Genomic DNA, 72,089 nt, shown 5'->3' with positions numbered 1-72,089 from the left:
CTGTTTTATCTTAAGCACCAGACCATTCCTTGTGTAGCTTGGGAAATCACCCTTCTACTCCCCATGTGCTGGCAGTATCGATTAATCTTGTGCTCTCACTCCAGTTCTTCGAGTTTTCTCTTTCCTTATTCCCCAAGTCCAGGTGGAAAGCAGAGTTACGTTTATGATTATGAAATAAAAGATAAACAATTAAAAAGCACATTTGTACATTGGTTGCCATCATCATTCTCAAAACATTTGGTTTCCACTTAAGCCCTTGGCATCAGCTCCTCATTTTCTCCCTTCCTCCCTGCACACCTTCCCTCATGAACCTTGATAATTTATAAATGATTATTTTGTCCTATCTTGCATTATCCGATGTCTCCCTTCACCATTTATTTCCTTTTTTGATACACACTGAAAACAACAAATTTAATGAACACAAATTAGATATCCTTGAACCCCAAATAATAACAGACTCCAAGGGACAAAGGTGCAGTTTCTACATGAGTAGTTGTTTGGTTTAATTAATGGAGTGTGTTAAAGGTGTGGGGTTCATTAGAAGAAGTAGCTATGTTCACTGGTAGAAGACTGGATCAATTTTTCAGAGTGCAAATGAGTTAAGAGTCTCATTTAGATTCTCAACATCATCCAATGTTGGTCCAAATTTTTTGTGGGGGCTAAAGTGTGACCATTTGAATCAACATCCTGCATTATCAGAGAAAAGCCTGGCAGTTTGCCTCCTTAAATATCACAGAGTCACCTTTGAAACAGTTGATCTTGATACTTGATGCTGCCAGGTATCAAGACACACTGGAAAACAGTGGGCTCAAGATATCCAGACAAGGGATTTCTTTTTCAAGGACAGCACCCAATTCTTGTTCTGAAAAGACACATAAGTGTTTCCAAGTGCTCTGAGAGTTCAAACAACATAGTAGTCATTGAGATGGGAAGATTCATAGTAAGAGAAAATATTGGGACACCTAGAATTTGCACTTCTGAGGGTGAAGTAAATGGGTCACGATAGGGCACCACTTTCCAAGTTGAATATTGGCTGGTGAGACTGTTGTTCCTGGGGCTGAGAGCATGAGAGTCACACTCACATTTGACAAGAACTTCAATTGAGCTGAGCTCAAAGAGAAAGAAGAACCTTGGTATTGGCCCTCTTTCAGGATTTAGGAGAAGCAGCTCCATTATTCTGTGCCCAGTGATCGGTCAAGTTGATTGTTGACATCATTGAAGGCAGGAATTTACAGGCGTCTGAGTGGTACATAGCAAAAACTGAGTAGGTTACAAGGGACATGGAGTGCACAGCAACTTGGCTTGAGAATGTTTTCGAAGGCAAACACTCACTGGTAGGACTCTGCATAACCATGACCATGTCCACGAGATTCCCTGAGATGTCCAGTGACAGCAGGCAGGGGCGAGCATGGTCAGGGAATCAGGATCAAGCGGGGGTTCCAAGGTCGGAAGATGGGGTCACAGCAGCACCCAGAGCTTTGACAGGATGCTGCATCTCAAAACTCCGAGGGACAGGGTCATCTGTTGACGATCCATCAGCAGGCAGGGGCTCAGAGGGAAGGTGCACAAGTGATCGTGCTGTGTGCCTCATGTCCCTGGACTCCCTGGACTGCTGGTGGGATTCAGTCCCAAGGGCTCCTAGTGCGACTCCCAATTGTGGAGGCTGGAGACACTGGACAGATGGAACTGAGGTGGGAAGTGGGGAGACACTGGATCCCGCAGGACTACTGACATTGAAGGTAGGGCCCTCAGGCTGCACAGCAGAGCTGCCTGCCCAGGAGGGATGTGTGAGACCAGGACACACCAGTGCACAGCCCCCAAGCCCACTGTGTTGCAGCCAGAGTCAGAGAGCAAGTCCTGGCCCTGCGTGGATTAAAGGACTGCAGATGCCCCTGAAGAGCTTGGGCTTCCTTCCAGGCCGTCCACTCCGGGCTGGTCAGTGCTGTGGGCTCCACGTGGTCCACGGAGGTGCGGTCCCTGCCCTGTTTCCACAGCTCATGGCGCCCAGGTTGCAGAATGCGCACGAAGGCATCCATGGGAAATGTGACCCCAGCTTCCCCGCAGCTGCACTGAGAAGCAGCTTTACCGTAATTAACCCAGCGCAGGACGGCGAAATGGATGGATTCCGCACAGTTGAAACCGCGATGGAAGCCAGCGTGGGAGCCCTAGGGGAATGTGACCATGAACGCGCCTGCTTCCTGGGTGATCCGACCAAAGGGAATGCATTTTCCCTGAGGAGGCTGGGTGAGATGAGGGCCACCTTGTGCCGCAGGAAGTTCTCTCGCAGACACTAGAACTGCCAGGGAGCTTTTCCAGGCGGGCTCCTTGCTCAGGGGGCACCGCATACCAAGTGTTGTGCTCCTTGAAGTGCAGGTGGGTGATGCTGTACAGGTCCTTGTCCTACGTGTGCCAAGCGGAGGTGGTCTTCCACAGGCCAAAGTACAGGGAGTAGGGATTGACGCCTTTGACAACAACTCCACACTCCTGCTCCAGGAGACCCTGGATCGTCCCCAGGTGTGTGAGGTTCCAATGCCCTGTCTTTTCACCAAACAAGGAGCCGCATACCTTAGCCCCATAAATGGGAGAATGGTACAGGCAGCTCTTCCAATATGTTCGCTCCAAATCCTCAACATCCAGTGTGTTGGAGTGTGATGTCTGTCAGTGTTGGCCAAGTGGCGATGCTCCTTTACGGTCATTGATTTCTTCATTTTATGGTCTTGCAAAAAGACACCTGCCTGCCCCATAGCTACCTGCTGAACAGGACTGGCTATGAGGTGGCATCCACATTGTCAGTTCTGTCTGGCTGTCCACCCTTCGGTGTGATTATCTTTGCCAGGCCTGCATGGTGGGCACCTTGGTATTCCATATAAACAATATATTTGTTGAAATCCTTTCAATTCTTCCATGAGGGGCCAGAAAATCATGATTTTAAGACTTGTGTTCTGGCTTTGATAATCAGGGGACTTCAGGCTGCAAAATAAAGTCATAAAACTCTGTTCTCATGGCCGTTCTGTGTATCTTGGAATTCTGGGCTTTTGTTTCTTTATCTCTCTGAAAATTTATTCCAGTGTATTGATTTCTCCGTGAGAGCAAATGTACTTCCTCCCGGCATGTTGATTCACTAAGGGAATTCTACTATGGTGGACAGCTATTGTTTTCCCCCAAAGAGACAGGACTTGTCCACATGGAGTGGTTTTTCCCAGACTGCCCCTGCCTCAGTATGCTGCTCTGGAAGGTTACTCAGTTGGAAGGGTATCTGTATTAGTTGATACTTAATTTCAGTTGCAATCATGTGAAATCTCCAATTCCACTAACAAGAAGTGCCTCCAGGGGTTTTTTAAAAAGTAAATCTAAAGAAAATAATTCAGAAACATTCAACATAAGTGAAGGTTTCCAGAAATGCAAGTAAAGAAACAATCTGGTAAAGAAAAATAGCATGAAGATGGTAATATCAAAAATAACACTTAATGTAAAATATGAACCAAGAGAACTAGCCAAACAGACTCAATGACATCAGTTCGACCCTATAGGACATGGTGGAGATGTCTTTGTGCTTTTCTCTGGCTGTAACTCTTTTTTAAAATTTTATTTTAGCCAATTATGGTTTGTTCTCTACAATATTTTGTTGGAGTTCAACGATTTGCACTCGTAAGCTATATAGCCAAGAGGCAACAGAGTGTAACACAGAGACTTATTCTGAAGTCTTTGTACTGAATGCCATACAAATCTGCTTCGGAGAAACAGATGTAACAAAACAAAACAAACACATAACTTCCAAGGTTCCAGAAACCCAGCAGAAAATAACAATTTAGTGTATTTGTGGGTGTTAACATATGGAAAACAGATATTGTGCAAATCTTAAATTGACACCCAGGGCTTCTTTTGTATAGATATTATAACACTATGCAGTACTTCACCTACAAAACTTTCTTGTTGAAAGGTTCTCTAACACGAGTGGCTTTATTATGCAGAGACAACGTTTTAAGAAACTCACAGTGGAAACAATCCAGTATCGACAAACCCTAGTGATCAAACACAATCCCTTTAATGTAAAGTGAGGACAATTTATAGAGTATGTCCTAGCTGTGGGTATTATGAAACAACCCAATTTTTCAGACCAAAAGGCACTCACAGCAAAGGATGATATAAACTATGAACCAAGCCAGCAGTCAGATTGGTTCTGTGAAATCTGATTACCTACTGTTCAGTTTATGCAGCTCAAGGACAAAGGTAACACTAAGCAGAAAACTCACTTCCTTCCATCTACAAATCATATATGTATCTGGACACCCTCATGACTGATCTGGTCAAGCACGTGGAAGGCAGTTCAGAGCTGTCATCTCCCTAGCAGAGCTGCCACATGGATAATCCAGGCTTCTGTTTTTCCTGAGAGCAACCTGCCATACGTGTTTCTGAGGTGTCCATCACTGTACACTTCCAGACCAGGCACTGTTCAGGACTGACACAGAAAGCACCATTCCTTACAAGTATTTTCCTTGGCCAGCTCTCAAATCCCCTTGGGCAAGCAAAGGGGGGAAAGAGCTTTTCCATTGCTGTCTTTTTGTGTGGGAGCAAGAGGAAAAGTGGATGGAGTAAGGCTTCTTCACTCCAAAAGCAGGAGGCCACTTCAGTGTGGTGCTGGGCTCAAACCAGCCTATTTCTTGTGCACTGATTTTAACATTTCATTTTCTTAAATGGCAGGTATCCTACCACACCCTCACCAAAATAAAAAATGAATTGTACACTGGTGAAGACAAATAGGTAAACATTTATACAAGAAAATATAGGCTTAAAGAGCATGGCACTATAAATGCTCGCATGGCCAGTCTCACTGAGCGTGCTCAGGGGTGAAAGTTGAGCACTGGGTTTTTTGCTTTTAAAAAAAGCTTTAGAACCTAAACACAACTCTAACACAGAACATTTGAACATTTATGAGTCTACCCCTATGTACTAATACTGTTGTACAAACCAAAGGTGGATGGTTTAATTCAGAGCCAACCATCCGTACATCAAACCATGGTGTAAGACTGACTTAATATTTTCAGCATCAGGAAATCTTGATACAATCCCTTTATCTTCAAAAGGGTTTTGATCAACCTTACAAGGGGAAGGTGGCAGTTAAGACAGGTGACATGACACAGGTTTCTCGTTTATCAGCCCAACCTTCCCCTTAACCTTTCTGCATCCTTGTCAGGACAGCAGAGCACAGTGTCAAGAAGATCCACTTACATTCTCATTGTTACCAAAAACCAAAGACACTAATGCCTGGAACAGAATGCTCCTCAAATTGTACCCATTTTCTACATTCCTGGCAGGAGGAATCTCAAAGGAGCTCCTTTGGCCCATTTCAGAAAGTCACACCTTGTCCATATAAACTTTAATATACCAATCATTGTGTTCATCGCGTTGATGTCTGATCCATTTTACGAATTCTCTAAACATGTTGCTGAAAACCAGTAATAATATCCTTGGGATCCTTTCTTCAAACTGGCTACATCTTCCCGTCAATTATTTTAGCAGTGTCTCTGTTAAGATATATCCAAAGCATCTCTCAAGTCCCTTCGTTCTATGAACTCTGCCACCAAATTAGTGAAGAATAAGCCAGACAGGAGATACTTGCTGACAGACGTGGAAATTAGCAACAACGGCAACAGGCAATATGTCACAAGAAGGTTGAATTATCTTGAATGAGTTTAGGAATTTTCTCTGGTGCAGTGGAGATTTCCAATACTTTAGACAAGCTGAAGAGTCACCTTGTTAATTAACAGCTTTGTTTTAAAGTCTTGTAAGAACCCCGCTGTTTAAAGGTCTTTCAGAATGCTTGCCTGAAAAGAAAAACGCTTGGAGGTCCTGAATTCTTCCCTAGAACAATGTGTCCTTAGGAAGGTCAATCCAGCTGCTTGTTTGATCTCTGCTTTCCGAGAACTGAGATCCAGCTATAGGCACTGCTCCCAGAAGAGGATTTGAGGTGTCCGGGTGGTAAGGAACAGACATCTCCTTCACACGTGTGCAGCAATGACATCAGGTCCTCCTTTGGGCATCTCCATTCCATTCCATTCCTCAGCAGGCTGCACAACACTCTAAATAAAGAATGCTACAAAATTGCAACTGACACACGAGGTTGTGTCCTCAATCGCAATTCATTCATTTGCATGGGGAAGACATCTTTGAAATCATTTCTTGAGGTAGTTCATCTGCCTGGATTAGTGAAACATTCTGTTGTGTGACCGTGGCTTTATATACGGATCAATCTGTTCTAATATCTTCTCTAGAAACAAGATAATTCACATCCAGAAAACCTGAAACACAAGTGAGTGTTGGTTTTCTTTCTGGTGGACATTTCCAGAGAAGAGTGTCTTAGGGATTCAGAGACAAGTCTAGTGATACTCCACTTGAACTGCAACTGTCCTTTTTCCTTTAGGTCAATCGCTGGTGCAGTTATAGGGATGGCCCCATCCCCATCCCAACACCCAACTTACTGCTGTTGAATCAATTCAGACTCATAGAAACTGTACAGGATAAAACATCATTGCTCCTTTGGATTTCTGAGACTGTAAAACCTTCCATGAACAGAAAGCTACATCTTTCTCCTGAGGATTAGATGGTGTTCTTGAACTTCAGAACTTGCAATTAATAGTCTATTGTGTAATTCACACCATTGGATCTCCTAGGTATGGGGTGGTGGTATAGTTTTGGCCTTTTTAAAGACGGTTCTATTTCATTTTTTAAAGTCGATAAGTAATTTCTTTTAAACTTTGTTCAGTAATTTCCTTGTCCTTGAAGAGAGATGCTGGGACCTTGTTCAGAAGTTACTTATAATGATAACTGCATTATAATTATAGATTGCTTAGAGTGTGTTATTTTCACAAAGTTGAGTCTTCCTCTTCATGAACATGGTCCAGTATTCTAATTATTTGCTTTTCTTTTGGTACCTTGTAGTAGTGTTTTTCTTAAAGGCTTCTTTCTACAAGACTTGTTTTTCTGCTTAGGTTTATTCTATTTTTTCTTATCTTTTAGGGGGCTATTGTAAGTGGCATTATTTTCTGATTTCCTTTTTAGAACTTTCAATAATTTTATTCTAGGGCTTTTGGATTTTCTGTGATTAGAGTTATCATCAGCAATTACAGAGTTTAACTTCTTTGTTGCCATTTTGGATGCAGTTGGTTTACATTTGTTGATTGATAGCTATTGTTAACAGTTTGTGTTAGTCAGGGTTGGCTATAGAAACAAATTCATAGACACTCAAAGCTGTTTAAGAAAAACCTTTATATAAAACAGCAATTGTATGGGGGTATAGCTCAGTGGTAGAGCATTTGACTGCAAAAGAGCAATTGTATATTGAGAAAACATCCCAGCCAAGTACAGATCAAATCCATAAGTCCTATATTAACCCATATGTCCAATGCCAATCTATAAATTCCTCTTCAGACTCATGCAGCACATGCAATGGCCCTGATTACAGGAAGATCAATAGGCCAGTAGGTGGAAAGACTTGTCGATCCAGTGGCAATGGAAGCATCTGAATGCTGGCAGTGGTCTCTACAGGCTCTTCCAGCTGCAGCACTCTAGTGTATCTTCATGTGTCTTATAAGCAGGAATGCCTCATAGGAAGTGTGGGTGAAAGGTCAGCCCCCCCCCAACTAATCATGGGTTTTATAGGTACAATTGTACAGGTGAGGTATATAAAGATTATAATAAAGTCATAGAGAATAAGGAGAGATTGAAATAATGGAGTCAGACACATTTCATGGTAGTATGCTCATCTCAGCCCCAATTGGTGGCCCAAGTGGAGATGGGAGACAGGATGGCAGGAAGTAGGGGGAGGGGGAGGAGGAAAAGGGGAAAGGAAATATTGGAGTGGCGAGACAGGGAGAGTGAGGGGAGAGAGCTTTTTACTGCTAACCCAGGTTTATATATCTTTTTTTTTGAGGGGGGCATGCAAGGCCCCTAATTATAGGTAAAGGCATGCATTACAGGACAGGGTTGTGCTATAGGTAATACAGTATTGGGAGGGGGTGGCCTAGGGGTACATACCTAAAGGAAAAGGAGAGATTAAGGGTATACATATGACAGGATGGGCTGATTGTAGATTCAGGATGGCAGCCTAACTTTGGATGTCACCTAGCAGATTTGACCTGTTCTCTGGCTCTCCGTGGAAACCATTATCATTAGGGTGCGAATCCCACCCACAGTGTATCAGAGACCTTCAGGGAGTATATCTCTAGAAGCATCTGACCTCCCACCATGTGCTGGAAAATAGCCTCAGTATGTAGCACATCTTTGGGGGAGACAAAGCTCGGGAAGTTTTTTGTATCCAGAAGGGAGTACGTGTGTATCCCACCTCCAGCAAGCTATTTATTTCCATACTGTTACCAAATGAGGTTATCAAGCTGCGACCTGATTGACAGGCTAAATTCTACCCCTTCACTTTTAACATACTCAAGTGGACAGCAGATTATGCAACCACCACAGAGTTTCAGCACAATATGAAATAAGATTGGTATTTAATGATATCCTTATTTGATTCCAATTTGAAAGGTGAATGCGTGCACTTCCTCTCCATTGAGTGCAATGTCTGTCATTGGCCTCGTAGTTTGCTATTTTAAGTCCTATCAAATCAGTTTTGACCCACACCAACACTAGAGAAAACAGAATGAAGCATAGGTCTTGCTTCATCCTCACAGTTGTGATGCATGAGGCCTTTGGAGCAGTTACTGTGCCAATCTATCATATTAAAGGTCAGCTTTTTAAAATGACCTTATGCTTTATAAAGCATTATGTTCTTATCCAATTCTCATTCTCCTAACAAATATCCAAAGCACTTGGGATGAAGAAATCACCGCCTCACTTCTTTCTATTAAGCATCAGAAGTATACATCACCCAATGTATAATTATTTGTTCTTCTGGTGGTCCATCCTACCATCAAATTATTCCCCAGTACAATAATTCAAGTACATCATTTGATCTCTGATCTTTTTCATTCATTGTCCTTGTTTCACATGCACATGAGACAATTGAAAACCTCAGAGTTTGGCCAGGTACATCTGAAACCTCAAAGAGACATCCTTGCTCTTCACCTTTAAAGAGGTCTGTGCAGCAGGTTTGCTCAATGAAATGCACCATTTGATTGACTCAAGCTTTCATGAATATTGATTGCAGATCCAAGCAAGATAATTTCAATATTATCTCCATTCATCCTGATTTTTTCCATTGGTCCCATAGTAGAGAGTTTAATTTTCTTAACATTGAATTTTAACCTTGCAGGACTGGATAGGGCAGAGGTGTACACTGGTGCATATGGAAGCTGGAGGCACAGGGAATCCAGGGTGGATGATACCTTCAGGACCAGGGGTGTGAAGGGTGATGCTGGGAGAGTAGAGGGTAGAACTGATTACAAGGATCCACATGTGACCTCCTCCCTGGGAGATGGACGGCAGAGAAGGGGGGGAAGGGAGACTCCAGATAGTGCAAGATATGACAAAATAACAATCTATAAATTATCAAGGGCTCATGAGGGAGGGGGGAGAAGAAAGGGAGGGGGAAAAAAGAGGACCTGATGTAAAGGGCTTAAGTGGAGAGCAAATGCTTTGAAAATGATTAGGGCAAAGAATGTACAGATGTGCTTTATACAATTGATGTATGTATATGTATGGATTGTGGTAAGAGTTGTATGAGCCCCTAATAAATTGTACCCCAAAAAAAGAAAGAAAATGATTGGGGCAAAGAATGTACAGATGTGCTTTATACAATTGATGTATGTATATGTATGGATTGTGATAAGAGTTGTATGAGCCCCTAATAAAATATTTTTTAAAAAAACCCAGTGGGGAGAAAGCTGATGGTGTCTGACTATCAAAGGACATACCATGTGGGGCCTTAAAGGCTTGAAAGTAATCAAGCGACCATCTAGCTCAAAGTGAGCAACAAAGCCCACATGAAAGAAACACACCAGCCTGTGTGATCAATAGGTGCCAAAGGGATCAGGTATAAGGCATCAAGGCACAAAATATATCATTGTGAATGAGGGGGAGTACAGATTGGGGACCCAAAACCCTTCTTTGGGGACTTGGACATCCCCTTGCAGAAGGGATGCAAGGAGGATAAAAGCCAGTCAGGGTGCAGTGCAACAACAATGAAACATAAAACTCTCCTCTAGTTCTTAAATGCTTCCCCGCCCACCCCCACTATCATGATCCCAATTCTACCTTACAAATCTGGCTAGACCAGAGGATGTACACTGGTACAGATAGGAACTGTAACACAGGGAATCCAAGACAGATTGTCTCTTTAGGACCAGTGCTGAGAGTGGGGATACCGGGAGGGTGGATGGAAGGTGGGGTAGAAAGGGGGTACTGATTACAAGGATCTTCATATAACCTTCTCTTTGGGGGATGGATAAGAGAAAAGTGGGTGAAGGCAGATGTTGGACAGTGTAAGATATGACAAAACAATAATTTATAAATTATCAAGGGTTCATGAGGGAGGGAAGTAGAAAGGGTGGTGAAAATGAGCTGATATCAAGGGCTAAAGTAGAAAGCAAATGTTTTGAGAATGATTATGGCAACAAGTGTACAAATGGCCTTGACACGATGGATGTATGGAGTGTGATAAGAGTTGTATGAAATTCCAATAAAGTGATTAAAACACACACACACACCAAAAAACAGATCCAGTAAAATAAGATATGTCTACAAAGAAAATTATGAAACAATGCGCCAGAATGTTATTACAGTGAAGGATGACAAGACTATGTCAGCAGAGAACAGTTGCTGGAGTAGAACATTATGCCTGGTAAATAAGAGGGTCAGCGAAAAAGTGGAATACTCTCAATGCAATGGATTGACACAATAGCTGCAACAATGGGCTCAAACCATAGAACAATTATGAGGGTAGTGCAGGACTACACAGTGTTTCTTTGTTGTTGTTGCTTTTAAATCATTTTATTAGGGACTCATACAACTCAACACAATCCATACATACATCAATTGTGCAAAGCACATTCGTGCATTCATTGTCCTCATCATTCTCAAAACATTTGCTCTCCACTTAAGCCCCTGGCATCAGGTCCTCATTTTTACCCCTTCCTCCCTGCTCCCTCTCCCTCATGAACCCTTGATAAATTATAAATTATTATTCTTTTTCATATCTTTCCCTGTCCAACGTCTCCCTTCACCCACTTTTCTGTTGTCGGTCCCTGAGGGAAGAGGTCACATGTAGATCCTTGTAATCGGTTTCCCTTTTCCAACCCACCCTCCCGGTATCGCAACTCACATCACTGGTCCTGAAGGGATCATCCACCCTGGATTCCCTGTTATTCTGGTTCCTATCTGTACCAGTGTACATCCTCTGGTCTAGCTAGACTTGCAAGGCAGAATTGGGATCATGATAGTGCTTGGGGGTGGGGGTGGGGGGGGAAGTAAGCATTTAGGAACTAGAGGAAAGTTGTATTTTTCATCGTTGTTGTGCTGCACCCTGTCTCTAGTGGCCTACAAATGGACTTTGGGTCTCCACTGCACACTCCCCACCTCATTCACTCTGGTAAGAGTTTTTGTTCTGATGATGCCTGATACCAAATCCCCTCAACACCTCATGATGGCACATGCTAAAGTGCTTCTTCTATGTGGGTTTTGTTGCTCCTGAGCTAGATGGCCGCTTCTTTATCTTCAAGTCTTTAAGACTCCAGACGCTATATCTTTTGACAGTCGGGCACCATCGACTTTCTTCGCCACAGTTGCTTATGCACCCATTTGTCTTCAGTGATCGTATCATGCAGTTGAACACACAATGATAAAATTTTTTGTTTTTTGATGCCTGATAACTGATCCCTTCGGCACCTCGTGATCACACAAGCTGGTGTACTTCTTCTATGTGGGCTTTGTTGCTTTTGAGCTAGGTGGCCGCTTGTTTACCTTCAAGCTTTTAAAACGCCAGATGCTATCTCTTTTGATAGTCAGGCACCATCAGCTTTCTTCACCACATTTGCTTATTCACCCGCTTAGGCTTCATCGCTTGTGTTGGGAAGGTGAGCATCATAGAATGCAAATTTAATAGAAGAAAGTATTCTTGCATTGAGGGAGTGCTTAAGTAGAGGCCCAATGTCCTTCTGCTACCTAATACTAAACCTATAAATATATGCACATAGATCTATTTCCCCATCCTCATATATAAATATATTTGCATATATACATGTCTTTATCTAGACCTCTATAAATGCCCTTTGCTTCCAAGCTCTTTCCTCTATTTCCCTTGACTTTCCTCCTGTGTCACCATCATGCTCAGTCCCCACAAGGGTTTCAGCAATTCCTCTTTGTTACATTACCCTTGATCATGCCCTACCAGGACTCCCACACCCTCTTCACCACCAATTTGTATCACTTTTTTCCTTGTGCCTGGGTTTGTTAACACCACTTCCTTAACCCCCCGCCACTTTCCCCTCTCCCATGTCCCCCCTGGAACTGTCAGTCCCATTGTTTTCTCCTCCAAATTGTTCATACAGCCTATCTTACTTAGACAGACCTGTGGAGATAATAACATGCACAAAAACAAGACAGAACAAAACCAAGCAACAATGTACAACAAAACAACAACAACAAACCAATGACAAAAACAAAACATGACAAGAAAGAAAAGCTTGTAGTTAGTTCAAGAATCATTTGTTGACCTTTCAGAGTGTTTTCCAGTCCAGTCTGTTGGGGCACCATGCTCTGACCCCAAAGTCCACCTTCAGCTTTACCTGGGGACCTCGCTGCTCCATTCCCTTGCTGTTCTGTTGCACCACCTTAGTGTTTTGCCTCGGTGTGGCAGGAATAGATCAGGTACAATTCCCACACTGTGCCTCTGGGGTTGTCCCCTGTAGGGCTATGGGTCAGTGAGGGTCGTCATGTCTAATGGTGGGGTTGGCTATTTGAGCCTCTCTGGACTCGCTGCTCTAATTGGGATCATCATCCTCAAGGCCTTGTGGGCCAGGATATGCTCCACTCTCTCCTCCTCCCCCTTCTTCAGCACTTGTGTGCTCTGATCAGATATTTCCCTCTCCCAAAGCTGCAGATTCAATGCCATCTTTTGAAATAAATTCTTCTGGGGTGAGGGGCAGGTGTCCACTTACTATATGAGATTGGAGCCGGCACCCCCAGACCTCTCCACTGGTTCCCTACTCCTCGCCAGCATGTTGCATTCACATCTTGGAGCATTGGGTTGAAGTCTGATCCTTCTTTCCCGACAGTGTTTCCTTGTGTTGTGCATGGGGTTGCTTTAAGTCAGAAACTTATTCAATGGTACCTAAGAACAACAAGAAACCCAAAGAGACCTACACAAGTGGAATAATAGCCCTCATGGATAAGAAAAGTCAATATCATATAAATATAAATGTCACTGAAAACAATTTTAATCACACCAAAATAATTGCGAAGTAGCAACTTTATGCTATATAGAAATGTTAAAAGTAAATATCAACTTCATACGAACAGGGAAGATATACACGAAAAGAAAGGAACTGCAAAAACAAGAAGAATGAAGTAAGAGACTTTCCGCTACCAACCTCAAAAAACATTAAACAGCCACAGTAGTTAAAACTGCCTGGCACTTTGGAAAAATATAGAAAACCCTTCAACACAGGACTTAAAAGATATTGAATGGGAAAGAATCTTATGCTTCAACCAATGGTGATTGCAAATTGGATCTCCATCTGTAGAAGAGTAAAACAAGATCCATGCCTCATCCCATGAACAAAAGCTAGCGGAAGATTGATGGGAAAAAACCACAAAACTAAACATAGTGGGTGGAAGGAAGAATTAAAGAACTAAAGGAATGTTGTATGTTTCATAGGTGCTGCACTGCACGCTGCCTGGTCCGTCCCTCCCTTGTGGCCTTTCTGTGAGATGTCTAACTGTCTACAGATAGGCTTTGGGTCTACACTCTGACACCCCTCACTTGCATCGATATGCTTGTTTGTTTTAGGTTTTAAAATGCCTGATACCTGATCCTGTCAACACTTCATGATCACACAGGCTGGTGTATTTCTTTCATGTGGACTTTTTTGCTTCCTAGCTAGATAGCTGCTAGTTTATCTGCAAGCCTCTAAGATCCCAGGTGTTATATCTTTAATAGCTGGGCACCCACTGCTTCATTCATTTGCTTATGCACTCATTTTGTCTTCACCGATTGTGTCCGGAAGGTGAGCATCACTGAATGCCATATTATTAGAACAAAGTGTTCTTTCGTTGAGGGGGGTGATTGAGTAGAGGCCCAATGTTTATCTGCTACCTCAATACTTAACATATAAGTATATGTATACATAAGTATATGTACATATGTCTATGTCCCTATCATTATATAAAAATATATTTACATCTATATAACTCTATAAATTTATAACTGTATTTATAAATCTATAAAAGTACTTTCCCTCCCAGTTCATTCCTCTAGCTTTTTTTATTATAATTTTCTTGCAAGTTTCTATTCTTAGATGATAAGAAAAAATATTTTTAAATAGATGGATATAATGGCATGCTAATGTTTTTATGCTCTTAATAAATTAACAATGAATACTTGATGGAAAGGTGAATATAACTTTGTTACTCCCATGCATATCAATCACCTTGATAGAGACATCTGTAGAATACTAAAAACTGGTAACATATAAGCAAGTAGTTTTTAGTATTAATAAGGATGGCCAGTATTAACACATGGATATTAATAAACTGGCTTTCCCAAAATACAGGTCTGTACATGGCATTATGAATAAGTTTTGATCAATAAGACTGGGGAAGAGCTCAAGTAATCTGTACCTTTGAAAATCTTTGTAATTAATAAGGTTTCATGGCTAGTAAGGAATTATTGCTTTAGAGCAGTGGTTCTCAACTTCCTAATGCTGTGACCTTTTAATACAGCCCCTCATGCTGTGGTGACCCCCAACCATAAAATTATTATCATTTTAAGCATGTTATTGGGGACCTGTACAACCCTTATCAGAATACATACATACACCCACTGTGTCAAGCACATTTGTACATTTGTTGCGATGATCATTCTCAAATATTAGCTTTCTACTTGAGCCCTTGATATCAGCTTCTCATTTTTCCCTCTCCTTCCCCACTTCCCCTCGCTCATGAACCCTTATTTATAAATTATTATTCTTTTGTTATATCTTACACTGTCTGATGTCTCCCTTCACCCACTTTTCTGTTGTCCATCCCCCAGGGAGGAAGTAATATGTAACTCCTCATAATCGGTACCCCCTTTCTACCCCACCTGCCGTCCACCCTCCTGGTATCACCACTTTCAGCACTGGTCCTGAAGAGATCATCTGTCGTGGGTTCCCTGTGTTTCCAGTTCCTATCTGTATCAGTGTATATCCTCTGGTCTAACCATATTTGTAAGGTAGAACTGGGATCATGATAGTGGGGGTGGGAGGGGAGGGAGCACTTAAGAACTAGAGGAAAGTTGTATGTTTCATCGTTGCTGCACTGCACCCTGACTGGCTGCTCTCCTCCCTGAGACCCTTCTATAAGGAGGTGTCCAGTTGCCTAGATGGGCATTGGGTTTCCACTCTGCACTCACCCTCATTTAAAATGATATGATTTTTGTTCTTTTTGCCTGATACCTGATCACGTTCACACCTCGTGGTCACAAAGGCTGGTATGCTTTCTCCATGTGGGCTTTGTTTTTTTCTGAGTTAGATGGACACTTGTTTATCTTCAAGCCTTTAAGACCCCAGATGCTATATCTTTTGCCAGGCGGGCATCCTCAGCTTTCTTCATCACATTTGCCTATGGACACATTTGTCTTCAGTGATTGTGGTGGGTAGGTATGCATCATGGAATGCCAATTTAATAGAACAAAGCGTTCTTCCATTGAGTAAGTACTTGAGTGGAGGTCCAATGTCCATTTGCTGCTTTAATACTAAACCTATAAATATTCCCCTCCCCCCACTATCATGACCCCAGTTCTGCATTACAAATCTGGCTGTATCAGAGCATGTACACTGGTACAGATGTCTGTACCAGTTTTCCCTAAGAGGTCTGGACACATGGAATCCAGGACAGATAAGCTCCCCAGGAAGAATAATGGGAGTAGCGATACCATGAGGGTAGGGGGAAGGCAGGGGGAGAAAGGGGAAACCGATCACAATGATCGACATATAACACCTCCCACCCAGGGTGAAAAGCAACAGAAACTTGGGTTAAGGGAGGCAGCATAAAATAATAATAATCTATAATGTATCAATAGTTCTGAGGGTGGGAAGGTGGGGGGAGGGAGGGCAAAAATGAGGAGCTGATGCCAAGGGTCAGAGTAGAAAGAAAATGTTTTGAAAAGGATGATGGTGACACATATACAGATGTTCTTGACACAATGTTTGGATGGATTGTTATAAGAGCTGTAAGAGCCCCCGATAGCATGATTTTAAAAAAACCCAAACATCAATCCAGAGCTACAAAGATCATCAGTGGGAACATAGGTACAAACTTAAGGGCCCAGTTGCAAGGCATGCACATATTATCAAATATTTTAGAGGAAACACACACAATGGAAGACAAAATAAATGGTTAGTCTTACTTACAATAAGACCCATATGTGCATCAAAACATTCAATAAGAGAACAAAATGTTTTCCACAGACTAGAAAACAATCCTAAGCAAGGACACAATGGCCAACTTAAATCTAAAATCTAGAGAATGCTGTAATACCACAATAAAAAACAAATAACTCAATTATAAAGGCAGCAAAACCCATAGTTAATTAAAAGAGACATTCAAATAGCAAAAGACATGAAAACAATATTCACAAACATTAGTCATAAAGGAGATGCAGATTTTTTAAAAAAGTGATATCATGTCACACTGACAATGATAGCCCAATTAAAAAGAAAACCAAAAAAACCCTACTGGAGACGAAGCAAGGAGATTGGGACTTTCACCCACTGGACTGATGGTTCTGTCCAATGGCTCTGCAAACCTATCTGGTAATGCTACAAGCAAATATTACACACTACAAATAAATGGGATAAGAAATTGCATACCATCCATCAACAAGTTTTGTGGGTTTATATCCTAAAAAAGTAAAATCGCATATCGCAGACAGACCTATGCACTTCCATGCTCATCAGAGCACTGTTCACAGTATCAAGAAATTGGAATAATCCCAAAGACTGTCTTTAGAAGATTGGATAAAGAAACTTTGGTACATACACACAATGGAATACTACACATGTCTAAAACTGCTGGAGAAAACACAAAGCACATTATGACTTAGACCTGTAGAAAATTTTAATGAGTGAAACTGGACAATCACAAAAGAACAAATGTTGTATCAGACCACTGTCAGCATAAACAGCAACAGAGCCTGACAACTCTGCTAAGATCATGTAAACATTTAATACGACATCCCAGGCAATGTTGTAACATGATTCTCTAACTATGTACTAGGTATCGCTCTCTCATTTGTTCATCTAAAATTTTAAAAGACTAAGCAAAACAAAATAAGAAAACAACAACAAACATTTCTGTAGTAGAGGATCCACCTCAGTTGGGATATGTTGTCATCTAGCAGGAAATGGAAAGGGGCAAATAGCTTCTGACAGCATCCCAGGATTACTTCAATGTACTAGAATCTCCGAACTACTCTGTTGAACTTAAAGCTGAAACTTGCTGTTGTGGGAGGCACAGATGACTGATATCCCGAAGTCTTGGGCTTCAGGGTATGATCCAAGATTTTCAAATGGAAAAGCCAAGATCAGAGGAGGAATGGTATTAGAGGTTCAATTCAGTGGCTATCAGTGTTGAAGTTCTCTTGGTTGTGGACAGCAGAGACTCCAAGCTTCTAGTGAAGTTCTGTTGTTTTTCTTCCTCTCTTGGCTTTGAGGTCACCAGGAAAAAAACAGATGCTTACAGATGTTTGTTCCGCACTTGTTTTTTTCCGCACTCCCAGGTACATTCCAGGTTTATTATATTTGATGACTGTAAGTTTTGTGTGGAGCTTTGCTAAAGGGAGGGGTGATTAATCTGACCCTCTGACTTCATCATTCTTAAGGAAACATTGTGAACGAGGTCTGAGGTGTTGCCTTACAAACATCCATGTTTATACCCCAGTGGCAATATAGGCCCAGAAGAAATTCCTGACCCTCTGCCAGGATAGATCTTCTTTTTTACCTCATCCATTTCCCCCTCAGTTACTGTAGTTTACCACATGTGACCATAACTTATTGTTTGGAACCTTTAGCTTGTACATCTAGGCATTGATATCTTTTTTTTTTTTTTGCATTGATATCTTATGGACAAGAGGGTCTATTTTCCGGGGAAAAAGGTATATGGTATCCTCTGTTCCCCTTGGTGTCTATGTGGTTTAACCAATATAGTAAACTGGCATGATAAGAAATTATATTTTCCCAACTATTATTTGACAGCTAGTTCCCCTGGGACATTCATATCTGCCGCTCAGGTATATTTACAATAAAAGACACGCACAATGGCATGTTACTCTGCTAATGACATCCAGCCTAGCCCAGTCCTTCAGCTACAGGAGAGAATACAGCCTCAACAGCCGTAGGATGCCCAGCTCCCCCAATTCACCGGAACGGCGTGATTCTGCATAAGTCCCACTGGAACTGCTGATCTGAGTGAGCTTCGCTTGTTGCAGTATTAAAAAGGAAAAGAAAATGTGGTGAACAAGAGAGAGAAACAATGTGTGATGCTTTCCTCATCAGGATGTCTTTGCGTTTGCATGTTTCCAGTGCAGCTGGTGGGCTCTGGGAGACTTGAGGCAGACTAGGGCACCCCTGGATTCTCCTGCCCAACTTGTGGATTGGCCACCAGCAGTTAGGACACGGATTTCACTGCCAGTTCCCTGTAGGGGCTGAAGTGAGTAACAATTGCTGGTCCTTATGGTGATTCCCTAGCCTACATATACACTGGGAGTAGCTGATTGACAGTCAGAAGTAATGCCAAGAACATACTGCATCTTCAAATGGACAGCCTCAATGTTGGTAACACAACCTTCTATTCCAATAATGGAGACAGGGTAAAGTAAATCTGTAAGCGTCTGGACAGAAACTTCCCTACAGGAAGGTTTGGACTTCAGGGATTGCTGAGGGCTCTCAGCCAGGACTCAGTTCTGGCAGACAGGCTGGAGGGGGGTTAAGAGCTGGCTGCCTGTCAGTGTCTCCATCTTACAGTTTCCCTTGGAGCTTCTCTCGATGTGAGGGTTTGTATCAACCACTGAATTAGAAACTTTGCATTGTAAGGGGAGGAAACAGTCTCCTATTTCCAAAGAGCAGAAGGACACATATGGAGTCAGATACACACAGAGGGCACAAGGAAAACATGGGGGATCTTTCAACCATGATGCAAATCTGTCCCCAGTAAGGGTATTGGGAGGCAAGGGCAGCTGGAATTTCCTAGAAGTTAGCTCAGTCCAGGATGAACCAGCAAGCACATCTCAGTGTCCTCAAGCCATAGTTGGGCATCGGAGCTGTCTTGTGTATTTCAAAAACTCTTGTATCTTAATCCCCTTAACATGTACAGACACTGACAGGGAATCAGGACCAAAGAGGCGATGGGTTTCGGAGGACACATTTGAGGGCCTGGAGCATTGTGCTACCTTGTGTAGAGTGAGGAGAGGTGCTTTCACTGAGCAAACCTCATCTACTGTTTGCCTTGTGCTGTGGATTGCATTGGCCCCACCCCCTCACAAATGTTTACAAATGACACGTGTCAGATTTCATAGGAGCATATTAATTTAAGTAGGTGTATTTAATTATAATTTAAACATAAATGTAATTCAATAATTAATATAATTTAAATGTCACTTTATTTCCATTTCAACATTCACCTACGCACAATGCTGTGAGCTGAGTCCAAAGGAGAGATCCAGGTGTTGGAACAAATGCTTCCCTCTCGGCCCGGATGCATTCCAGGCCTCCAGCCAGGGCAGCTTGCCAGACCGATGGAAGTGCCTTCCTGAAACAGGGGTCACCATCCATGCATTAAGATTTTCAAACAGGCACGCCATGGGTTCTGGGATGAAACCTTCTCCTCCATGTTATTTCCTAGCTATAAAATCAGACAACAAAACAAAAATAAAAAGTTGTAATTTTAATCTGCAAAGTTTTATACCTGTTTACTGTACAATCATGGCATCCACATTCGGAGATGGAGGTGACCTGGACTAGTGTGCAGCTCCATTACAGTGTGAACCTTAAATTGTCCCGCCAACCACCAGCAACAGATGTCATGAGCTGCGTGTGCTAGAATGACCAGGTTCAAGTAAAGCTATGCCAGTCTGTGTGTGCAAGCTGAATGAATCTAATGCACTCCCAATGAAAAATATTATCATGTCATTTGCTTGAAATCTTAGATTTTGGTGAACCTCATGAGTATTTTTTGCAAAACTTTTGTTTATTCTCCTTAGCAAAATCTGGTTCAAAAAATTCAAGTGACCACCACCTTGTACTTGGATTTCTGCGTTGTTAAAATACATATTAGTTCAGATATACAAACAATCATTCTGTAACTTAGTGGTGTCAACTGTGAGAATGGAGAAAAATCCTTCTGATGGTGTATATAAATGAGAAAATAATCTAGATGGGAGTTAAAATTAAAAATATATATATATTTAGGGATAGTGCTACTGAGTTCCTGGTCAATAACATTATATATATGATGTTATACATATATATTCCAAATGAGATGATCTATGAATTTTGGTGATAAATTCAAGGTTGAGATCCCTGAGCAGTTATCAAGGGGTCACACGTAAAGGACAAATAGAGAGGCACACTTTGGTTGGAAATGCTCCCATTTCAGGTGAGCCAGAGTCCCCTGGGCAAGGGACATTTAGAACAGTCTGCACTCATTCCTACATTTTGAGAATCTGAATGGACCTCATTTAACACAGAGTGCTTTTTGGGTCTGAGGCTGGTGTATTTTGGTTCAAGATCTGAAATATCGTTTATGGATCTTATTCTTACTTTGCCCTATCTACTAAACAAGTGTTTCCCACTTCCTGCTCTGAATAATCTCTTTACTCAGATTCATGACCCTTGAAATAGTGCCCACTTTTTCTAGGTGGCAACTTCTTCCCCGAGACATTATGACACATGAATCACTGTACTGACACCGAGACACTATGGCACATGAATCACTGTACTGACACCGAGACACTATGACACATGAATCACTGTACTGACACTGAGACACTATGACACATGAATCACTGTACTGACACCGAGACACTATGACACATGAATCACTGTACTGACACTGAGCTTTTCCTTAGGAATCTTGCACTCGGATATAATGTTTGCGTTGCTTGTAAGATCCGTGGGTTTCTGATGATCGTGGCCCAAGGTGGGGAAATCCCTGGCTGATTAACAGTAGTAGGTGGCCAAAATCTACTAGAGACATCCTGCCAGAGTCGGCAGGTCATAAAATACAGAGACAGAAGTGGAGGGCAACCTCTGGTGCCAGCATCTGGCATGCCGCTTCCTGACCTTAAGAATTTGGACTGAAGGGCACCCACCAGCACGTAAACCATTTCAACCACGTTCATGGGTTTCTGTTGGACGTTGCAATAATTTTCAGAGCCCAGAAACATGAGAGGATATAATCAAGGGAGAAGAGGGTGGAAAATAGCCCTGAATGGCTTCCTGGAAGAGTTGAATATTTGAGGCATCATTAATCCCCAACTCCTTGGAATATGTCTGGCATTAATTCTTCTAAAACATATATTCCCACATAGAAAAACTACCAAGGACTTTGAGGAGGTTGATTAAGAGGCATTTTTAGATCCCTTGAGTTAGAAATACCTCAGTCCTTGGGTTTGCACCAGAAAGAATTCACACCGAAGCCTGGTTTGTGATCAAAGTGAATTTTGTTTTTATAAAGGATAGAAACCGTTTTCAGGTGTTAGAGTAAATTGAACTAAAGAGAGAGCGAGAGCAGGAGCAAGATAACACGGCACAGCTGCTGCACCGGACCACAACCAGGCTGCTCTGAACCGTGTAGTAGCCGCTGGGAGAGAGCCATGATCTCAACGTTTTTGGCTTTTTCAAGGGAGGCGTGGTCGATGATACTGGTTAACCCCATTGGCTGAATTAAGCCCACCTGGCCTAGATGGCGTCCCACCCAGGTGTACCGGCTTCCTCTCCCAAAGTCCTGAATGTGAGCATGCCCTCTAGCCTTAAGCAGCTTCCAACTTCCTGTAAGGGCAGCGGGAGGCTTTGGCATGTAGAGGGCCAGCCCTCAGTTCTGCCTCTAGCTACCTCACAGCATCAGGGTCTAAATAAGGAATGGGTTTTGGAGAGTGTAGGGCAATGATGATACTCTGGGGTGGACCTGATGGTTTCAAGGAACTCTGTACTGTCCAGTCCTCGACACACAGGACATACGGGAGCCTCAGTCAGGGCAGGAGCAATGAAGGCTGGAGGGAGAGAATACTGGGCTCAGAAATGCTGGGTTTCCCTTTGACTATTCACACACACCTCTTAGGAAAAATGATCTCTTATTACAGACTAACACACAAATGAGTTCAAAAGAATTACCCTACAATGGACTTAGAAGAAACAAAAAAGCCTCTATTGATAAACACAGGGTTCCCTCCTATGCAAATCCTTCTTCAGACACTAGGTTGAAATCCCAGCCTTGGGCACTGAAGGCTATCAGTTCTCTTTGGACAGGCCTGTGCGTCCCTTGGGAAAGCACAGCTGTGGTCTAAGGATGCCATTGCTGTGTGTTCTCCTGTGCCTGGTGACAGTTCCCCAAGGTGAGGGTCTCAGAGATCAGTGTGGAGTCTATGGGGATGGTTGTGACTGCAAGTGACGGACGGATTCCAATTATCTTTATTTATAGGCATCCTGCCCCTGGTGCAGCTTCAGGAGTCAGGTCCAGGATTGGTGGAACCCTCCAAGAAACTGTCCCTCACCTGCACTGTCTCTGGTTTCTCCATCACCAGCATTGGTTATGATTGGAACTGGATCTGCCAGACCTCAGTGGATGGGATACAGAGATTACGATGGTGATACAGATTATAACCCGTCCTTCCAAAGCCAACTCTCTTTTACCAGAGACACATCGAAGAATCAGTTTTCTCTGCAGCTGAGCTCCGTGACTGCTGAGGACACAGCTGTGGATTACTGTGCAAGGATCACAGTGAGGGGAAGTCAGTGTGAGCCCAGACACAAACCTCCCCTGCAGGGGAGACATTGGGCAGCGGGGGGCTCACAGGTCCCACAGGACACACACACCCAGCCCTAGACAGGCACATGTGAATGACAGGGAAGATTTCCTGTTGAAATTAGGGCTTCCTCTCTTACATCTTAGCATCTCCAGAGACAGTTTTCCTCCTCCCACCCCACCCCCAGAGTTTCTCCTCACTGCAGGCTTGAATGGAGGAAAAAATATTAAAGTGACTCTGAAACTTCATACTCTTCCTGGATGACCCATTTTTCTTCTCGGCAAACAGATTACCATGGTCGTTCTCATCCTCTCTGTTACTCAAAATCTGTAGACAATGAAATACAGGCATGTACACATTCATGAGTGCAGAGCACGATTTCAATTGCTCTGAGCTCACTGATCTATTACAGCCCCTGGTTAGGACTCTGGAGGTCTCTCTGACATGCTCCCTGTGCACTGTGGGTAGTAACTGACTAAAAATCTCTAAGTCTGAGAAAATAATTGAGGTGACTTTGGGGGTTAAACATGTGACATATCCTTCGTGATGCTTTCTCCCCACTGTGTCCCTTGATGCAGAAACAAGTGTTCCAGGCACAGAGGGGAACAGCTGAACAGGAATGAGCTGTCTGGTTTGAGGACTCCTTTGTAAGATTACTCATTGAAGTCCCAAGGAAGGGAACACATGTTGGAAAGAAAACTTTAATTTCCAAAAGATAGAAAATGTATCACAAGAGGAGGACATTGCAGGCTCATATCGCAGAATGTTTTTAGAACTGAGAATAACGTGACTTCTCACGTATTTTGAACCTGTGATAAGGGGAACTGGTTTCTAGAGAAAGTACATCCTGTTTGGTAGAGTGTCCGCAAAACAGAGGAAAACGCTCAGTTAGAAGCACAGACACAGTGGCTGCAAACATGGTCTCAAACTTAAGAGCAAGTGAGGATGGTTCAGGACTTGGAAGTTTACGTATTTCCTGTGAGACATTATGAGTAAAAGTGACTCAGAAACACCCAACAACATCTTTGATGGCGTGAGGTACAGAATATTGAGATTAATTTTGGTCAGCTAAGTGTAATTACCTAATATAATCACATATTATACCATTTTTAAATTTTAAAAATGTTAAAATTATTTAACATTTAAAATTCAATACATATAACATTCCTAATTAAGTTACAGCTACATGCTTTTCAATTAGAAAAACAATGTGTAATAAATAAGTAGTAAATACATATGCAAATAAAGGTTATTTACAACACCACTATCCCTGATGGCATAGTGGATTTCACATTGGGATGCTAAGTGCTAGGTCAGCAGTTCAGAATCACCAGCCACTCCATGGGAGACAGATGAGGCTCAAAAAAAGATTCGCAAGATTGTAAATTATAGTCCAAATAATAATTGTAATCCAAATCCAGAGGAGGAAATAGTATCAGAGCTTAATTGTGAGATTCTGGCATGCAGAAGGCCACGGAGGACAGTGGAAGTTCAAAATCCATGTGCAGGATCTCCACAGGGAATACACCTCCTGTGATTCCCTCTCACCGTAACTGAGGGATGGAAGAAGGTGGTGATCAGAGAGTATTGGAGAGATGACTGTAGGAAATCAAAATGACACATCTGACTTGGATGATTAGCAACTTGTCATTCACTTGATCTCCCCTTTGATATACTTTGTGCTGAATCTGGGTTTTAACATTTTATGGGTTTATTTTTAAACATTTAGGGGTTTATTTCTGCTATGTTTGTCATTGTTGGTAGCGTTTTTGATTCTCATATATTTTATATGTTTCTTAGTTTATGAAGCACAGGGTGGGTGACTCTACAGAGTCAATAACTAGAATAAGGGTAATGGGAGCTTCAGCAAGAGAGGTGGGGGAGGTAACAGAAAGGAGTTCAAGAAGGAAGAACATGTTTTCTGATTGTACAACACTGCTTCATATGATTTAACTATAGATGGGAAGATGTCTGGATTAGGTCCTAATAAAAGGGTTTTTGTTTGAAAGAAATACCATTTTAAAACATAGTAGCTGTGGAACAAATGTTTTAAAGCATTTTCATTTTGAATAATCTCAAAATTCATTTTAATAAAATAATATTGCAAATTAAATAAGAAATCTAACATTGATATAATGTTATCTACTTAATAAAAAAATTGCCAATTTCTCAATTAAAAAAAAGTTTTACGGTGCGTAAAACTCTAAGGAGCAGATCTACTCTGCTCTAGACAGTCACTATGATTCAGAATTCACTTGGTGCCAGTGAGTTATGTTGTGTTTCCAATTTGAATCTTATTTTGGTTGCTTATGTCCATTAGTTTGTTTTCTGTATTTGGTTGAATCATATTTAATACGATTGTCAGGAATTGATCTTTTTTCCCCATTACCTTGGTCTCCATAGAATCGCCTACATTGTGTTTTAGGTTAATGATGCCATCTTTTTCTGTCGCATCACTGATGGTATTATTTATAATATCTTTATTAACATGTTAATGGTTTTCCTTTTAAATATATTTTTTGTCTGTGCTTCAATTTACAAGGTAGCTTAGTGAAAATAACCTTATTCTTCCTTCCATCTGTATTTTTCCCTTCTTTTGTAGTGTAAGGACGACTTAACAGTGTATTTCTGTTAAACCAATGCCTGAGGTCACCAGCAAAAGCACAGCTTACACACAGGCATTGGATACAACAGTTGTTTGCTCACACAGAGAAGAGACCGAAGCAGCTCATCATCAGGAGTGGGCTCCAGTCCCCACAGCCAGTGGTTTCACTCAGCAGCCAGTGCTGCAGTTGAACAACAGTGTTCCCTCCTCACCAGCAAAGATAGAGAAGTAGGGTTGTGCTAGGAGGTGGAATCTCCTGGAAGGCAGTGAGATGGTTTTGTTGTTGTTGTTTTGTATATTCCGTGTAATGTGAATAACAGTCAGGTTGGGGAATGCTAGCATGTGTTCAGAAGAAGGTAGAGGAGGTATGCTGTAGGACGCCAGCTCATAAAGAGTGTATTTGGATCCAGAAGCCTTGGGAAAGGCAGTCAGAGAGCAAGGTCATCACATTCCAGGAGCCAGACTGACACATTTGGTCCTAAGACCTAAGCACACCTGGGTCTGTTATGGACTCTGGGGAAGGACAGCAGACTGCACTTGAACTGCCTGCTTCCTCAATTTCCGATTCTTACTGGGGTTTATCTCAGATGTATATTGGCATTGGGGTTAACATTATTGAATTTTTGCTTTGTTTTTCTGTTTTACATTAGATGAAACGTGGAATTTATGAACATATAGACATAGCTAAGACAATAAGGGATTCTGGGGCCTGTAGTAGGAGGTGGCGGGGATAAAAGGGAACTGATGCCAAGGAGTTCAAGAAGGAAGAGAGTGTTTTGAAACTGATTTTGGTAACAATTATACAATACTGTTTGATGCACTTGAACTACGACTTGATAAGATTATTAGCACCAAATAAAATGGTTTTAGAGGAAAACTAAGAAAATAACTAAAATATTAAATACTATTCCATTACTAACAAGTTTTAATTTCATATTTCTGGCTTATATAACAATCTTCTATAGTTCAATATTTTCACTAGTTTTTTGAAGTGTTGTTCCCGTAAGACTTTCCATCAGTTTCTGATTATGAAGGAAAAAGTTATCTTTCATTTTTAACTTATTTTTTCTCATGGTACATGTACAGGCAATCAAATATTTTCAACATTCTTCTCATGCATAACTAAGCGGCATTAGATTGTCATTATGCTCAACAATTGCCAAAAACTGTAAAATTTCCTATCACACACATCACAGAAACCCATAAAAAAGAATTCTGACGACAATTTCCTCCTTAACATGGAATAAATAACTTTATTACTTTCTTGCTTCAATTATTTCAATAGAAGCCTGCTTTAAGGGCCTTTCTCTTCCTGTGGAAAGACTGAAAGCTAAACTCTGCTCCATACCTCCCTTGTCTTTCAGGCAAATCTCTCTCTTAATCAGTATTTTATTGTGGAATGCATCTCAATATCGTATCTGTATAAATATCTATGTCTATAGATCATACTTCCTTCCGCTGTACCGAATTCAGATTGTCTGCAAGTTGTAGCACTCTCTACCTCCAAAGCTGTTCACAGTGAGGGAGGGTCAGTGTGAGTCCAGACATAAAACTAACCTCAGGGAGAAAGCGGACCTGCAGGGATGTTAAGAGCCACCAGCTTTGGGCCAAGAGAAGAAAGAAGTGAGGGCAGGAGCATGGATGAGGGACTGCAGTGCCGGGTCGGCTAGAACTGCTGTGCTGACCACTATGGTAACTCTACGGCCCAGGGCAGGAAACCTGCGGAGACAGTGCCAGGTAACACTCCTGACCAATAGCGTGAAAGCTTAGGGCCAGAAAAAATGTTGCTGTGGGACCCACAGAAGTTGGAGGACAGTGTGAGGCCAGGGAACACCTCTCCTGTAAGTGATGGGATGCTGTCAGCAGGGCGCTCTCTGAATACACTGAGCCCAACACCCACCCGGTACTAATTCATGGAAGAAAATGGAATTTCTTTTTATTTTTGTGGTTTCTTTTAGCCTCACAAATGACCCTGATGTTAGGAAACCTTTTCATTCTAACTCTAAATAGAGAATATAACATTGAAGTACCTTTTACTTCTTTCCAAATACTGTGAAATAAAACAGGGGAAAGAAGAATTTGGGATGACATACACTTGTTTCCCTGTGTGTTCAGATGGATGAAAGATTCAGGTGACCCCAGTCTTGATTCCAAACATGAGGATAGAGATGGTCTTTAATTTCAATAGATCATTTGGGTACTTTCGACGGGAATGCACATAAAGTTACACTGAACTTGAAATCTGCACAGATGTGCATATGGTTGGTAGAGTGAAGACCTCATAGGACTGTGTTCTCCCAAGGACTCCACCAGCATCGCGTTTCTCATCTGAGTGCCAGAGCTCTGGGCTCCATTCGGCCCTGTCCACCTTTACATACAAGTGCACCTCCCACATGCAAATACCAGCCCCGTGAAACCGCAGCGCGCATGTACTGAAAGTCCTATTCCTTTTCACCCGGAGAGCATTTTCTGGGTGTGACGAGTCTTATCCACAAGAACACGAATTGTGTGTGGGCTTCCTTTTCTGGTGGTGACTCCGGGAGGTAAGTGCTTCAGGCACTCCTACATGAAGTCTAGGGTGGCAGCATCGCAGCCCAGGACTCTGTTTCTCTTCATCCCCAGGTGTCCTGGCCCAGGTGCAGCTACAAGAGTCAGGCTCTGGACTGGTGAAGCCCTCACAGACCCTGTCTCTCACCTGTGCTGTCTCTGGATTCTCTTTAACCAGCTATGCTGTGCACTGGATCTGCCAGGCTCCAGGAATGGGACTGGAGAGGTTTGGTGTAATAGATACTGATGGGGGCAGAAGGTATAATCCAGCTCTCCAATCCCTAGTCAGCATCACCAGGGACACCTCCAAGGGCAAAACTTACTTAAAACTGAGCTCCGTGCATCCTGAGGACACAGCCCTGTATTACTGTGCCAGACACACAGAGATGGGAATTCGGTGTGAACCCAAACACAAAACTTAGTACATCAAGTCATGGTTTTAGGAGACGTGAAAGAGATAAGTCAGCGATGTTTTCCTCTCAAAAGCTGTAGTTTCCCCACTTGTCAGCACCTCTCTATGGACCACCAAGCACAGACTCTAGGGAACCTTCATGTATCTGAACTTGCCTTCTTCTCATTGGAATGGGCTTTGTCGATTTGACCATTTATTGAAAGGCAGACTTCAAAGTAATAGTTATCGGTTCAATCTGTTGACAATTCAGGGAAATAACTAGTCCTGTTTTTTTGTCAGTTAGAAATATTATTTTAAAAAAACCCAAACTGACTGCAATTGAGTTGTTGATAATTTATAGTGACGCCCATGTGGGTTTCTGAGATTCTAACTGCTTATCGGAGAAGAAAGCCCTGTCTATCTTGTTTGGAGTGGGCACTGGTATGCAGATCTCAGCCCAACACATAACCACTATGTCACTAATGTGAGTATAAAAATATTAATGCAGGAAAAATTTCTCAAGTGAGCTCCAAATTTTCTCCAAGCCATCAGATGGATGTTCAGTGTTTTCATTCCAGTGAACACTCACAAGTGTAGGTTTATGTAATAAATTTAACTTAGAATGATCTAAATAATACTGAATATGTTGAATTGTTATTGAGTTGGTTTCAACTCGCAGAGATCCCAGGTACAACAGGAATAAATACTGCCCGGAAGTGCACTGTGCTCACAGTGATTCCTCCGTTTGGACTCACCATAGCAGACTTTGTGACAATCCAGCTCCTGGAAAGACTGTCTTTTTCACCGACTCTAATTTACCAAGCATAAGACCATTCTCCGGGTTGTGGTGCTCCTACCGACATGTTCAAATGAAGGAGATAACGTCTGACTTGAATGCTTCCAAGAAGCCAGATGTGCTTATTCCAAGACAGACCTGTTTGTCCTTCAGGCAGCCCACAATACAGTTAATATTATTCTCTAACACCATAACCCAAGTGCATCAATTCTTTTGATATTTCTGGTAGGGTATTTGACCTTTCTTAGAGTCACTCTTAGTTATCCCAATTGTGGCTGCTGTTTCTGACACTACAGATACTGTCCAGGGTTGCTACAGAAAACACACAATATATAGGACAGCATACTCTACGTATGCGACAATGAATACTCAAGGAGCAAAAAATAGCAGTAGCACTGATGTTGAAGAAATCTATATGGTGTCTTAACACTGGACAATATGAACAGGAATGTTCATCTTCAGAATATTAAGTTGATGCATGTAAGTTATGCTCAGGAGAACCTGGACCAAAAAAGTATGTGGCACAATGATTAAATGCTCAACTTTGAGCCAAAAGGTTGGCAGTTCAGAACCATCCAGTGACTCCCCTGGTTAAAGACCTGCTAACTTTCTGCCATCAGTATTTCAGAAAAGAAAATCCTATTCAGACAGTTCTTCTCTTTCACGTTAAACTTCTTTACGAGTCTCTAACAACCATCCTGCGCCCATGTAACTTTGGATGCTTAAAGCTCTATAAATATGTAGACATGTGCTACCAATAATTACCCAAGACACAGTGAACTTCAACGTAAGAGCAATGATAAAGACAGTGAATTCTGTTACATATTTCCCTTTGTTAGGTGTGTTTTCCTGCATAAAACACATACGATTTCCCAAGCACTGTTATTTAACCTGGGAAGAATGTTGTGTATTTTGATTTCTTTTTTATAATGTTAAGTGCCACAGAGTCAGTTCCTATTCTCAATGCCTCTCTCAGCATCATAATTGCAATGGATATTTTGAGCTCATTGAAACAGCCATTGTGTCAATCTATCTCATCAAGGGCCTTGGTCTTCATTGATGTCCTACTTTATCATGGTTGATATCTTTTTGAAGTGACAGGAATGATAACTTTCCATGAAACAAGGTCTCACCATCCTTGATTCTAAAGCACTCACTGGCTGTACTCCCTTCAAAACAGACCTATTTATCTTATTACCAGTCTGCCCCACAGTACTTTCATCATTCTTTTACAACACCATAAGTCAAAGGCCATCTCATTTTTTCTATGGCCTTCCTTATTCATAGTCGAGTTCATATCTATATAATAATATTGAAAATATCATGACTTGGCTTCTAAAAGTGACAGTTAAGAAACCTTGTACTATGGGCCTGTTGGTGGAGAGACAGGGCTATGGTGGTGCTGTGGGATCAGATGTGGTTGCTCACCACAAGGCCAGGGATTCAAACCAGACAAGGGGTCCTCCTGAGTAAGATGAACTTGTCTATTCCTGTAAATAATTATAGGCAGAGAAAGCCTAGCGAGCAGTCCTAACCAGTCTGATAGGATTACTATGAGTCAGAAAAGATGCACTCACAGTGGGTGTGGTTTTGGTGGAAGAGATTGTTCATTTCCGTGCATAAGCAAATGTGGCGAAGAAAGCTGATGGTTCCCGGCTATCAAAAGAGAGAGTGTCTGGAGTCCTAAAGGCTTGAAGGTGAACAAGCAGCCATCTAGCTCAGAAGCAAAAAAGCCCACATGGAAGAAGCACACCAGCCAGTGCGATCACGAGGTGCCCAAGGGACCAGGTATAAGGCATCATGCAAAAAAAAAAAAGAATATATGTATGTGTGTGTATATATATATATATATATATATATATATATATGCATATATATATATACCATATTGAATGAAGGGGGAAGTGCAGAGTGGAGACCCAAGGCCCAAGTGTCGGCCACTGGAGATCCCCTCATAGAGGAGTTTAGGAGAGGAGATGGGTCAGTCAGGGTGCGAGGTAGTACCGATGAAGAACACAGCTTTCCCCCAGATACTGGATGCTTCCTCCCCACAACTACCATGATCTGAATTCTACCTTGCAGGGCTGGATAGGGCAGAGGTTGTACACTGGTACATATGAGGGCTAGAGGCACAGGGAATCCAGGGTGGATGATACCTTCAGGACCAAGGGTGTGAGGGGCGATGCTGGGAGAGTGTAGGGTGAGTGGGTTGGAAAGGGTGAACTGATTACAAGGATCCACATGTGACCTCCTCCCTGGGAGAGGGACGGCAGAGAAGGGGGGTAAGGGAGACTCCGGATAGAGCAAGATATGATAAAACAACGATGTATAAATTACCAAGGGCACATGAGGGGGGGGGAGCGGGGAGGGAGGGGGAAAAAAAAGAGGACCTAATGCAAAGGGCTTAAGTGGAGAGCAAATGCTTTGAGAATGATTGGGGCAGGGAATGTATGGATGTGCTTTATACAATTGATGTATGTATATGTATGGATTGTGATAAGATTTGTATGAGTCCCTAATAAAATGTAAAAAAAGAAAAGGAAAAAGAAAAGAAAATGATTAGGGCAAAGAATGTACAGATGTGCTTTATACAATTGATGTATGTATATGTATGGACTGTGTTAAGAGTTGTATGAGCCCCTAATAAAACGTTAAAAAAAAAAAAAAGAACTGTGTATTTCTGGTTTCAAAGAAGCCATGTGAAGTCCAAAGTGATGGAAGAGTCAACTTTTCATGTTGTCGATACCCAGTTTCACAAATATCCCATGAGATCTTGAAGCCAAGGTGATGTGACACTTGGATACACCACAGGGGATCAATGTAGTCTCCAGAATGCTTCTTGTAGTCTTATCCTCTTGTAACTTTGGTTCTGCTTCCTTATTTCTGCCTATCTGGATCAGCCTATTAATATGTTGGTCTCAAGTTCCCAGTTGTCAGACTTGAGATGAAAGTATTTAATGAACTAAGTGACCAACAAAACTCCCTTCACTGATCCCTCTAAGTACAACTGTGCTAGTAGGACACATTCAACGTGTACTTAACCAGCCTTTGTGAAGGCAGGCTGTCTAGGACGTTGCTTCATAGTCTCAGCCTAGAATTGTGTACTATCACTTTGTATACAACAACCGGAAATATAGTAGGGACAGAAAATGGATTGAGAATAGTGGCAAGTGAATTCATCATTGAACTAATGAAAATTAGGAAATAAGATTTTCCACATTTAATTCATGCAAAGGGATTCTCTCCTTTGTGAAATCTCTGATGTGCTTAAGACACCACTTCTGGCTGAAAGCTTTACTGCATTCATCACATGAAAGGTTTTCCTCCGGTATGAATTCATAGATGAGTTTTGAGATGTGCTTTCTGAATGAAGCCTTTGCAACATTCACTACATATATGGGATTTCTCTCTCTCCAGGAGAGTTTGTGATGAACAATGAGCTCATTCTTCCTGAAAAAGGCTTTTCCACGTTCACCACATACATGGGGTTTCTCTGGAGTATGAGTTTGCTGATGCTCAGTTAGCTCACTGTACCAGATAAAGGCGTTTTTCCACATTCACCACATACATAGGGATTAGCTCCTGTGTAAACTCATAGATGAATTTTGAGACCTCCTTTCCGAATGAAGCTTTTGCCAGATTCACTAACGTACATGAGGTTTCTCTCCAGGACGAATTCCCTGATGAACACTGAGGTCCTTCTTCCTGATAAAAACTTTGCCACATTCACCACATACATGGGGTTTCTCTCTGGTGAGTTTCCTGATGAACAGTGAGCATGTACTTCCTGAGAAAACCTTTTCCACATTCATCACATACATGGGTTTCTCTCCAGTATGAGTTCGTAGATGATAAGCGAGAGCAGTCTTTCCAATAAAGGCTTTTCCACATTCACCACATACATGGGGTTTCTCTCCAGTATGAGTTTGTTGATGAACAGTGAGTGAAGTCTTCCTGGTAAAGCCTTTGCCACATTTATCACATATATGGGGTTTCTCTCCAGTATGAGTTTGCTGAAGATAAGTGAGATCAGTTTTCCGAATAAAGGCTTTTCCACATTCACCACATACATGGGGTTTCTCCCCACTATGACTTTGCTGATGAACAGTGAGAGCAGTTTTCCAAAAAAAGGCTTTGCCACATTCATCACATGCACGGGGTTTCTCTCCAGTATGATTTCGTGGATGAGTTTTCAGATTTACTTTATGAGTGAAGCCTTTGCCACATTCACCACATATATGGGGTTTCTCTCTAGTATGAGCTCTCTGATGAACGGTGAGAAAAGACTTCCTGGTAGAGGCTTTTCCATATTCACGACATAGATGGGGTTTCTCTCCAGTATGAGTTTGCTGATGAACAGTGAGAGCATTCTTCCTGATAAAGGTTTTGCCACATTCATTATATATATTGGGTTTATCTCCAGTATGAGTTAGTAGATGAGTTTTGAGTTGTATTTTCTGAATGAAGCCTTTGCCACATTCACCACATACATGGGGTTTTTCTTCAGTATGAGTTTGCTGATGAACAGTGAGATCACTCTTCATGGTGAAGTCCTTCCCACATTCACTGCATACGTAGGGCATCCCTGCCACATGAGTTTCACAACATCCCTTGAGGTATGACTTACTGTGATAAGTTTTGCCACAATCCAAGCATTTATAAAGCTTTTGTCCTTCGTGAGATTTTTGATAATGTTCATTGAGTTGGAACACATTATTGTATTTTTGCCCACACTGACAGGTCTTATCTAGTATATGAATGAGCTGGCATTCATAGAGCAAAGACTCCTCAATGAAGGTCGTCCCACATTTATCACCAGTGTGCGGTTTCTCAATTTGATCAGATTCCTGATGCTGTGACTTCGAGATCCTGGATTGTTCACACTCAGAGAATTTCATTTCAGTACAAAATTGCTCTTGCTCAGTGTGGAGGAAATTGTCCTCATCTTCCTTGAGCACAACTGACTTCTGTGTTTTGTTGCTTCTGTTCTGATTTAATTTCAGAATGATTAAATCTGATTTTACTATTTTTCCATGTAATCCAAACAACTCATACGTTTCCTTTGGAAGAAAATAATTTCTGTGCTGATAAACAGTACTTTCCAATGTATTAAATGTATACTATTGTTCCATTCTGTCCATGTATCTTTCACATTGCATGTGTTCAAGCAAATGGTCGGCATCTTTCTGGATTTCTATAAAAGAACAGAACATTGATTCTTTTCAAAATCTTGACTTACAATGGACTCCTTAAAATATGCATCGATACGAAGTAGATCTTTAGTGACAACCCTCTTATATGAATATAAATAAAACACTATGCTTGATGTTTATTGCTCATTGGAAGAAATACAAGCGTGAAAATAATCCAAATGGTAAAAATAGTTATTGTAGAACTCTGGTTGGATATGAAAGGATGAGTGAACACAGATTTGGCATTTGCTTAAAGAGGTATATGAAAATGAACAACAAATGTAATAGAAGGAAGACATTGAGAACAATAGACCACAGGTCGGATAAGGCTTGCTAATTCCAGCCGGTAGGGGTTACATGTATTCTATTCATCAAGCTTTACTGAAAGACAACTGAGTACTACATAAAGTTGGAAATGTGAAAATTGCAGAATGTTCTACTTGGGGGAAAAGCATTTTTAGAAGTATATATGAAAGGTATTGTGGTACAGAAACATATGCTTTATGTTTATAGAGCCTATATTCTAGTTTACACCACTCATCTTTCAGTGTTGTCCTGCGGTGGCTTGCATGTTACTGTGATGCCAAAAGCAATGCCACCCAGTATTTCAAATAATAGAAGCAGGATCAGCCATGGTAGACAGGTCTTAGTGGAATCTGCAGAAACAAGGACTGGGAGGAAGACCTGGGGATCTACTTCTGGAACATGAACCCCTTAGGTTTAATGACAAGGAAATAATACTGACGAAGTACTAAATCCTCAAAGTAAAGTCAACAGTAATGACGTGAATGGAGGAAAACTTGACTGAAAATGAGAAAAAATAGCTGCACACATATTCTAAGAATGTGGAGATGGAATATATGAAGTATTATCAACAAAAATCTGCAAGTTTTCAAAACAAAATGGAATGTTTAAAAATCGATTGTGTATGATTATTAAACTTAAATAGACTGGTATTGTCTACTTATAATTACATAATCACGTGGTTTATAAGGCTAAGAATGACAAATGAAAGAAGCCTGGCATCGTATCCATCATCAAACAGTACATGGTAATATCTTCGCTAAAGAATAACTGTGTCAGTGGAAGATTAATATTCATATGCCTGCAAGTAAGACCAGTTATAAGTGCTATTTAGATTGGTACACCAACTGTTTAAGCAAACGTAAACCGTGGGGAATCCAGCCCCACACTCAAATGGGCCCTTAGGAATAGTGTGTGCAATTAAGGAAGATAAAGCAGACAGCAAAACGGGGAAGAGTGGCCTCATCTCCAATCCCGGAATGAGACAGCGAGGTCATTTAACAGTGAGTTTATATAGTAGCGAGCCATGCAAGCCTTCAGAAGGCACGGACACAACAGAACGGAATAGTGTGAACGTGGGAATATCCTGCATTCTTTTAGAACACTTCATGGTAAGTATTAGGCTGTGGGAAACTGAGGACCTAGAAGAGAGGACACAGCCTAATTGCTTATTCTCAGAATTAAAGAAGATTGCAAGGCCAGGCATTTGGGTGGAGGGAGGAATTCACATTTGTAAATTGGAGAAGAATCCAAGTCACATTCTCCTAATTAAAAATTATCCTCACAATATCCTCTCATTATAGTATTACCTTAATGATACCTCATACAAGCACATGGCTTATTACTATCTGCCAGCAATTTTAACTACAAGAGCAGACATGTTGTTCTTGTTCTCCCCACTGAGGAGAGAGTACTTCAATTCACCTGCCCTCACAACTGGTTTTCAGTTGCTCACCCAATTATTTCAGGGACCCCCCAGGGTAAAAGTCCTACCTACCTTGTTAGGTAGGTAGGTGTCTGTGTGTGTGTGTGTGTGTGTGTGTGTGTGTGTGTGTGCTGGGGAAGGAGCGGAGGGGTGGGGGAGGGAGATTGCAAGCCCTGAGACTGTATAAATTGGTGAAAGAATATAAAGCCTTTTTATTTCTGCCCTTCAATTATACAACCCTCCCATAGGACCCATCCAGAGGGCATTTAAGAGACAAAGGGATACTTGACTCCTTGAGTGATAGCATCAAAGGGAACCTGATTGCTTTTTAAGCTAGGCATCTTTTAGCTGAGTAGCAAGAAGTGAGGCACCTGTAGAAGCTGTATACTAACATCTTACTGGAGGGCAGTTGTGGAGAAAATTCTATCTGGAAATTGTGCATTTCAGCTCTAGCTTTATCCTTGGGACTTGTGGAGGTTTTCTTCTAACACTAGTACTGGTCTTCCAAGCCCTGAAGTCAGGAGTAAAGAGATAAGGCTGCTTTCATCCAGGTTCTCTTTTCCACAATAAAGAAATTGAGGGTGGGGAAGGGAAGGGATAAAGGAGAGCAGATAGAAAGGAAGTCAAGAGGAAAATGTTTTGAAACTGTGGTAGCAATTGTACAGTGATTGAACTATGAAATGTTATATCTGTAAGAGCTCCCCCAAAAAAGATTAAACATATATATTGAAAATTTTACATGACTTTTATAGCCTGATATTGATCAATCATACAATCATGTACACTGATGAACGTAACATTTGGGGAAGTTGTCAGTAGGTGGAAAATGTGACCTCCATGACAGAAAGGATATGCAAGTTTAGCAATAAAAATGTGAGATGAATGATGAATTCATACCAAATTTCTTATTAAACAACAGAAATGGAAACTATACATATGGATATTTCTGAATGGAACACATGAAAATCAAATCAACCACATCCCTAGAAAGAAATGGTGGAGAACCTCATTAGTCAAAACATGTCCAGGGGTTAACTGTGGAACAGACCATCAATTGCTCAAATCAAAGTAGAAGCTAACCAAAATACCTAGATCACAGAGCTGAGAGACTATGTAAAGAATAAACTGGAGTAATAAAAGACTGATGACTGAAGACTAATGACTGAGACCAGATGAGTTCTGGGATGACACAAAAGAAATCATACATTTAGAAATCAAAAGGATACTTCAAAGACAAAAAAGAAAAGAGAATGATATTGATTATTCTATGCATTGTTTGAATTACAGTAAAATATTCTGTTGGAATGTCCTGCAAAAATGTTCTTTAGAAGCAGCAAAGGTCATCTTTTGGGTTGAGGACCTGTTAAGAAGGGGTGGGCCTAAAGAAGGCACACTGCATAGTAAAGAATATAAAGCAGACATACGCTTAAGGAAAAATCCAAGAATACAGGATGTTAAAAATGCCCTTTCCACTTACAAAGTTATTGGAGGAACAGGCAACTTAAAAAAAAATCTTACATGACGCAGGCGGCCATGGTGCGATTCAAGCACAGGTGAGCCAATCCGGCCCGGCCCCTGGACCCCCAACCCTCAGTCCTGCGCTCATCTCCCTCCTGCCACAGAAACAATTAGAACGTGCCAGAAGTTCCTGATTCAGTACAACGAAGACAGCTGTTGGGACTGCTGCAGAACTGCACTGACAGAGGAGCACGGAAGCCATCCTGAAATCCTCTCCAGGAAGCTGTTGGAAGAGCCAGACAGGAGCTTTCTGACAGTGGCGGTGAGGAACCTGCAGTGGCCCCCAGTGAGCCTGTGCTTCCCAGTCCCAGGCAGACTCCGGGTCTGCCTCAGCAGCGCACTCAGCTTTCCAGAGGCAGCATCTTCGGCCACAGCTCCAAACTGACTGAAGGGAAACAAATCCAAGTCATCTTCGTCAGGTTGTATGCAGCCCGTCTGGGAAAAGTAGCCCTGCTATTTTAGGCAGTTTTGTACTTAGCTGTCTGACAGGTCTGGTTTCTGAAGCGTTTTGCATCCTGTGGTCAAAGTCCATTGTGCCTGCACTCCCAACCCGTCCCCTCCTTCCTCCCATGTGTATGCGCATGTGCACACATTGGAAAGCGGCCTGTGTGATACTAGATGAAGTGTGAACAATTGGATTTCACTTTGAAAGTCTCTTGGGTGGGTCCTAAGCAGAGCAGGTCACTTAGAATTAAAGTGTTTGTACTTTTCTAAGAAAAACAAAACAAAATCTTACAGGTAGAAAAAAATTGAAGGTGCAGTGCAAAATTATATGCTAAGCTGATAACAATTTTCTTGCTAGGAAGGTGACTTTAGATACCTGAAAATAACCGAAGTCATAAATGTGTTTCACCAAAAGGAGCAAACTATGGAGAAACATGTCTGTTAAAGAATTCCAACAGACAAGGCAATTTGACCGTCTCTAAAAGAAAATAGAAAGAACTTATTTCACCAGAATGAAGAAAACTTTAAAGAACCAGGAGAACAAATGAGAAAATGGACACCAAAATCTTTAGAGAAACTCCAAGGTGGGGAGCTAAGAAAGCACAAAGGAGGCCCATTTATGGTTCGAGTTGAACATCCAAGATGGTGCTCCATCTGTTTGGAGAGAGGCTTGCAAGATGGATATTCAAAATAAGAGAGACGCATATAAGAGAGGGAAAGTTTTGAGAATCTTAAAGAAAGAAAATTATGGAAGCAAACATACAATAGTATAAATCAAATAAATGGAAATTTAATCTCATTTAGAGCTACAGGGGTACTTTTCTCAACTGCTAGGAAAAGTGAGTGCTCACATTCAAAGAAGCACAGACTTTTATGCATTTTCCAACATCTATCATGGATGTGAGGCCTTCTGCCCGTTGAATCAATACCCCCAGCCTATTACCCTTAAGGTATTTTGACTATACACCTGATAAAATTCCACTATAGCTTGTTTCTAATACCGACCACAGTTCTCCTTGTTACAAGTGAGAGACAGATTCTGGGGTGACAACTAGATAACCTGTTCATGAGAAATTACACAATCTTAGACACACCAAAATTAACCTAAAGTTTGTAAAGCCTGCAGAATGTTGTATTTCTAGGAAAATAATGTTCAAAGGAACAAAGTGTTCTCTCAAGGGCAGAAGACCCAACCCACTAACTTAAGACCAGAGGATGCAATGAGAATCTACCTCTTTGAGAACACCACAGACACTGCAAAAATTTTAACACATAAGACAGGAAACGCCAATGACGAGGCCAATGACTTGAGAATTCTCCTCACCGATGGAAACCAGGTTGTGATAGTTCTCCAACATCACATCCTGATATAGGGTCTTCTGAGCAGGGTTCAGGAGCTGCCATTCCTCCCAGGTGAACTTTACAGCCACATCGTTGAATGTCAGTGATTCCTGTAGAAAGAGGAGTCGATTTAATGGCGTATTTTATACTTGAAGATTTTTAAAATATATCTTACAGTAAAGAAAGCAAAACAGTAAGAAAAACTATTGTGACAGTGCATTCCATAATGTGTGGAAAACTGAGGACTTGGTAAAAAGTATTTGACCTTATTTCTACATTCGCAATTATGAGGACAGAACACGAGCCCTATTTCCAGAAAGGTCCCCACTGTTCTAAGAAATGTTTTCAAATACACATTCATATAGCTCTCCATTAAGGAGCAGTGTTAAAGGAATTACCATAGTAGATGAACAGTTTCCGTGCCTGGCTACTTCACTGTGCCTGAAGGTTATTTGTAGATCAGAGAAATCAGGTTCCATAGCTAAGCCACCATAAATGTCACAAATACCTGGGGAGGGCTCAGGGTGGGATTGAAATCAACTAGCACTAGGTCAACAGGGTGACTCACCATCCTGCTTATTATGTTACCCACTGATGATAGTACCCACTGACTATGTATACGCTAACTGCATGACGTGCACGCCTATGGAAAGATCTGTAAACTCCAGTACATATACCCATTGGAAAATACATTCACTTTCTCAGTCCTGACATAGGTTGAGGAGCCCCATGCCACACTGGTCTGTCTTTAATATTTGCCACAATTGCAATGTCGTTCCTGAGAATCACTGTTCGAGTATAGCGGACTCCCGTGCTCTATAATAATGCACCCACTCATAACATTAGAACTTTGAGGTCCAGTGAAACTATCTGAATGAGCTAGAAATAGCCAAGATTTATACTTGCACAAAGTAGATAAACACCTGTTTATTATCAAATGGAATTAGGACTTCTAGCAGTATCAGTGTCAACAATTATCAGGAAGAGTTCAGATGGGGGAGGTCAAACATACCTCAACTCTCCACATTTTTGTTAACTCTTAATCAAGTCATTCCTCCCACAGCACTCTATGTCTCATTGATAATCTGTTGCTACGGTCACACAAAACTCAACAGATTAAAGTGGTCTATTAATGAACAAGGTAAAACTCGGGTTCAGGAACAAAAAGATATAACTGAGAACCAAGATCAAAATGTTCATAGACAATATCTCCCTTCCTGGATGCAGTACAACTTTCTAAGCTCTTAAATGTCACCTTAGGACAAGCTCCTCATGACAACCTTAGGACAAATTCTTCGCAGCCACTTTCAGACCAGATTGCCTTAACTTTAATTGCAAGGTCCTCTTGCAACTGCCATCTTCCACCACATGCTCTCCAAGGGGTCTTCGTAGTTTTGTTGGGTGGACCTCTGGAGCCCTCCTAACCTTGCCTAGGCAGGGAAGGTGCTAGGTTGACCCAAGAAGCCATCATATCAAGAGGGAGAGAGAGAGAACTGCCTGCACGCATGGTATGAGAAGAGACAGTGAGACATTGGTTTGTTGATTTGGCTTTGTTAGACCCTGAAGCCACATAGTTCACATTGATCCCATGGATTAGGGATTTGCCAATTTCAAGAAATGCATGAGCCATTTCCTTGAACACCTGTGAACCCACTGTGTGACCTGACTTGAGAATTTCCCCTACTCCATGAGTCAAGAGCTTGCGGTATGACTTTCCCATTTGGGTTCCTCATCCCCTGCAACTTATTATCTGACCAGATTCAACAACTTCACTTTGTGAGGCAGTGGACTGTGGTCTGCCCTGATGATCTGGTTCATCAGCCTTTGCAAACACATGAATGAGGAGAACCGTACAGATTGATCCCTGACCTCTATACAGATTAGGAACTCACCAGAATCCACATCTTGACGAGGTATTTGTTTACTTGATGAATATTTAGCTTTGTGAGATGCTACAAAGTAAATCATGGAACACCGTGAACCTCTATCTCATAGGCACTCACTCATCTACTGCTGGTTCTGCAAAATGAACGTTAATATTCATGGTTCAAGAGCTAGACTGATGGAGATAATGACCAGGGCAGAAGGGACACAGTGACAGAGTCAATGGTTACAGGTCCAGAAAGGACTTTTCAGCCAAGATAGTGGGGCAGGCAGGCAAGATCAAGAGGAGGATATCCCCCAAGGAGATGAGAGAAGGCTAGACAGATGGAACTATGAAATGAGCCTGCCTCCGTGGGTAAAATGTCTGAGGGACCGAAAGAAAAAGCCTGCCCTGAAGAAGAGCAAAATTTTCTATATGGCTCTTTAATATGAATCCCAATGTGCAGCCTATTCATTCTGATACCAAATTATATGCTGTTACTTAATAAAACTTGTACCTGTGGCTCTGGACTGTACATTTGCACAGGGCCACTGCAAAAAGTTAATGAGCACAGTAGGAGAGGACTGTGGGAACAATGGAACAATGGTGCCATCACTGGAAAAGTATGGAGAGTACAGGTATGCTTAAGCTCTGCCTCATATGAATCCGACCTGACGTTGATGGTTGATTCTCTCTCCTGCATCTATAGTTAGAGGAGGGGAGAAGATGTCAATCATTTTTGAACCACTATTGGCTGAGGTCAAAAATTTGGGTTTTCAATTTTAGATTCATTAATGAAAATGCGGCTCTTTGGGAGATTATGTAACACATCACCTTCAGAAAGAAGCATTAAAGAAACTTAGTCAAACAAAAATCCCATGGAATACAGACACTTCTAAAGAAATGATCTTATTTCCCCTTAAAAACTAGGCATAGCCTATAATTTGAATGACTGCCATAGTTTGGCCATAGAATAATGATTTAGATGATAACGTGATCCCAAGAATCTTCAGAGACGCATTATGTTCAATGTCAATAGTTTAGTTTTAATCCTATGATCTATCTATTCCTAATCTCAAGCCCAATGCTGAAATCAGAGTTCAAGTTTATCTCTAACGTCTACAATTTCAAATTTCCACTTTTCCAATGAACTGGATCTGTATTATGCAGGTTTCCAAAACCCCAGTATGAAATATAGAAAAGGATAAAACACATCAGAATCACCTGGGCCTTGGTCATTTTCTTCGGTCCTTAGAACACTGCCAGCAACTGGGATACTCTATGTTTGTCTTATCTGGATCAGCAATAAAGATGTTCACAAATTTCAATCTCATATGAGGACATCCCAGAAATAATAATACCAAAATCAGGAACTTCTTCCTCCTTCCTGTACGTCGCTGCTGGTGATACACAATCTGCAAGCTGATGGGAGAATACAATGTGAATAACACATAATCTGTAGGTCCAAAAGCTATAACAATTCCCTTCCTCTTATTGCACAAAGTCCTCAATACTGTTAACTGTGCCCTTATTGAGTGATGGAAAAATGATTTTATCATGAGCAATAAAATCTAAAACTCATAATCTTCAGACATGTGAGTAAAGATGGCTTTATAATAAATAGAGATTGGACAATCAAACATACATTGGACAAAGTCAAATAAGCTGTCAAAAAGAAACAAAAAGCAGGATCCCTACCTCACAGCACACGTAACTATCAATTCCTTACTGTGTGATTCTCAAGGAGAATGATAAATCAATGAACCTTGAAGATGGTTATGTTAATTAAAGCAGCTGGAAACATTTTGAAAGGGCTATATAAAAAAGCTAGTATAAAGTGAACACTATTTTCTAGAGGAACTATACATTGTAAAATCACTTTAGAAACACTGTAAAACTCCCCATCAAGTAGAGTTAGATGTATAAGCTGTTGATGGGACACAGGAGAACTGCTCGACAGAGTTTCAAAGACTATAAAGACATGACAAGCAGTTAATAGGTATGTACCTCTAACCTGGAGATTAGCAGTCCAACCCTTAACACATGTCAAAACAAGGGTTCCATATAAACACTTATATATCATCTATTACATTGAATTTTTTTTATATACAGCTTTCCTCAAGTTCCTAAATGCTTCTTTCCCCCCTCAACCCCAACCCCAAGTATCATGATCTGAATTCTACTTTGCAAGTAGGGATAGAGCAGAGGATGTACACTGGTGCAGACAGGAGTTGGAAGCACAGGGAATCCAGGGCGGATGAAACCTTCAGGGTCAGGGGAGTGAGTGGTGATACTGGGAGGGTAGAGGGAGAGGGGTTGGAAATAGGGAACCGATTACAAGGATCAATATGTGACCTCCTTCCTGGGGGACGGACAACAGAAAAAGGGGTGAAGGGAGATGTCGGGCAGGGCAAGATATGACAAAACAATAATTTATAAATTATCAAGGGCTCATGTGAGAGGGGGGAGCGGGAGGGAGGGGAAAAATAGGGGACCTGATGCAAAGGGCTTAAGTGGAGAGAAAATGTTGTGAAAACGATGAGGGCAAAGATTGTACAGATGTGCTTTACACCACTGATGTATGCATGGACTGTGATAAGAGTTGTATGAGCCCCTAATAAAACGTTTTAAAAAAATAGATTGAAATTTATGTGCAGATTTTGGAATGAAGTAAGAAGTATATATCCCCATAGTGAGTGCACTTTTGAATCCAAAGATAAATGATGTTTTAATGTAGCATTATTTGTGGTAACCTAATGCAGTTTGACAGTTGACCTAGGCAGGCCCATAGAGAGGAGCTGGCTGGAAAGGAGTGCAGGCAATCTACTTCAAAGGCATTCTCCCCTGGGGGAAGATGATCTACATCTTTGGATAATTATCAGAAAGGATTCAATGGAGACCTAATCAAAGCGGGGACACAGCAAACAGACACTCTGTTGTCACTGTCATCAGCAACCCAAACCTAAAACCCAACTCACTGCCATCAAGCGGGTTCCTGCTACAGCAACCCTTTAGGAGGTGGACCTGCCCCTGGTGAGTTTCTGAAACTGTAGCCCTTTACAAGAGTAGAAACCCTGTCTTTCCCCCAGGTGTTACTTGTAATTCTGAACTGCTGACCCTGCAGGTAGAAGCCCAATCTGTAACCACTAGGCCTTTTGCAAATTGATTACTTACCCAGTGAATTCTATCATTCAGGGAGATGAGATGAGACATTGGACCATGATGGACAGGACAGCATGGGCCCCTGTACACTGGCGCTCTCCTGGGGTCAGACCCCAGGAAGCATGGATCCCTACTTCCCCTCAAGCTCCTCCACCCTGGTCCCACCCCCAGGAGCCCCAGGGTTGCTCACCCTGCTTGGAGTCAAGTGAATGGATCTGGTTCACAACCCAGTCAGAAGTTGAAATCTTTCTTGTGAGGCTTCAATGTGCAAGACAGTAGTAACAGACTTCTAACTCCATAGACTGGACTGCATTTCTCAGTGCCAAATCTTTGTTGATGAGCAGACAATTTTGAGAAACATGTCAAGTTCTTGGCCTATACTTCTTGAGCTAAATAGTGACCACCCCGAACCCTTGGAATCAAAACCATGCCCTTATCTGAGGGTGCTTGCATTAAAAACAGAGCCCACTCTACATTTACAGAGCAATTTTACCAATTTCTCAAATATAATTATCAACTTTGGATCCACATCCTATATGTATACAATATTCATTTTCAGAATAAAGTGCAAGTATTTTTTTTAATAAATCATTTTATCGGGGCTCATAAGACTCTTATCATAATCCATACATACATCAATTGAGGAAAGCACCCTTATACATTCGTTGCCCTCATCATTCTAAAAATTTGCCTTCCACTTGGGTTCCAGGAATCAGCTCATTTTCATTTTAACCCCTCTCCCTCCCTCACCACTCCCCCTCCCTCATGAACCCTTAATAATTTATAAATTATTATTTTATCTTATCTTACACTGCCCGGAGTCTCCCCTCACCCACCTTCCTGTTGCTCATCCCCCAGATAGGAGGTTACATGTAGATCCCCCAGATCGGTTCTCCCTTTCTACACTCCCTTCCCTCCAAGGTACAAGTATTTAAGGCCTCATAATTCTCAAGCTTCATTGAAGGTAAACATCTTCCTTCACCAGAAATCTAACTGTAAAAGAAATATTTTGTGAAGAATGTTCTCTACCAGCCAGTACTACCCCAAAGACTATAACCCTTGACATATTTGGCGAATGTGATCAAGTTGAATAATGCTCTTACATGCCACTCCAACTGATGCTTAGCTTTTCATCATGTTTAACCTTCTCCAATCTGCTTGCATCCTTTGTATTCTTTACAATATCTATTATGTGTGAAGAAATGCCTATGGTTGGGTAGCACATTTAAGTGCAACACTATGGTAATTACAGAAACTTCTTGTGGAGGTGGACAACAAGTGACAGAGAGACACCAATAGGACATTGAGATGCACGTTGGCCAAGACAGAGATATCCTAAACAAGAAAACAAGCCAGGCGAATCCTTACGTGCTACTCTTTTAAGCTCTTCTGCTTACTGATGTCCAATTTAAAAGCCTTTGGGAAAGACTGCAGCCTACAGTCAAGGAATGGCAAGGGGTAGGGAGATGGGTGATCCCAAGAGCCAAGGTGAGGCCAGAAGCTTAAAAGTACAATGTGGATCCAGGGAAGAAATGACTGATCAACGATTTTGTAATCTTGGCCTACATTCTGGATTCCAAGCTTTCTAGGTAACGCTGACAGATGGCAAACAGCAAAAACTGTAGGAGTGGGCTTATTGGCTTGGGTTCTAGGATGTCCCATCCATAGTCTTGGTCTGCTAGGGAGAAGAGGAAAAGCTAGTGCCTAGACTTGAGCTGGTGAAACATGTTCCACCAGGACCCAGTTCGGCAGGACAACAAAATGAATGTGGTGGGAAGAGGCAATGGTGTGATAAAGTAGTGAGGCATTAGCCTGAGTGGTTAGTTGGATATCATTGTCACTTCCCTTTTGTAACCCCCAGGGTGTCTCTGAACGCAGGGCTGTGAGGTTGCAGTTATAGGATAAGGGGTGTAGACTAGTGCTCCTCTAAAACAAATCAGCAAGTCAGACAACTAGAGAAAAGCGCAATTTGTTTTAGACTCTGTCATGTATACCAGTCATGAAGCTTACTTTGAATATAATGCTCACCATTGCACCGGGTGTTAACCACAGGTTTCAACTCTAGCGCCTTACATTGGTTGGTAGCAGAGTAAAGTTGGCTTCCAGGCCCCTCCTGAGCAACATTCTTAATTTAAGCTTGATTAAGTTTTAATGCCTTCCAGAAATACTGATAACTTATGCGAAAAATACAAAAAAACAGAATGGTGATAGTAACCATTGAGATCAATAGCTACATTGTATACATGCCTTATTATGCTTATTTAGAGTATTTCAGAGGAAGGATCTTACTTTGAGGACTAGGTGCACATCACCCAAATCATGGTATTGTCAATTGCCTCTTATATATTGGCAGCTGAACACTGCATAAGGAAAACTGGAGAATTCATTTATTTGAGTTATACTGCTGGCTAAGAACACTGAAATAACATTGGTGTCCAAAAGCACAAACCAATCTGTCTTTGAAGAAGTAAGCTCAGAGTGCTAGTTAGAGTCAAAGATAGTAAGCGTTCCTATTACATACTTTGGACAATGTTGTCAGAAAGGAGCAGTCCCTGGAGAAGGATATTGTATGTGGTAAAGTAGAAGGTCAGGGACAAATAGGAATCCCCAACTAAATGAACAGACACAGTGACGACAACAACGGTTCATCCTAAACAGTGAGTCTGGCATAGAAGACTGTGTTTCCTTCTGTTGTGTACTGGGTCCCTATGATATGGAGTCAACTCAGTGACACCTAACAACAACCACCTCAGAAACCACTAATCAGTACCCAAGACAAGCACAAAATACCAGTGTGTAAGTTATATTTACAAAAGTTATTTCCATGGTAACTGATGCCAAACCTTTCATGTGACATTTGCTGGAACATAAGCTCTCTTATTAAAAAGAAGGAATGGGTTTGGTGTGTGTGTGTATGTGTGTGTGTGTGTGTAACAAAGTAATGACAAAATCACTGAGGTCTATCATCACTGAATCAAAATTAAATTCCATGAGAAACATCAAGGTTAACTATAAGATAGGTTAAAGTTGAAGATTCTGGTAGCTAGAGACCAGAGTATTCACACAGTATGAATAATCACTTTGTGTTGTGTTATTTAAGCTCAAGTTATTGGGTACAAACATAACCATGATTGTGAGAGTACATTACTAACATTTTCTATGAGACCAGTAATAAGCTGATTCCAAGGTCAGATGATACTTCAAGAAAACTGTAGACTGATATTGGTAATGGATCTACATGAAAAAGTTCTTAAAATTATTGGAAATTGAGTCAGACAACACATCCAAATAATTATATACCACGATTAATTGAAATCTGTCCTAGAGTTGATTTAACATCAAATAAGCACTGTTATATACCAAAAAAATATAAACAAATTATCTTTTTTATACTACAAAAGAATTGATAATTATCAATTATCTAAATAGACACATAAAACATACCAAACAAAATCAAAGGCTTTTAATGTTAAGGGAAAAAACCCTCCACAAATCTAACATAAAATGGGTATACTTCAATAGGTTAATATGCTAATAAACATTGCTTTTTTTAAAAAAAGGTCAAAATGTCAGACTTAGAAAAACTACAAAAATATCCACTTTCACCAGATATTAAAAACTGACTGTATATTAAAACTACAGTAATCAAAATAAGATTTCTTTAAGGACAAGGCTGCCAAAGAGAAATAAAAATTCCTCTAAACATAAATTAATGATTGTATCCATGAAATCTTTAAGATATGCCATAAATAGGTAATAAATATAAAAACGTAGGCTACATTTCAATACGTAAAAATAACTTTGGGAACTTAATTCACAAACCATCAATTGCTAAACAACAGCTCCCAGACTATTAACCCTTACACCTTAACATGCTGAGCATCCTGACAGCACACTGATAATCTTCCCAAACACTGAAACCCTAACTACCTGAAAAACCCCTCACCATCCAGAATGGCTATTAATACCCTGAGCACTCCCTGATAGCAAAAACCAATTAAAAAAATTTAGCCTAATTCATTTATTCCAATTTAAAAAATCAGGAACACAACTTGGAATATATTCTATAACCTAAATCCTAACTATATAACTCAAAGTCTCAAATTGAGGAACCAACTCCCAAACTGTACTGTTTAAATCATAACTCTACATCTTTATACCATAATACATAAGCCATAAGCAACTGCAAACATAAGCTGTCAGGCAGGACACATTCTAAACAGAAAGACCTTTACCAGACCTCTTGATTTTTAACAATTTTTCTCACCTCCCGCGGTGTTTTTAAAAAGTCGCGATTTTTGGAAAGAATGCATGACAAGCTAGAGTATCCGGTTTTTGGCTGCCATGTGGCTATTTCACCAGGATCTGAGTTTGATCAATGGTGTCCTGCTGGTATCTTGCTTTACCAATGTTAAAATCTGGTCACCTTACTTTAATCTCTCCATTAACATCTGACTCCTGACACTTATGTTCTATTTCTATCCATTGACTCTTGTTCTTGAACCAGGAACATTAATCCCAGGACCTAATTCCAATCTTACCTACAGATTCTGACTCTAGCACCCTACAACCCTAAATTGAACCCAAATCTAACCCATCAAGAAAGTCACATTGCTAGGTATGTATGTGGAGCTATCTTCTCTCTCAGACTTTACCTAAATGTAGGGAACTAATAAGGTAGGTAGACAGACAAAACCAGGAATCACAGGCACATTTTCAGTAAACTATTAAATCATTTTCTTTTCTTTTTTTTAACTATTAAATCATTTTCATCTAATTCATGGTAGTGGGCAAAATAAACTGGTTGATAAATGTTTATATATGATAACAACAACATGTCCATATGACAGGTGTCTTGTGGATCTCCCCTCTACTCTGTCCTGGCCTCAAGGAGTCTTTTCTGCTATCGGACATATGCAAGGATGTTACCCAATAAGCAAGGTGCCTGAGGGTTCAGTTGTACTGATTTATTAATTTATACATCCCAATTTCATCTGGTTTCTTCCTCAAAGATGTAGCGAAACCCATGATCAATAAGGCATATTAATTACTTCTTAATTTTGTCACCGACCCCTTCCCTCCCCTCATTCCCACAGGACACTCAGGTCACAAAAGATGCAGGAGGCAGAAAATTAAAGGTACATACATAGGAAGCATTGTATCCACTTTTCAAAACTAACATTGGCCTTTTACTGAGACCTAGGGAAAGGGCTCAGTGAATGATTTTATATACCTCCTCTACCAGTGTGCACTGATAACCCGAAAATATCTGACTCCAGTCAATCTTTAGATCTGTGTGAACCAACAGCTTAACCTCACAGGACATACTTCAAGTGGGGCTGTATCTTCACCCCAAACTGGAAACATGTCAATCCTAAGGATACTCTGTGTGTCCAGTGCCAGGGACTCCCTGTCAGAGCACACTGGGGTTCTCCTCTCACTGAGAAAAGTAAGTCCTCAAAGACTTACTCATGATAACAACAGCGGGGCAACCCCTCTCGGACCTAACCTGTGAAATGCTGACCGGACACCCTGGGCACATGGATATCTCAATGAACTCTGAAATGAAAGTGAGAACTTGGTATGGGCCAATTAGCAACTAAGAAGTCATTAGTGGAGAATGATTAAGGCAGCAAATGTACAAATGTCCTTGACACAATGGATGGATGTATGGATGTGATAATAATTCTACGAGCCCCAATAAAATGATTTTTTTAAAAAGAAGGATTTATGAACTAAAGACCAGTTTAGTCCAATGAGAGAATGCTATGGATAAAGACAAAAAAGCAAAACTTTCTTCAGAACAAGAATAACTAGACGGCTTGATGCAAGATTTAGACAAACTCGAGAGTCCCTCTGGCCAGCTATATTGGGCACAAGAATCCTAGGGAGCATCATCAAAGCTCGGGGGGAAAACTATTTTTCAATATAGATTTTTAAAACCAGCCATACTATCAACAGGAGAGCACCCCAAACCTCCCAAAATAAAGGGATTTTCAGCCATGGAAAAAAATAAATAAAAGAAGTCACTAGTGGACACATCATGGCCAGGATGATGGCACAGGTCTGAATACCTTTGACTGTAACCACAGGGGCTTCCAGAGGCAAAAGACATTGTTTCTCCCTGAGCCTGTTATTACATACCTACTGGAGGAGGGTACCTGGCCTAGGATAGGCCCGCGTGCACAGGTTCCAGGGTCTTTTACCATCCAAGAAGCACAAAACTGCCAAACAAGAATGATCTACTATCTTTCCACACAGCATAGCCTGATCTGAGATCCACATCTGTCCCAATTTCAGCACGTCGAATAATCTGTCTCCAGGATCACCTTGGTCTGAGCTCCAACTGGGAAATAAAGGGGATGCTAGAGACAGATTAAATGGTAACCACCCAGAATTACTTCAGCAAGATCAATAAATCAATATAATTTTTCTTCCAGGTGCCTTCCTTTTCGGAACAGCCATCATGGGGCTTGGAGTGGATTACCTAATATAAACTGATGCTTGTGCTAAGAATATGCAGACTTCATGAAGACCTGATTAGTCATCTATAGAGAAGGTGCCAAGGATGAGCTATATCTGTGAATCCATAGCGGAATGGGGGACATGGCCAGCTAGTACTGTGGGAGACACGGTGAGGGAAGTCAGGGTGAACCCAGGAACAAACCTCACCTTCAGGAACGGGCTACAGAGGGTGCTGATGAACAAGTGAGCACAAGAACCAGCCTCTGAGGCAGGTAGAGAGGGGTTGACAGGGTGGGTTTCCTGTTCTGAATTTCATCGTTTTCTCCAAGAAAACATCTCTATTTGTATTCTTATGTTCCAAAGCCCTGAGATCTATAAATTCAATCATCGGGCTTCCTTAGAAGTTAAAAAAACTGCATGTGAACTATTTGCCTTCAGAGATCATCACATCAGTCAGAACCAGTTTTCATTTAGGAGAAAGTATAGAAACTGATGACCAGAAAAGATGGTGCTAACTGCAGGTCTGAAGGGAGTGACCTCACTTGGGTTGTACACAGACCCTAGAAAAGCAGCTGCCTTAGAGAAGTGCTGAACTTGTCTTATAATTCTGTTCCTCCCTCATAGCTGTGAATATACCATTTGTAATAGGGGAAATGTTACTGTCTGACAGCAATGTCACAAGAATCTTCATTTTTATGGAGGTTCCTTAACAGCCCTTAACACCTTTCAAACAGTGAAGATGTGTGTTTACGGGCTGGAAGACAATGAACCTCTAATAATCAGGCCACACTCTAAACCTATACTGGAGAGAAGGGTACACACTGGAAACAGAGTTGCCTTGCTGAATAACACAAGTCTTTTAAAACACAGCATGAGCAAAAGTGCAATATTGTTCATATTAGGACCCAGAAATGTGGAATTAGATTCCACCCATGTTCTTAGGAAAGTCGTGGTTTTAGAGTCCTGTAATTTTCTGTGTAGTGTTGAAGCTTCTCACATACTGATGAATGAACTAAAACAAAACATTTCTGTGCAAATAAACACAAAAAATAATTCTCATTAAGAGTCACCATGTCAGAATAACGGGGTCAAAAAATGTGCTTGACACAATGGATGTATATATGGATTACGACAAGAGTTGTATGAGACCCCAATAAAATGATTTAAATAATAATAATAAATAAGAATCACCATGTCTATTATGCAAAACATGTCATCTTGGCAAGTCTACATTAGTCAGTGAAGAAGCCCTACTGCTCCAGTGCTTAAATGAGTGTCAGCTTGATGAAATGAAAGCAGTTGAGTCCCACGAGGTGGCAATCTGTTGAAATACAGATTACAGCCACGAAACCTGGAAAAGTTCAACGGCCCATGGCATCACTACCAAAATGCACTGGAGTGCCCATGAGAACAATAAACCAGTGAATAAAACAAGCCTTCTATCAAGGACACTTGGATAAAAGGTTAGAACATTTAAGTTCTACCATGCAGTGTGGCAGAGAAAATGGTCACCTATTTTAAATAAGATGAGATCTTACTTTATATAAGAATTATATATCTGGATGTTGCCTTTTACTAGAAACAATTATAGCACAGTTTTGAAAATTAGGAGCTAACATTGGGACATAGTTCTACCCAGTAAAATAAAAAAAAAATTGAAAAAGAAAGTAACCAGAGCAAATAAATCAAAAGGATAAAAAGAATTTACATACTTAGAATTTGGTTGCAAGAAACATTTTCTGTATCCACTAGGATAGTGGTTGTTAACCTTCCTAATGCTGCGACCCTTTAATACAGTTCTCTTCACTTTGTGGTGCGCCCAACCATAAAATTATTTCCGTTGCTATTTCATAATTGTAATTTTGATACTGTTATGAATCATAATGTAATTATCTGCAGGATGTATTTTCCTCGCTACAAATTGATCATAATTAAAACAGTGATTAATCAGAAAACAATATGCATTATATATTGTGAAATGTTTATTTCTAATTACAAATAAAGGAAATTTTGTCTTGAATCATGGTGTAGCATGAGTAAGAGTCTTCACCTCCGGGTATTCATATGTGGGCGTATATGCATGTGGGTGGACCTGGCTGGAGACAGAGGAGCAGTGTCTCAGGTCCTAAAACCATCTAAAATATGTGATTTGCCATGGTCTCAGGTAACACATGTTACCACCCCCGCCCTAAAGGGTTAACAACACACAGGTTGAGAACCGCTGCACTAGGATAACTGATAAAGGACCGACTTAAATTCTATGTCACTGTGAAAATAAAATAGCAAAAAAAGTGCTGACCTTGAGGACATGTGTCACTAAAATATATTAATGCACAAAACCCAAACTCCCTGCGTTGAGTCAATTGACTCATAGTGACGCTATAGGAGAGAAGAACTACTCTGAATTTTCAAAACCAAACTCTTTACAGAGGAAGAAAACCTATTCTTTTTCCAGATTTATACATAAAAGGACCTGAAACATCAATTAATAATTGCTGGATTCTGCAAAACAAGAGAATATAAAAGAAAATAAAAAGTCCTACAAAAAAATTGAGTGGACTTTACATCTGGGCCAGCAATGCACTAAGAGCCAAGAGGGATGGTATGGGAGTGATAGCAGTGGATTGAAGAGTGTAGTGATAAAGAGAATTGAGCCAAATAGGACAAATCTCTCATGTGAGGTTTATTTGGGGAGATATCCCCAAGTTGGATTCTTCACACTCCAAGTGGAAAGTTACAGCATCAGCAGAAATTAGGAGACAAGTCCCAGTGGGCTGTCTTAGAGATTAAAGTCTTAGCACCCCAGTTAGTAAAGGTGTATGGATGACAGTGACTGCCTAAAGTCAAATTGAAGGGTCTACCCGTAGATTAGGCCTCCATGGAATTATTTCTGATTATTAAGCAAGGATATAGATTAGATTTGCCTAGAGGCAGAGGAAATGAGAAAGTCGACGGCCTCCACCATTCTCCAGCCAATCCAGGGTGTCCTATATTCCTTAAGTTGAGCCCAGGAAACCTACGTCAGATGGCCCTGGACCACTCTTGTAAAATGTTCTATCTGACAATATAGATGTCCCAATTATGGTCCTGTCCCTTCTTCTGTAGTCCCACTTATAAAAATGATTGTCCATCAATCATGAACTTGTGACAGTTTCCTTTGTTCTAATATAATTTACCGTAATTAGATTCTCGACTTGAGTGTTTCCTTGAACTGCACCAATGATCTGCTTCATCTGGGTGACGTCTGTTTGCGTCTTGTATTCTCTTTGTCACTATTAAGACTTAATAAATGGTCTCCTTAAATTATATTTGAGATTGGAGTCCATTTTGCAGTCTAAAACAGAGCACAAGCTGGTTTCTGAGGGGCAGAATTGATTGACAAGGCACAAGAAGGAATGATGCTTTAGAGTAAAACAGAGACACCATTTTAAATATAGTTTAAAGTGAACATTTGTTAAATCTTAACTGACAAACGCAGCACAGACACAAATACATCTGGATGAGTGAAGCCACCAACAGGAGGTTGAAATGGCTTCCCAGGTTCACAATTGAGATATGGGACAAAGAGGTTGTGGGGGAGGGGCAGGGCAAAAGAAACGCCTACAAAAGCATGATTGGTGGCCAATGACAGGCAATTCCGAATGGTCCAGGGCCTTCTGACCCATGCAGTCAGGGCAGGTCTGATAGGGGATAGCTAGGAGACCCCTGTACTGTCTGCAGTTTGCTGACCTCCATCAAGGACACACAGGCTTGCAAGCTTCTCAGAAAGACCACCCCTCCCCCGGCTGCCTGGAGAGAGGTGAAGGTAATCCACACTCCAAAGCCCTCTGCCTGAGGGTCCAGTTACCTACAACCTTGCTTCCTGGTCAGAAGGCGTTCAATGAGGTTTACGTGGGACTCTGCAATCCCAGTGAGAACTCAGTCTGTGCGGGGATCTGGGGCCGTCACTGCTACGGTACCCTTTTTCAAAGGAAGGTGCTGAGAAGTTAAGCTCTAATACAGACCTCGGTCAGCAGTGGAGCGGCCTGATGACTGCAAGGCTGGCCTCTCCTTTCGGTAAAGGCCACTCCGGAGTCCCCTGCTCTCGTGCCCGATTAACTGACAAGGAGGGAACAGGCCATAGGCAAGAACCCGCCCTCAATTGGGCATTTCTGGCGTGAGGGGTGAGGGTGAATGAGGAAAGTGAAGCTCAGGTCCTGGAGTGGCAACTGATCCATTCTTAGTAGTTTCTTCTTAGTCTGGAAGTTCTGCTAAACACTCTTCACTCTGGATGACCCTGCTCGCATTTGAATCACAACAGGGAAAGACAAACTAAGGAAAAGTAGTGGGTGGAGGGCATGCTTCCCAACTTCTTTGACTTGTTAATTAGCAATTCAGGAAAAAGTATATCATATTAAAAACAAAAAAATTAATTGCCTAAGTCTTTCCTTTAAGAACAGTTCTAAGGAGAGAGAGGTAATAAAGTGAGGATTAACCTGATAAAAATGGACCTTAGTGACAACTGAACACATCATTGAGGGATTGAAAATTAGCAATTCAGAAAGAACACCTCAGTAAATTAGGTAAGGAGGTTTCTGATCATTTCATTGTTTCACCTAAAATCACATGGGTGTCGTTTTGTTCTTTTTGTTTTTTTGTTTTTTTAATGAATCTGAATCCTGCAATGTCCCATTCAATGCCTTATATACTTGGGTCTGTCCTCCATGGTCAATGGCCCACAAGATTTTTACCTTCCCTAACTGCTCAGTTCAGGTGCTCCCCTTTGAGGGTTGTGGCCAGGCTTGTTTTTCATTGCTATTGAAATGACCAGTGAAAAAGCAGAAGTTGGGCTCACAGTGAGAAGTGCTCAGGGATTATCAGGCCATCATGGAAAAAATGGTTTAAAAGACTTTTGACAGAGGACAATTTCTATTGGACCCTGAGATATAATAAATTTCTCTGCCAGGGAAATGTGTTCATTATCAACTCTGGAAAAAAGCACATTGTAATTTAAAAAACAGCAACAACAGTTTCTTCCCTCTTTTCTCTTGTCCCGAGCCTTCCTCTGCATCTTTGCTTATGTCTGTTTGACTAAGCGTATACTATGTTGCTCTCATTTTCCAGCATAACAGATTAATAAAGTCAATGATTCTTAGTAAATTGGGTACCCATAAAAAAAAAGCCTTTACTGATTTCCTTTGTCTTTTTTGTTTGAACTTTTTTTTTCTATAGTTAACGAGCCTAATATAGTTCAGTTTTACTTTCCTGCTTTTTGGAATTTTTTGGTTTTTGTTAATTACTCAGACCAATATTTAGATTGGAGGAATAAGAAATCTTGAGGGATTTTTTAAGAAATATGTACACTGTATATATTTACACAGCCCACCTCAAGAAATGGATATCAAAAGTAATATTTTAAACAGTCCAAATAATAGTCTCTTTTTTTTCTCTGCCCCATCTTCCTCAACAACCTATTGTAAGGTCTCTCACTCCAGGCTAGATTTCAGCCTTGGTCCTTGGCTCTGCGCGAGAAAGATTTCACGCCGAAGCTGGACTCGTGATCCAAGTGAATTGAATGAGAGTTAAAAGAAGCTTCAGGTTTTATGCGGCACCCATAGGATTCCTTCGACCATGTGGCCTGACAGAGACTGCTCAGGATCATGCAAGGATCTCTCTCCTCCCAGGAAGAGGACCAGACCAGCCCCTCTCCCTTCCTGTCCCTGCCTTTTCAAGGGTTCCCGGGGGAGGCGTGGTGAATGACCCCAGGTCGCTCTCATAGGCTGAATTGCAATCACCTGGACCAGGTGGGCTGCTCCAGGTGTAACGCCAATCTGAGCCCACCAGCGGGAAAAACCAGCTTTGTTCTAGGTGGGCTCTCCTGGGCATGCGTAAATGGACTTCCCAATTCCCTAGGCTTAGCTGCCTAACACTATCACTCTCCTATCCCTGTTCCCCCCTCCCACCCCCCCCACCCCTGTCCTTTGCCTCTTCACAGTTTTCAAAGTATTATCTTTTCAAGTATAATCCAAGTTTCTTTATGTATGGTTTTCATTATAATGCTAGTGTTATTAAATATTTATGTTTGTAAGATTGACTGAGTTTGCAAAGCATAATACGTTTTTTCATGCCTCGTGGTGTTTTAGACAGTCCTTCCCCCCGCCCCCCTCCCCGAGTAAGTATATAACTCTATATGCTTACAGATAATATAACTATTGATTCAACACTTTTTCAAATTTACAAGATAAAACAAGGCTTAGAACTGGATCACTTGGTCCTTTTTCTCTTATCACCTCCCAGTTCAGAATGCTTGCATTTTTAAATGGCCAGCATCTTCTTGGACCTACAGTTAAGCTCAACACATTCAATCTCAGCATGATCTTCTTTGTGGTTTTAGCCTTCTTCCAGAAAATTGGCTTTGTGTGCCCACCACAGCCACTCTGCTTCCCATCATAGGGTCTCCTTCTTTGCGCATACAGTGAATCCTTGACCTTCTTATACTGGGTCACTTTGTGAGGTTGATGGTTGCCGCATTTCTTACAGAAAGTTCTCTGGGCTTGGAATACATTGACTATCTTTGCAGAGATATGGCCTATGCAGTGTAAATGGGAACTGAGAGTCTGCCATCCTTGTCTCACTCCACTTGTGCCTAACCCTAGAGTCATTTTGTTTTAATTGATGTATGATATTCTATTGCATGGAAGTACCAGGGTTTGTCTATTGCTTTATAATAGGTGTCCATGGTTGTTTCCTTGTTTTTTATATTTTGGAAAATACAGCAACAAACATAGGTGTGCATATGTCTGTTCGTGTTGTATTCTTTATCTCTTTAGGGTATATATAAAAATGTACATATGTAAATATATATAATGAGAGGGGAATAGATCTATGTACTCATATCTATACGATAAGAATTAAAGTTGCAGAAGGATATTGGGCCTCAAATCAAGTACTCCCTTAACACAGGAACACTTTATTCTAACAATCTGACATTCTGTGATGCTCACCTTCTTGACAACATTGCTGAAGACAAAATGTGTACATAATCAATGCAGTGAAAAAAGCTGATGGTGTACGGTTATCAAAAGATTTAGCATCTGGCATCTTAAAGGCTTGGAGACAAACAAGCAGCCATCTATCTCAGAAGTAAAAAAGCTCACATGGAAGAAGCGCACCAGCCTGTATGATCATGAAGTGTCAATGGGATCAGGTATCAGGCATCTAAGACACAGAATAAAACCATACCCAATGTGAATGATGAGGCACATGGAGTGGAGACCCAATGTCCATCTGTAGAGATTGGACATCCCCTTACAGAGGGGTCACAGGGAAGATATGAGCCAGTCAGGACACCATATAGCACCAATGAATCACACAACGTTTCTCTAGTTCTCTTGGTGCTTCCTTCACCGCACTATCATGACCTCAATTTTACCTTACAAATTGGACTAGATCAGAGCATGAACACTGCTACAGATAAGAGCCCACAACACAGGGAATCCAGGATAGACAAACCCCTCAAGGCCAACAAGAAGAGTAGAAATACCAGGAGGATTAGACGAGGGTGGAGTGAGATAGGGGGAATTGAGCACAAGGCTCAAACTAGAACCCCCTCCCAGGGGGAAGAATAGCAGGAACGTGGGTGAACAGTGAAGGAGGACAATGTAAGATATGGAAAAAATAATAACTTTTCAAGGATTTGTGAGGGAGGACGGGTGGGAAGGGAGGGGGAAGAAACGAGGAGCTGATATCAGGGGTTCAAGTGTGAAGAGAATGCTTTGAAAATGATTATGGCAGCATGTTTGCAATTGTGCTTGACACATTGGAGGAATATATGGATTGTGATGAGATGTAAGTGCCCCCAAGAAAAGTACTTTTTTTAAATGATGAGATTACTAGGTTATATTTGTGCTTGCATTTGTTTAAGGAAGTGTCATACTGTTTTCCACAGAGATTTTAAAATTGTACAGTCCCACCAGCAATGTATGAGCATTCCAATTCCTACTCTTCTCCAGTAGCATTGATTATTTTGTCTTATTGAATTTTGATTAAAATGTGGGTATCAGGTGGTATTTCATTATTGTTTTAATCTATTTTTCTCTTCTTCCTAGTGAACATTAACATTTCTTTACATCATTGTTGGACACCTGGATGACGTCTTTAATGAATTGTCTAATTTTGTCTTGTGCCTATTTTTTGATTGGGTTGTTTGTATTTTTCTTGTTAAATATTGTAGTTCCCTACAGATTTTGAGATTTGTCCTTAATCTGATGTATTATTACTAAATGGTTTTCTCGTTCTATGCATTCGTTATAAATTCTTTGATGATGTCTTTTGATGTGCATAAATGTTGTATTTTCAGGTGATCTCAGTTCTTTACATTTCTTCTATACTGCAGATATTTCATTACATTCACAGTATGCTTGTGTCCTGTGTTAGTGCCCTTTAGTTTGTCCCTAAATTTTCGTTGTTACTCTTTATGTTTCTGGGGTTTCTATTTAGATCTCTGATTTATGGTGAGTTCATTTTTGTACATGGTGTGCAGTATGGGTCCTCTTCATTTTTTTTGGTTTTTTTTGGCAGGTGAAGATCTAACATAATTTGGATCTCTGAGAGAAAAGGCTATGTCTGCCCCATTTACTCTGTCTCAAACCTTTATTAAAGATTAGGTGTGTATAAATATTTGATTTTATTTCTGGGTTTTCAATTCTAATCCATTGGTCTTCATATGAATTGCTATATCAGTACCAGGCTGTTTGTTTACCATGGCAATATAATATGTCTTAATGTCTGGGGTTAAAGACTTCCTACTTTTTTTAACATATTAATAGTGTTTTATTTATACCGAGTTTCTTTTCTTTCCACATAAGCCTTTACTGATTTAAGAGACTTACACCTATTCCCTTAGTAGAGTGAGGCAAAAAAAAAACAAACCCCAAAAAACAGTGCACATTTGGTGGGACTGCTAAGTAGGATGGTGTCAGAAATGCAGGTGGAGATCACAATGAACAATTCTTTGGCTTACTGGTTAATTTAAGAATCCAACAGGGATTGCTTTAAATGTTAGGTGTTAGTTCAGATAGATTAGAGAAACAAACGCACAGACACTCATATCTGTGTAAGAAAGAGCCTTATATACTACAGCAATTGAACATTGAGAAAACATCCCCGCCCAGTCCAAAAGAAGTCTATAAGCCAGAGGTTAGTCTTGTCTGCAGGAATGTCTGGCAGGGAGTGAGTGTGTGTCCCACCTACAGTGAGATATTTATCTCTTTAGCACATTTAAATGAGGTCATCAAGCTGCAACCTGATTGACAGGCAAAACTTCAGTCCTTCATTCTCAAGTCTCAAATTGAGAAGAGATTTTGTAACTACCACAGGATAATTCTGAGCGACAACCCTAGTAGAACTGTGAGATTGAAGGGCATCTATGTCTGAGACCTATGTTAGCTAGGACTTCAGGAATAAAGAATTATCACTTTAAAAATAAAGAAACTGGATTTTGAGAAGAAGAAGTCTTACCTCTAAACACAATCCTACGTAAATAATTCTTATACAGGATCAGAATCTGGGCCTGGGTTTTTGTTTGGTAGTTGTTGTTCTTACATTTTTAATTGCTGTTGTTCTTGTACTTAAGATCCATACACCATGTCATTTTCAATGCACATGAATTCGTTCTATGTTTCTGTAGTTCCAAGTAAATATGTCTAAACAATAAATATATATAACTGTGCCTAATATATACCTGTGCCTTAAACAGTCTGTTCATATGTTAAAATGAATTTTATATCAATAAAGAATCTATGTCCTCTTCAGTTTTTCTTTTCCCTTTTTTATTGAGACTCAGAGCAATGTTGATGTCTGATTTGTAAAGAATCTGAATGGCTTTTAACCCTGCCACATTTCTCAACCTATATTTTTAAAAAAGAAAATTTTACTTTATTTATTGTGTTAGTCTGGGTATATTAGAGAAACAAATCCTCAGAAAGTCATACGTATCAGACAGTTTTATATAACGGGTTAGTGCCCATCAAGAAAACGTCCCAACCCAATGCTGCCCAAGCCCACACGTCCAACATTAGCCCGTATGTCCAACACCAATCCATAAAGTCCTCCTCCATCTCACAAAATACACACAATGATGCCGAGTGCAGGAGGAAAGCCCAATCAGTGAACATGTAACCATCTCAGCGCTGGCAGGGGTCTCCTCATGGCTACCACAGCACCCAGGGCTGCTTCGGGGTAGGTCCATGTAGCTTCTCTTCAGGATGTGTTGCAAAAAGTGAACCTTGCCAGCTGAAACAGAGAACTGGCTAAGGCAGGTACACCCTGATCTTATCATCAGAAAGGAATAGACCTGAGAACTTGAAAGGTGAGGCTTACTGAGACATTTATCTCTCCACCCTTCAACCGACCTCACATGTTTATCAACCAGGTTGTCACAATAAAGTAACTCTCTCATTTATTTATCTTGGTATTTATCAATTTTTATATATTTTAAATACCTCTCTTTGATTTTTGCGTGTAGAACATTATTTGAAATAAAAACATATCCTGTGTAGTTGCACTGCCCATCTCATCAAGTCAAATCAGTAAAAGTGACCCAGTTCTCCCCCCACTTTAGGCAGTTATTTTCTTGGCTGTCTCTTCCTCCAAAATTTTATGACCCTTTCTCCTTATGGCCAACACCACATTCCATCACCCTTGCAGTCATTAAAACCTTATCTTTTACTATGAAAACAACATTTTCTTAATTTCTTATAATAATGATTTCATAAAATAGTTATCTTTGTGAGACGAATTAACATTCCTAATCTTAATGTTCTCTTGCTAAGTCCATGTCTTAAAATGACTAAAAGAGTCATGTTTTTAAGTGATATTCCATAACATTCCATTATATAAATACAGACGTTTGATAGTTGCCCTCCATTTAGAGTCAGTTTTTGATTGTCGCCATTGTTTTGGTATAATAAAAATGCCATAATAAGCAACATTTTGCAAATGTATGTCCATGTTTTGTTTTTTGTTGTTTTTTAAATCAAAATATTCTCCATAACTTTCTTGACTTTAAAAGAACTGTGAATTTCTGGTTTCAAGGAAGCCATGTGAAGTCCAAAGTGATGGAAGAGTCAACTTTTCATGTTGTCGATACCCAGTTTCACAAATCCCATGAGATCTTGAAGCCAAGGTGATGTGACACTTGGATACACCACAGGTGAGCAATGTAGTCTCTAGAATGCTTATTGTAGTCTTATCCTCTTGGAACTCTGGTTCTGCTTCTTTATTTCTGCCTGTCTGGATCAACCTATTAATATGTTGTTCTCATGGTCCCGATTGTCAGACTTGAGATGAAAGTATATTTAATGAACTAAGTGACCAACAAAACTCCAGTCACTGATCCCTCTGAGTACAACTGTGCTGGCAAGACACATTCAACGTGTACTTAACCAGTCTTTGTGAAGGCAGGCTGTCTAGGATATTACTTCATAGTCTAAGCCTAGAATTGTGAACCATCACTTTGTAGACAACAACCGGTAATGTAGCAGGGACATAAAGTGGATTGAGAACAGTGGCAAGTGAACCCATCATTGAACTAATGAAAATTAGGAAATAAATGAAAAGGAGCACACCATTAAAAATTAGGTGTTCGGTGATGTGCAGTTACATCATCTCCTGTCAACTTCCGAAGGGGTGGACTTTCCCCATTCAATCAGGTCGCAGCTTCATGACCTCTTTTGGAGGTTCAAAGGGGCTATAGCTCACTCCCTTTAAGACACTTCAAATGACAAGCCACATGCAGCTACACTGATGTATCCAGAGCCCTGGAAAACAATGTGCCACTTGCGAGGTCAATTAGGAGTGCCTTTTGATCAACTGGTTGGAAATGCTCAGATGTGTGCAGTTGCATCGTCATCTGTAGGTCAATTTTACTTTAATGACAATGGCATTTGAGGTTCATCTGGCATGTGCAGGTTTGTGTGCCTGCTGGAGTGTGTGTGCATGCTTGTACTCCAAATTCTGTGGCAAAAAGCAGGTTTTTGCAACATCCACAGATAAGAAGTATCTATGCATATATTTCTCAAGGGGTTAGCAGGCCATGAGCCCCTGAAGCATTCGACTCCATTGCTTATCTAAAAAAGGATGCTGCTGTTTGCCTGCCTATCTTTTTTTTTTTGCCTGCCTATCTTAATGGCCTTGTTTACCATCTTCCTGAATTAAAAGACTTGCTCCACTAATTAAGCGTAGAAGCAATTTGTACAGCAAGTAGGGGCCTGCTGCATTTTAAAATTCCAACAACTAAATCTGATACAGTTATATTTCTCACATTTTAACTAACAGCAGGCTAACCCTTTCACTCTCCCCCCTACCTCATCAGTTTTGACTTAACCATTTCAATCCCCTTAAGGTACTGTCTTCTGGAAGTCCTTGGTACTTTCAGCATTCTTTGCCAATAATATAATTCAAATTAATTGATTCTTCTTTGGTCCTTTCTCAATATCCAACTTGCATATGCATATGATGGGACTGAAAAAAGGTGCACCTCTGTCCTCAAAGTGACCTCTTTCCCCTGCAGTACTTTAAAGTGGTCTTGTACACCAGATATGCCCAATGCACACATGTCCAAATAAGGTAAAATCCTGACAATTTCAATATCTCCCTGATTTAGCATATTATCTATTGGTCCCGTAATGAGTTTCGTTTTCTTTACATTGCGTTGGAATCCATACGGAAGGTTCCCATCCTTTCCAGCATGCAAGGCGTGTCACGTGTAGACTGACAGATGTTAGAAACCTTCCTCCTAGACAATGCAAAGTATAAGGCCAAGTTCTTCTTCAGAAACTCCAGCTTCTTGGATGATTTGCTCAGCATATAGATTGAATAAGCATGATGAAAAGATACAATTCTGACATACAACTTTCCTGATTCTAAACCACAAAATATTCTCTTCTTTATAGATAAGGGCCTCTTGGTCCATGTACAAGTTCTACATGAGGACAACTAAATGTTCTCAAATTTGAATTCATCTCAATGCTATGATCCTGTGGTAGACCAGGTTGTCTAGAGAAACAAATCCAGTGACACTCATATATGCATAAGGAAGAGTTTTATATCAAGAAGTAACATTATACCAACAAGGCATCTAACCCGTGTCTAACTCAAGGTCACAAGTCTGATGCAGGTCAGGGTCCTCTGCACACTTACAGAGCTGCAGCCTGATGATCTATTAAGGTGAAGCTGGATGTGGAAGATAACAGGCCAGTGGCGGCAGGATCAGATGGATCCAAGGTCAGTCGTAGTATGGAAGGGCACCAATAGCTCTCAGTCTCAGGCAGCCCACATGGGGCTACCCCTAAAGGAAGAGAGTTATATCAAGCAGGAAGATGGAGTGGCAGACAATGGGAAATTTAAATATTCTCCAATTATTAGAAGGCCACACCCCCAAGGAGGCATCATGAAGCTGTGACCTGACTGGCAGGTTGGATTCCACCACTACACTTTCCTACATCTTCAAGTTGACATAAATCTACCTGCCATAGATCCACAGTTAAATGCTTTTGCATAGTTAATGAAACACAAATAAACATTTTTCTGGTAACTTTCAGGAAAGACCCATCTGATGTCAGCAATCACATCATATTTGACATTCGCTTCTGAATGCAGATTGCATTTCTGGAGTCTCCCTGTTGAAGTACTGCAGCAATCATTGAATTGTCTTTTGCAAAATGTTACGTGCATGAGGTATTAATTCTATTGGTTCATAATTTCTACAGGTTTTTTTTTTTTTTGCTCAGGTAGCTGAGTTTTAAATTTCTTACATAGAGAAATGAGTGATTCCTGTGCTTCATCAGCTGGTTGAAACATTTCAGCTGGTTTTCTGTCAACTTCTGGAGCCTCGTTTTTTTTCTAATATCTTCAGTACTATTTGGACTTCTTCTTTCAGTACCATAGGTCCTTGATCATACACTACCTTTTGCTTTGTGTATTCCTTCCATCCTCTTTTGATACTTCCTGCATCATTTGAATTATCATTTGACGAAGAATATTGAAAGAACCATGGGCTTCAAGAAGAACTAACCAATCTGTCTCAGAAGAAGTGCATCGAGAATGCTCCTGAGAAGTGCGCCTTGGGAGATGTTGTCTCATGTGCTTTGGATGTGTTATCAAGAGAAACCAGTCCCTGGAAAAGCATATCATGCTTGGGAAAGTAGAAGGGCAGTGAAAAAGAGGAAGATCCTTGTGAGAGATTGAATGATTGACTGCAACAATGAGCACAAACAGAAAACTACTGTGAGATGGAGCAGGACTTGGCAGTGTTTCATTCTGTTGTACATGGGTTCTCTGGGAGCTGGAACCTAATTGAGGGCAACTATCAAGAGCAACAACACACTATCATTCATCCCACTCTCTACAAGGCTTTCCTGTTTCTATTCCTCCTCATTTCCTAAATTCTGTCCTTGGGTGTGTACTGTCCTTTTGATCTGACTTACATGGTTGGTTAGTCTATCAACAGGGTGAGTTTAGTTCCGGACTGTGGGAAAATAAGAGAGAGGGAAATATGACTAGGACTATATTCCCTAACTTATTATGGAGGGAATCTGGAAAGCTAGTATTCCATGGTAGGAAAGCCACCACTTTGGTATGGTAGAGATAAAGTCAAAGTACATTATTCTGCTTTAAATACCATTTCCACAGATTCTCCCCTAACAGCTATGCTGCCTTAAAGTGAGCACATGGTTGATTCTATCTCTCTACAGAAGCCAACATTCTTGTTGTCCCCTCCTGGCATAGTACCCATCCCCCCTCATGCTTTCCCCCAGTGCAGGTATTAGGTTTCCTCAGGAGTAAACTCAGAGACTTTACTGTGGTTACCACCCACCTTGTGATGTATATAACTACTGAATGTGCATAACTTATAGCTACCTACAAATATCCCGACAGTAAAGATTGACTCTCTCCTCCTCCCTCTCTTTGCGTAAATCTGGCTACTGAGATCATGGCCGTCCCAGAAGTAAGTGTTTGGGTCGGGTCTGAACTAGGCAGCCCCCATTTTGGACTAAGCTGAAGCAGGTCCAGATCCTGCACGTGCTTCCCTGCACATCCGAAAGGTCAGCAGCTGCTGGGCGCCAGATAACCAGTGAAAACAGATGTTACTGGTTCAAAGAAAGCAGCAAGCAATTCTCCCTCCCAGTTTCCAGACCCCATATGCTAATTGCCCTACATTCTTCACCACCCCTTTAAAATCCCTCATGTGCAGTTGCTGAGCATGACTTCCCTTACCTGTTGGCCTAGGTCCTGGAACCTCATCCGGGAGCTCCCCCACCTAATAAAGCTATTTCTGTTTCTGCTCTCCCACGTCCTGTCCTGTCTGTCTGCCTTCCTGTTCCTCAGTTTCACCCTTACAGTAAGCATGCTACTATAAAATGTGCCTGAGTCCTTTATTTTACTTTCTCTCTCCTATCTTCTAAGACTTTACTATGCTCTTTGTATATTATAGCCATGCAATTTCAACTACAAACCCCACGATTGTCACAGGCTTGTTTACACAAAGACTGGACTTGAGAGGTGACTAAAGACCATTGTGTTGAGGGTCTCTTTGGTGATTTGAATTTTGGTCCACATTTTCCTCCTACTCTATCTATGATCTTCTAGTGGGATTCCTTTTCGAGCCCTTGGTAGTGGTAGCTGGGCACATCTGGGTCTGATCAATCACTAACATTAGGTTAGCAATTTAATGGAAAGTAGCTTGTATAACTGAGGGATCCTTTTGGACTACACTTGTGTGCTATGGTGGGTAGAGCTACAAAGATAGATAGGGATCCCTGTTCGTGTAGTGGTTACGAGTTGGACTGCTAACTGTAAGACTAGCACTTTGAATCCACCATTCACGCCACAGCGAAAGATGGAGCTTTTTACTTCAGCAAAGATTTAGTGTTGGAAACTCATATGGGCAGTTCTACCCTGTCATATAGCGTCACTCTGAGTTCACATTGACTCCATGGCACTGAGTTGTTTGTTTGTTTTGACAATTCATGATTTATCCATGGGGACAGAAAAACTCACATGAAAGCAGGTGTAGTAGTTACATAATTTCATATTCATTTGATAAATAAGACTAGGGTTGGAGTTTAGCCTGTCAATCAGATCACAGTTCCATGATGCTTCCTGGTGGGCTAGACTATCTCATGAGAATTCTGGGAACTTCTACTCTTTCTCACTGGAGGTAGGCTACCCTCTCTCTCTGCTTCACCTTCCCTCTGTTCGGAGAGGTAGAAGAACCACGAGAGACTTGCGCCAGCCCTAAGAAATTCTGCCGCAACTGGATACACAAGACTTTTAAGCCACCGACCTGTCATCTTTCTGCATTCAGCATCATTGCATGTGCTGTGTGAGTCTGAAGAGGAATCTATGGACTAGTATTGGACTTATGGGTTCATAGCAGTCTTATGGACTTGATCTGGACTGGGTTGGGATGTTTTCTTGATATCCAATTACTCTTTGACATAAAGCTCCTTCTTACACATTATGAGTGACCCTGGATTTGTTTCTCTAGCCTACCCAGTCTAACAGGGCAGGTATTTTAAAAGAAGTCCCTTTTAGTTGCAAAATCTACCCTCTGTTTCCCAAGATCTAATGATAAGGTGGCTCCATCAAATCTGGGAACATAAATCAGTTTAATTCAGTAAATATTTGTTGATAAGTGACACAGTGTTTTCTGTATCATCTGCACAACTATCTGACCATATTGGGAAATGTAACAAAGTATTGCAATCCTCGTATCTCAATTTTCATCCAGCAACTTTGAAATCTGACTAGAACTTTCATAAGGAAATTCTCTAGTGTATCAGGCATAAGAGAAGCATAATCCTTTTGGATGCAAATTAATAGAGAAATGTTTCACTTTGATCTGTCCCATAAGCACTTGTTCTGAGAGACCCAGCAGGCAGGAGTTACTTAGAGGAAGGAAATTTAAATTCCAGACCTCTCAACTTGGAAGAGTCTCTAGAAACTTTTTGCCCATGCGCTTGAAACCACTGGACTGATAGAACCTCTGGTAAGTGATATAATTAATTTAGCAGAGTGAGTAAATCATGATAAGTATCACTGAACTTAACTGTCAAGTTTAACTGCCCCAATAGAATTCAAGCAAAATGAAACAAGATAAAAGTACAAACTCCAATTCTAAGGACAGTCAAGTTTAACACCACCACCACCCCTTTCTCCCATCACTTTTTAGTGCTCCTGCTTAAGTTTTATTTTTACATTTTGTTACACTGACATAATTTACCGAGACCATATGATGCTAGGTACTTCTCTTTTCCTAAAGGCAGTCATACACCACAAAGCTTTGCGGTGCACTATGGTCCTTCACCTCAAAGGTCATTAGTCACAGTTCTTGCTTCAGCCCAGTAACACTGTGGCAGGGTGGATGGCTGGGCGTTTCGCGTTAGTTAGGAGGATGCCCCATCTGGGGAATCTGATCACAGGCTTACATACGTACATTGAACATCGTTTTATGTCGCCCATGCACCCTCTCGATGTCTGGTCTTGGCACAACAGACTCCATTTTGAGTTCTGTACCTCCATCTTAGCTCTCAAGACTGACCCCTAACTGACCTCCCCTCCCCTCCCCTGCCCAACCCCAAATTCCTGGAACCAGCTCTTCCCAAAGCCAGAATGCTTTCTGAAGATGTGGTCACTCGACCCTTCCCTGACATATAGATAAGATTATAGACCTTCTCCCTTCTGAAGCACCTGTGTGAGCAGATCCTCCCCAGCTATGATCCTCCCCAGCTGTGCCTGCCAGCAGTGGACATAAAACGCCACCAAGATTTTTCCCTGCGCAGCTTCAATAGCTCAATACCCTGAGTTGCTGAACCTGCCGGCCAGCTTCACAATAAAGCCTGCTTCTAAAACTTCGTTAATTGGGTCTTTGATTCTGTTTTCGCGTCCAAATAAGCCTAATACTCCACGCTGGGGAAAGTACCGTTTCTGCCCCCAGTTGCCATCATGACCTGAGCCTTCGCAGCTGCAGGCTGAGCCAGGGCTGAGGGCCCATTATTGCCGAGCGCCTCTCCCGGGCTCCGCCGCTGCGGCCCCGCCCCCGGTCCAAACAGCACCGCCCCTCCCGCTTCTGGGCACCTGGGTTTGCGCAGCCGCGCAATGGGCGGGTCCAGAGCCGCCTCAAAGGTGAAGTGAAGGCGGGGCCCCGACCCTGCCGGCTCCTCCCACCCTGGTCGCTCGGAGATGGGGCGGAAGTGCGGTGTCCTAGCCGGAAGTGTCGCTTTTCAACGGCTCCTACTTTGCACTCACTTTAGGGCCAGAGGAGCGCCGGCCATCTGAGCACCGTGTAGCCAGCGCTCCCAGGTGAGGGGCGCTCGTCTCCACGGACACGCGTGTGGGCGGCGGCCAGTTTGGGGTACCGTAGTGCTCCCAGCAGCCCTGCTGGGGTGCAAGCCCCCTTTCTCTCCTCCTGCCCTTCTCCGGGCGGCGCCCCTTGTGGTGAGAGGGGACGCCGATCCCATCCCCCAGCTTTTGGATTGGTTGGGGCTCATGGTGGGAATCCCCGCTGGAGAAAGGTGTAATCCCAGGCTGGGGTTCTTGTCTTCGGGGTTCCCAGGTTCGTTGCCTTGTGGGTTTCTGCTAAGCCCCCTCCATTGTTTCCTTTCCATACAGCGGTGCCTTCTCCCGGAGACTCTTGTCCCTCGTCAGCTCAAAGGGAAGAGAGCGCGTCTCAGGAAGCGAGTGGCTGCAGCTGGTGCACAAAACGTTAGTGCTTTCGCCCGGGGTTTGCTAAGTCTTGTCACCTGTGCGGTACCTTCTCCTGGGAGCGCGGGGAGAGAACCCAAGGTCCAGGTCTAGAACCTCCCTGGCTCTTCTTGTCAGCTGGTGTGTGGCCGCAGGGAGCACACTCAGCCTTGTGAGTGTTGAAGTAGGCTAGAGAAACAAATCCATAGAAAGCCATGTGTTATAAGCGTTTTATATAAAGAGTAATTGTACATTAAGAAAGCACCCCAACACAGTCCAATTCAAGCCCCGAGTCCGATGTTAGCCCATATGTCTGATAGCTATCTATAAATTCCCCCTCAGACTAAAGAAACACGTGCAATGACGCTTAATGCAGGATGATCCCAGGCCAGTGGGTAGAACGTCTTTGGATCCATTGGTGGTGTAAGCATCTCAGCAGTGGCAGGGGTCTTCTCGTGGCTTCTATAGTTCCCAGGGCATAAGGTCTATCAGCATATTGCCATGTGTCTGGTCAGTAGAGGGTCTCTAAGGGAGTAAGCCGAAAGGGAGAGAGAGAGGGAAAGAATCTGCCTCCTGTCTCCAAGGAGCATATTCTAGAATTCCCATAATTGTCAGGAGAAGGCCATACCTACACACGAGCCATTGCTTAAATTTTGATTGACAGGCTGGACTCCACCCCTTCAGTCTTAATCATCAAATTGACAAATGATGATATAACTACCACACTAAACAATGGCATAAAATACCTCTAGTTTGTTTACTGGCAAACTTCAATTCGCTGGATCTTAAATCAGTTATTAAAGGGGAAAACTGATTTTCTTATGTAATGTGTGACTGCAGTACAACTTGGACAACTCAAGATGGTCACCAGCTGGTGTATTGATTTAAAAATTATTGAAGATCTCAATAATTTCTTTTCAATCTACAAAACATATTCTGATAGTCCATATATTCAAGTTTTCTCTCTCCTTCATGTTCAACCTCATTTATGTCAAAATTGTTCCACTATGCAAGTCCTATTGGCTCAGTAAAATGTTCCTCTCTCAGCCTAAGACTCAGTCTTTGATCCTTCTGATCACACTGTGCCCCCAATTTCAATGCCTTTTGTGTCTGACCAAACTGCTGCTGGGCCTTCTTTTCCCCTCCCCCATACAGCTCCCTTCAGGTCTCTCCAACCTCCTTGGATACTGCTGTGTTCTCCCAGTTGCCAGACTGTAACCCTATATCTCCTGCTATCCAGTCTCATTCTTCTTTAGCCTTCCTCCTCACCACCTCCTCCCACCCCTGCCTTGTCTCAACCTCCTCCCACCACCTCCGAGTCCACAAGTTTTAATCCAATATCCCCTACCCTGTTACCTCATACAATTTCTACCCGAACTCCTCTCTTGCCCATACCAGGATGGTCCACTCCTGCCACCTCTCCTGTCAGCAGTTCCCCTCCCACACTTACCATGTTTTAAGACATCTGACACCTCTCCCCTAATGCCAGCAACATCTCCACCTCTCAACCTTCTGTGTTCAGCTCTCTCCAGTACAAAGACAGCTTGTTCAAACCCATAGGATCTATCCTCATATCCTGCCCCCCTCATTCCCCTCTGAAGTCACAGGACTAGAGAGAGGTCAGTAAAAGTTCACATTCCTTTCTTGATAAATTATTTATCAGTCTTAAGAAAACATCTTGGATGTTATACATTGGACCCAGACACTTAAAGAATTTAAGGTCTAGAAACTCCCTGGCTGGTGTGTGGCCTCATGGCATGCACTAAGCCTTGTGGTTGTTGAAGTGATATTCCAGCACAACCACCATGCACTGAAATGTGATTGACATTCCACAGTTGCTGGGCTAAGCCCTTTCAGGACTGGGGCCCTCAAGGAGATGGTCCAGTTGGGTGGCTGTTTGTCAACACCCTGGCAGCTGGCAAGTGAAGAAGAGACAGGTTCAGCTCTAGAAAGATGGGTTCAATGACCTTGAACTCAGCCAAAGGGAGACTCAGTCTTTTTTTGGAAAGCTTACAGGTCTCTAGAAGGGCCAGACCGCTTCCATTGGAAATCTTTACTAAGGACAGCATAGGTTTCTTCTGTTTACAAAGCTTACTGCACCCCTCTTGCCACTCAGTTAAGTATTGTCAGTCCATGGAAGCTGGC

At 41.5% G+C, this 72,089-nt stretch overlaps 1 long non-coding RNA gene across 1 annotated transcript; it reads right to left on the bottom strand.

Annotated features, from left to right (window-relative positions):
• Nucleotides 1-19,785: 19,785 nt before the first annotated feature.
• On the bottom strand, nucleotides 19,786-43,011 carry LOC142427889 (uncharacterized). The gene is made up of 3 exons (XR_012780108.1): nucleotides 42,819-43,011; nucleotides 39,714-39,840; nucleotides 19,786-20,046 (listed from the first exon to the last, which is right to left on the bottom strand). It is a non-coding gene; the product is annotated as an uncharacterized LOC142427889 (long non-coding RNA).
• Between the last annotated feature and the right edge of the window lie 29,078 nt (nucleotides 43,012-72,089).

The sequence above is a fragment of the Tenrec ecaudatus genome, chromosome 15, assembly GCF_050624435.1.
Source record: "Tenrec ecaudatus isolate mTenEca1 chromosome 15, mTenEca1.hap1, whole genome shotgun sequence".
Taxonomy (NCBI): domain Eukaryota; kingdom Metazoa; phylum Chordata; class Mammalia; order Afrosoricida; family Tenrecidae; genus Tenrec; species Tenrec ecaudatus.
Note: the sequence above shows the minus strand (reverse complement) of the source record. Positions and strands in the feature narration are given on the sequence as shown.